Source organism: Ornithorhynchus anatinus, chromosome 1 (genome assembly GCF_004115215.2).
Source record: "Ornithorhynchus anatinus isolate Pmale09 chromosome 1, mOrnAna1.pri.v4, whole genome shotgun sequence".
Taxonomy (NCBI): Eukaryota; Metazoa; Chordata; class Mammalia; order Monotremata; family Ornithorhynchidae; genus Ornithorhynchus; species Ornithorhynchus anatinus.
The window spans coordinates 180062343-180133950 of record NC_041728.1 but is presented as its reverse complement, the minus strand read 5'-3'; the positions used below and the strand labels follow the sequence as shown (position 1 = coordinate 180133950).

Here is a 71608-nt window from a genome sequence, read left to right as displayed (position 1 = left end):
GTGTTCTGCACACAGTAAGCGCTTAATAAATATGATTGAATGAATCCTCATTCTACAGAGGAGGGAACTGAGACCCAGAGAAGTGAATAACTTGCCCAAGGCCACACAGCAGACAAGTGGCAGAGTCAGGATTAGAACCCGGGTCTTTCTGAATCCCAGTCCTGGGTTCTATCCACTAGGCCATGCTGCTTCTCAGGTGCATGTGCTGAGAAGGAGGAGATTCTAGCCTGCTCCCTTCTGTCCCCCTGACTCCCTTTCATCCCAATAACCAACATGTTTTTTTTTATGGTATTTGTTAAGCACTTACTATGTGCCAAGCACCATTCTAAGCACTAGGGTAGATACAAGGTAATCAGGTTGGACACAGTCCATGCCCCACGTGGGGCTCACAGTCTAAATCCTCATTTTCCAGATGAGGGAACTGAGGCCCAGAGAAGTGAAGTGATTTGCCTGAGGTCACACAGCAGACAAGTGGCAGAACTGGGAATAGAACCCAGGTCCTTCAGATTCCCGGGCTCGTGCTCTCACCACTAGTCCAAGCTGTTTCTGTTGTGCATGGATATCTTCCCCCAGCCCCTCACTCCTTCCTAGGTGGAGATGGAAAGCGTAAAGCGGGAGCCCAGATGGGAGTGGAACAGAAACTCTCCAGGGGAGTCTGGGAGGATGGGGCCCAGCTTGCAAGCCAGGACTCCTGACTTCTTTCTCCATTTTGGCCATGGACCGGCAGGACTCCAAGTGGGAAAGGGAAAGTGCTGGAGCATAACCGGGGCTGGGGAGGGGAGGACTCAGGCATCCCAGCTTCCAGCCCTGGGCAAGCAGCAAACAACCAATGGTATTTCTTGAGCTCTTACTATGTGCAGGACACTGTGCTAAGAGCTTGGGAGGGCACAACAGGATTGGTAGACATTCTCACTGCCCATAAGGAGATTCTAGTCTAGAAGGGGAGACAGATATTAATATAGCCAATCAAAGGTATTTGAGCTCTTACTGAGTGCAGAGCACTTTACTAAGGCACTTAGGAGAATACGATAGAACAGAGTTCAACTCATTAAAACAATAGCAATAAATAGAATCAAGGGGATGTACATCTCATTAACAAAATAAATAGGGTAATAAAAAATATATACAAATAAGCGGACGAGCACAGTGCTGAGGGGAGGGGAAGGGAGAGGAGGAGGAGCAGAGGGAAAGAGGGGGAAAGGGGGCTTAGCTGAGGGGAGGTGAAGGGTGGGGGTAGCGAGGCAGCAGAGGGAGCAGAGGGAGTGAGCTCTCAGTAGGGCTTTGAAGAGGGGAAGAGAGTTAGTTTGGAGGAGGTGAGGAGGGAGGACGTTCCGGGACAGCGGGAGGACGTGACCCAGGGGTCGACGGCGGGATAGGCGAGAACGGGGGGACGCTGAGGAGGTGGGCGGCAGAGGAGCGGAGCGTGGGGGGTGGGCAGGAGAAAGAGAGAAGGAGGAGAGGTAGGAGGGGGCAAGGGGATGGATAGCCTTGTAGCCTAGAGTGAGAAGTTTCCCTTTCCCTCTGCTCCTCCTCCCCTCCCCATCGCCCCTACCCCCTCCATCTGCTCTACCCTCCTCCCCGCCCCACAGCACTTGCATATATATAAAATTCTATTTATCTTATTAATGGTGTATATGTCTATAATTCTGTTTATTTATTTTGATGTTATTGATGCCTGTCTACTTGTTTCATTGTCTGTCTCCCTCCTTCTAGCCTGTGAGTCCGTTGTTGGGTAGGGATTGTCTCTCTCTGTTGCTGAATTATACTTTCCAAGAGCTTAGTACAGTGTTCTGCACACGGTAAGCGCTCAATAAATATGACTGAATGAATTAATTAATGAAAGCCGCCCAGGGATGCTCCGAGGCAGCAAAGGCTCTCTGCATGGGGCTCTGAGTTAGAGACCAGGCAGCGCTCACCTCTCTGACCCAGGGCACAAGCCTGAGGAGGGGAAGAGGAACCATCTCCCCCAGTGCTTAGCACGTAGTCAGTGCTGAACAAGTATGGCTGTTGTTACTCTGTTGTTACACGAGAAGCAGCGTGGCTCAGTGGAAAGAGCCTGGGCATCGGAGTCAGAGGTCATGAGTTCGACTCCTGGCTCTGCCACTTGTCAGCTGTGTGACTGTGGGCAAGTCACTTCACTCTCTGTGCCTCAGTTCCCTCATTTGTAAAATAGGGATTAAAAGTGTGAGCTCCACGTGGGACAACCTGATTACCCTGTATCTCCCCCAGCGCTGAGAACAGTGCTCGGCACCTAGTAAGTGCTTAACAAATACCAACATTATTATTATTACTCTAGACTGAGAGCTCCTATGGGCAGGGAATGTGTCTGTTTATTGTTATGTTGCACTCTCCCAAGCGCTTAGTACAATGCCTTGCACATAGTAAGAGCTCAATAAATACGATTGAATGAATACTACTGTGTGCCATGGTTAGGAGCAGGGATGGGAGAATGCTGATGATGATGATGGTGATGGTATTTGGTAAGCACTTACTATGTGCCAAACACTGTTCTAAGCGCTGGGAGAGATGCAAGGTAATCAGGTTGTCCCATGTGGGGCTCACAGTCTTCATCCCCATTTTACAGATGAGGTAACTGAGGCATAGAGAGGAAGAAGAAGAGTGATGGTATTTGTTAAGCACTTACTATGTGCCGAGCACTGTTCTAAGCACTAGGGGAGATGCAAGGTTATTAGGTTGTGCCAGGTGGGGCTCACAGTCTTAATCCCTATTTTCCAGATGAGGAAACTGAGGCACAGAGAAATGAAATGACTCACCCAAAGTCACACAGCTGACAAGTGGCAAAGCTGGTTAGAACCCACGACCTCTGACCCCAGGCCCGAACTCTTTCCACTAAGCCACGCTGTTTCTCTACTGGTGGTCCAGTAAGTGACAAGAAAGGAATTTCCAGAATTCCAGAATTCTTTCCCAAGCCAGACCAAGGGGCTGTCCCCAGCCATTCCCCTGCTCCCCAGGCCAGATGGCCCCCTTTTCAAGCCCAGCTTGGGCTCAGAGATCTCTGGGGAGGGAGACACCACAGCTTCCTTAAATGGAGTTTGCTTTGTACTTATTATGTGCCGGACACTTACCACGAGCCCCAGGTTCAACCAACCAGGACTTTCCTGGACTGGGGAAGCCTTGATAAAACCACACCACCCATCACCAAGGTTACTGTGGAAAGTTTTGGACTTCATTTTACCAATATGCAAGGAAGTGACACATACTCACTCACTCCACCAAGGGTTCAGTACCAGTTTGGGGTCAAAGGAGCCCATTCTGCCCAGACTTCTGCTTTCTGCTTCCAACTGCTGCTCCTGCAGCTCCAATTCATGCTCCTGCTCCAGGTCTTTCCCTCTGCACATGCCCCCTCACCATTTGAAACGACCCCCTTTTATCTGCCTTAGGTTTGGCAGCTGTGGCTTACGTGTCAGTCGTTGATGGGTCCAGGCCCCTTACTGGGTAGAACCGGGAGAGAAATCTCCTCCTCCCTCCATGCCTCACCCCCACAGGCCGGCAATCACCTGTCTTCAGGTAATCATAATCATAATGATAGCATTTGTTAAGTGCTTCCTATGTGCCAAGCACTGTTCTAAGCATTGGGGGGATACAAGGTAATCAGGCTGTCCCACGGGGGGCTCACAGTCTTCATCTCCATTTTACAGATGAGGTCACTGAAGCATAGAGAAGTGAAGTGACTTGCCCAAAGTCACACAGCTGACAAGCGGCAGAGCCGGGATTAGAACCCATGACCTCTGATTCCTAAGGCCTGGCTTTTTCCACTGAGCCATGCTGTAGAGCCCATCAGTGCTCTTCCTTGAAGCAGTGTGGCTTAGTGGAGCCCGAGTTTGAGAGTCAAAGGACATGGGTTCTAATTCTGCCTCCTCCACTTGTCAGCTGTAGGACGTTAGGCAAGCCACTTAACTTCTCTGTGCCTCACTGACCTCATCTGGAAAATGGGGATTAAAATGTGAGCCCCACGTGGGACAACCTGATTACCCTGTGCCTATCCCAGTGCTTAGAACAGTGCTTGGCATATAGTAAGTGCTTAATAAATGCCATTATTTATTTTTCTTTCCTTTTTATTGTTGATGGGATCATAAAGAGTCACTAATAAGACAGCTTGCCGTGGGCTCACCACAGTACTGTTCTAAGCATTGGGGTAGCTAATCAGGTTAGACACCGTCCATGTCCCAAATGGGGCTCACAGTGTTAAGCCCCATTTTACAGATGCGGGAACCGAGGCACAGAGAAGTGAAGCGACTTGCCCGAGGTCATAAACAGCGGGTGAGTGGCAGAGCTGGGATTAAAACCCAAATCCTTCTGACTCTCAGACCTGTGTTCTATCAGCTAGACCAAGCTGCTTCCCTTTTCAAAGTGTTCCAGCCTTTACCATGAGAAAGCTCTACCCTGATGTCTAATCTCCTCCTTCCATTTATTCAATTATATTTATTGCACCCATAATGTGTGTACAGCACTATACTAACCGCTTTGCCATGCAGTAGGGATTCCTTTTCCATCTCTTAATCTTCCCACCCCACCATTTTTTCTCTGCTTTCTCTTACTTTGTTTTTATATCTATGTTCTCAGTTTCTTTCTCTCCATCTAATACTAGTAATTGTGGTATTTAAGTGCTTACTATGTGCCAGACACTGTACTAAGTGATGATGATAATGGTATTTAATAATAATAATAATGGTGGTATTTGTTAAGCGCTTACTATGTACTAAGCACTGTTCTAAGTGCTGGGGGAGATGTAAACTAATCAGGTTGGACACAGTCCCTATTCCTCATGGGGCTCGCAGTCTTCATCCCCATTTTACAGACGAGGTCACTGAGGCCTAGAGAAGTGAAGCGACTTGCCTAGGGTCACGTGGCAGAGCCGGGATCGGAACCCCCGTCCTTCTGACTCCCAGGCCTGTGTTTTATCCACTGGGTCACTCTGATTTTCCAACTTGGTCTCTGCCCTTTTCTCTGCGGCTCTCTGCACCTCTCCAAGTCCCTTGCCAATTTCCTCCTGGGATGCTGCCAGCTCTGGGGTGGAGCGGGGCAGCCTGCCCTTCCTTTGGTGGAGGGGGAGAGGGGGCAACAGGAGGACAAATTATGACATCCCAAGGCTGGTGTGCCCTGGGGCAGGCGGGGTGTGTTTGTGGGGGGCTGGGGTGGGCATGTGTTTGGAGGAGGGAGCTGAAACCGGGGTGGGGAGGATAGCGACAGCCTGTCTGTCTGTCTGCCCAAAGGCCTCCAGGGAATGCCTCCCGCCTCCTCCCTGTGACTCATCCCGCTTTATCTCATCCAACAAAACCCAGTCCCCTCCTCTGGCTCCAAGCCCCCCTCTTCCACCCCTCACTCTCTCCCCCCAGTCCCCCTTTCCTCTCTCTGGCTCCCTGCCCCCAGAGTGGCAAGAGCCCGGGCTTGAGAGTCAGAAGTCGCTGGTTCTAATCCCGGCTCCACCTCTTGTCTGCTGTGGGACCTTGAGCAATTCACTTCACTTCTCCGGGCCTCAGTTTCCTCATGGGTAAAATGGGGATTAAGAGCACGAGCTCCATGTGGGAGAGGGACTGTGTTTAACCTGATTACTTTCTATCTACTCCAGCGCTTAGAACAGTGCTTGGCACATAGTATGTGCTTAACAAATATCGTTACTATTATTATTTATTATTTTTATTATTCTCCCCCACCCCACTGTGTCTCTGTCCAAACCTGGTCCCTGGACCTGATCTTCGGTCTGGTTCCCATTTCCGGCCCTTCTCCCTATAGGAGGGGGTTTAAACCCTTTCCAGGGCCAAGGAAGAGCGACTGATGGTTGACTGATTGATCAATTGGAGGGTGAAGTTTGCTGGGTTGGGAGTTGGGGATGGGGGGCAAGGATGGGAGGAAAGGAGGGGAGACTGCAGGGCCCCTCAGGCCCAACCAGTGCTCCCAACTCTGAGCCCCTTGAAAAAGCCCCCCTGATCCTTATCATCCACCCCCCACCTTCCTCCCTGCCTCTCTTCCCCCACCCCCTGCTTCATTCATTCATTCATTCATTCATTCATTCATTCAATTGTATTTATTGAGCACTTACTGTGTGCAGAGCACTGTACTAAGCACTTGGAAAGTACAATTCAGCAATAAAGAGAGACAATCCCTGCTCACAACAAGCTCACAGTCTAGAAGGCATCAAAACTAGTAGACAGGCATCAATAGCATTAATAGAAATAAGCAGAATTGTAGATATATACACATCATTAATATAAATAAATAGAATTATAAATATGTATACTATACACAAGTGCTGTGGGGCGGGGAGGCAGGTAGAGCAAAGGAGCGAGTTGGGAGGATGGGGAGGGGAGGGGGAGCGGAGGAAAAGAGGGGCTTAGTCTGGGAAGGCCTCCTGGAGGAGGTGAGCCTTCAGTAGGGCTTTGAAGGCGGGGAGAGAGCTAGTTTGGTGGCTGTGAGGAGGGAGGGCATTCCAGGCCAGAGGCAGGGAGTGGGCGAGGACTTGATGGCCGGACAGGCGGGAACGAGGCTCAGTGAGGAGGTTAGCGGGGCAGAGGAGCAGAGTGTGGGCTGCGATGGAGAAGGAGAGAAGGGAAGTGAGGGAGGAGGGGGCAAGGGGATGGGGGGCTTTAGAAAGCCAACGGTGAGGAGCTTTAGTTTGATACAGAGGTTGATAGACAACAACTGGAGATTTTTGAGGAGGGGGCTGAAATGCCCTGAACGTTTCTATAGATAGATAATCCGGGCAGCAGAGTGAAGTATAAACTTAACTGGGGAGAGGCAGGAAGTTGGGAGGTCAGAAAGGTAGTGCTCCTTACCACCCATTCATCCCATTCATTCATTCATTCAGTTGTATTTATCGAGTGCATCCTTTTTGCAGAGCACTGTATTAAGCGCTTGGGAGAAGACAGTATAACAAAAAACAGACACATTCGCTGCCCACAACGAGTTTACAGTCTAGAGCCGGCACTCCTCATCCTTCACCACTCATCCCCAGCTACTAATTATAATAATAATAGTACTTCATTCAATCGTATTTATTGAGCACATACTGTGTGCAGAGGACTGTACTAAGCACTTGGGAGAGTACCCTATTACAATAAACAGATACACTGTTAAGCTCTTACTATGTGCCAAGCACTGTCCTAAACACTGGGGTAGAGAGTAATAAAAACAATCATTGTATTTGTTAAGCACTTACTATGTGTCAGGCACTGTACTAAGCACTGGGATGAATACAAGAAAATTGGGTTGGACACAGTGTCTATCCCACGTGGGGCTCATGATCTTAATCCCTATTTTACAGATGAGGGGAGAGCCGGGGCGGTGGGGGGATGGTGAGAATGGACCTCAGGCTCCATTAAGGGAATGAAGCTGGAGGGAGGCCAGCTGACCCTCTGCAGAGGCTGGCAAGCTCATGGGACTGCGCAGGCCGGGGGGGCTGAGGGGAGGGGGCTGATGGGCCCTCCTTCTCCTTCTCCTCTCTCCCCCCATCCTTCTCCTCCCCTCCTCCTCTTCCTTCTCTTCTTCATCCTCTTCCTTCTCCTCCTCCTCCTCTCCCCCACTTTCTCCTCCCTTCCTCCTCTTCCTTCCCTTTTTCATCCTCTTCCTTCCCTTTCTCATCCTCTTCCTTCTCCTCTTCATTTCATTAGTTCATTCAATCGTATTTATTGAGCACTTACTGTGTACTGCAGAGCACTGGAATAAGCGCTTGGAGTGTACAATTCGGCAACAGATAGAGACAATCCCCGCCCAACAAAGGGCTCACAGTCTAAAAGGGGGAGACAGACAACAAAACAAAACAAGTAGTCAGGCATCAGTACCATCAATATAAATAGAATCATAGATGTATACACATCATTCATAAAATAAATCGAGTAATAAGTAATATATACTAATATACACAAATGCTATGGGGACCTCCTCCTCCTTTTCTTGCTTCTCCTGCTCCTCCCCTTCTCCTCTTCCTTCTCCTCCTCCTTCTTCTCCCCTTCTCTGCTTTATCTTCCTCCTCTTCCTGTTCCTTCTCTTCTCCTCCACTTCCTTCTCCTCCCCTTCCTCTTCCTTCTTCTACTTCCTTCATTCATTCAATTGTATTTATGGAGCGCTTACTGTGTGCAGAGCACTGTACTAAGTGCTTGGAAAGTACAGCTGGGCAAGAGATAGAGACAATCCCTACCCAACACCGGGCTCACAGTCTAGAAGGGGGAGACAGACAACAAAACAGAAGAAGTAGACAGGCAGCAATAGCATCAAAATAGATAGATAGAATTATAGATATATACACATCATTAATAAAATAAATAGAACAATAAATATGTACAAATATACCCATGTTTTGTGGGGTGGGGAAGGGGTAGAGCATAGGGAGGGAGTCGGGGAGATGGAGAGCGGAGGGAGAGTAGAGGAAAAGGGGGGGCTCAGTCTGGGAAGGCCACCTGGAGGAGGTGAACTCTCACTAGGGCTTTGAAGAGGGGAAAAGAGTTAGTTTGGCAGAGGTGAGGAGGGAGGGCGTTCCAGGACAGCGGGAGGACGTGGCCAGGGGTCGTCGGTGGGACAGGTGAGAATGAGGGACCGTGAGGAGGTGAGCGGCAGAGGAGTGGAGCATACAGGGTAGGCAGTAGAAAAAGAGAAGGGAAATGAGGTAGGAGGGGGCAAGGGGATGGACGGCTTTGAAGCCAAGAGTGAGGAGTTTGTGCTTTATATGCAGGTTGATAGACAACCACTGGAGACTTTTGAGGAGGGGAGTGACGTGCCCAGAGCGTTTCTGTAGAAAGATATTCTGGGCAGTAGAGTGAAGTATAGACTGAAGCTGGGAGAGACCTCTTCCTTCTCTTCTTCATCCGCTTCTTTCTCTCCGTTCTCTTCCTTCTCTTCCTCTTCCTTCTCTGTCCTCTTCCTTTTCCTCCTCTTCCTCCTCTTCTTCATCCTCCTCCTCTTTTTCCTCCTCCTTCTCTTCCTCTTCTTTCTTCTCCTCCACTTCCTCCTCCTGCTCCTCCTCCTCTCCCTCCCCATCCTCCTGCTTGTGCCAGCTGGGATCCTGTCCATACCATTGCTGTGATGGCAGCAACCTGCAGGGAATGGACATTGGCGCCGGGGGTGGGAGAGGGACTGGTCTGCCCCTCCCTCTTCCCCCCTGTGCCCATTGAGGCTGATTGATTTCACCATCTTTTAATTAATTAAGTTGGAGCTGGGGGCAGGGGGAGCGGGCTTTGAGAGGATGGCTCTGCTCCCTTTTCTCCATGACCCCCTGACCCCCTGATGGAGCTTCCCTGCCTGAGGCCAACCTGTCCACCCCCCTGGCTCCAGGCAGCCCAGGCAGAGGTGATGTGAACAGGTGAAAAGAACTTACCCCAGGGAGGAAGGGGGGAGGATTCTCTCAGCCCCCACCCCCACCTCCAGCCCTCACCCCCAGTCCCAACGTCCAAGGGCACAGCCCGATGTGGGGTGGGGGGTGGTCTGGTGCTTTTGGGCTTCAGGGTGAGGGCCCACGGGACTGAGGTAAAGAGCCAGGGTGTCAATTCCCAGCTCCCCAACTTCCACAGGTGGGGGGTCCCCTTCTCGCAAGGCCAGCCCCACCCCCCACACCTCAGAGCAAGCAGCTGAGGGTAGGGTACTGGGATAGAAGGAGTTAACCTTCCCCACACCCATCTGCATCCCCCACTCCACTGTGCCCCCCACGAAGCCTCTCCCCCCACCGTCCCCCCTCCGCCTCAACTTCCCACCCCCTGCTAGCTGCTCTCCCCTGCTTTGACTTCCCCTGAACCCTCCAATTCCTCTCCCCCCCGCCACCCCTGGCAGCCCACTCCATCTTCCCCCAGTGTCCCCCCAGGATGGGCAGGGGGTAGTGGCCCTTTCGGCCTTCCCAGCTTCAGTCCCGGCCCCTTCTGCTCCTCCTCCTCCTCCTCCTCCTCCTCACCTTAGGCCCCGGGCTCTATCCCTGGAATCTTGCTCTCATTCAACCCACATAAGCAGTCCACCACTAAATCCTGTCGGTTCATCCCTCGCAACATCGCTAAAACCCACCCTTTCCTCTCCAACCAAACTGCTACCATGTTCATCTAAGTCCTTCTCCTCTCCCGCCTTGATGACTGTACCAGCCTCCTGGCTGACCTCCCAGCCTCCTGTCTCTCCCCGCTCCAGTCCCTGCTTCGCTCTGCTGCCCGGATCATTTTTCTACAAAAGCATTCAGTCCGTCCTTCCCCACTCCTCAGGGCCCATCCACCTCCACATCAAATGGAAATTCCTCACCACTGGCTTTTAAAGCCCTCCACCACCTTGCCCCCTCCTATCTTACCTTGCTGATTTCCTACTACAGCCCAGACCGCATGCTTTGCTCCTCTAATGCCAACCTACTCAATGAACCTCGATCTTGTCTTTCTGGCCACCAACTTCTCGCCCACGTCCTGCCTCTGGCTGGAACTCCCTCCCCCTTCTTATCCGACAGACGAACAAATCCTCACCTCCAAAGTCCATATCCTCCAAGAGGCCTCCTTTCCTCTTCTCCCACTCCCTTCTATGTCACCCTTGCATTTAATAATAATAATGATGGTATTTGAGCCTCACGTGGGACAACCTGATTACCCTGTATCTACCCCAGTGTTTAGAACAGTGCTCTGCACATAGTAAGCGCTTAACAAATACCAACATTATTATTATTATGATTATTATTATTATTATTGTTAAGCCCTTACTATGTGCCAAGGACTGTTCTATATCCTGGGGGAGATACAAGGTCATCAGGTTGTCCCACGTGGGGCTCACCGTTTTAATCTTCATTTTACAGATGAGGTAACTGAGGCACAGAGAAGTGAAGTGACTTGCCCAAAGTCACACAGCAGACAAGTATCAGAGGCAGGATTAGAACCCATGACTTCGACTCCCAAGCCTGGGCTCTTTCCCCTGAGCCATGCTGCTTCACCCTTCCCTCAGCCCCACAGCCCTTATGTCCATATCTGTAATTTATTGATTTATAATAATAATAACAATAACGATAGTATTTGCTAAGCGCTTACTATGTGCCAAGCATTGTTCTATGCACTGGGGTAGATACAAAGTAATCAGGTTGCCCTAGGTGGGGCTCACAGTCTTCATCCCCATTTTACAGATGAAGTCACTGAGGCACAGAGAAGTTAGGTGACTAGCCCGAAGTCACACAACTGATAAGCGGCAGAGCTAGGATTAGAACCCATGACCTCTGACACCCAAGCCCGTGCTCTTTCCACTGAGCCACGCTGCTTTTCAATAATAATAATAATAATAATAATAATAATTGCTTCTCAACAATAATAACTGTGGTACTTGTTAAGCGCTTACTTTGTACCCAACACCATACTAAGCACTGGGGTGGATACAAGCAAATCCAGTTGAACACAACCCCTGTCCCATGTAGGGTTCACATTCTCGATCCCCATTTAACAGATGAGGTAACCGAGGTCCAGGGAAGTGAAGTGACTTCTCCAAGGTCACACAGCAGACAAGTAGTGGAGTTGGGATTAGAACTCATGATTTTCTGCCTCCCAGGCCCGGGCTCTTTCTTTTCTGTCTGTCTCCCTCTCTAGACTATAATCTCGTTGTGGGCAGGGAACTTGTCTACCAACTCTCTTGAAATAATAATAATACTAATGATAATAATGGTACTTGTTAAGGGTTTACTATGAGAAGCGGCGTGGCTCAGTGGAAAGAGCCTGGGCTTGGGAGTCAGAGGTCATGGGTTCGAATCCCACCTCTGCCACTTGTCAGCTGTGTGACTGTGGGCAAGTCACTTCACTTCTCTGGGCCTCAGTGACCTCATCTGTAAAATGGGGATGAAGACTGTGAGTCTCACATGGGACAACCCGATTACCCTGTATCTCCCTCAGCGCTTAGAACAGTGCTCTGCACATAGTAAGCGCTTAACAAACACCAACATTATTATTATGTGCCAAGCACTGTGGTAGATATGTTAATAGGGTGGGACACAATCACTGCTGTACTCTCCCTAGCACTTAGTACATTCCTCTGCACACAGCAACTGCTCAACAAATATGATTAATTGATTGATTGATTAAGAGGAGGAGAGCCAGCCCTGCCCCTCTCCCACCTTCATTTCTCTCCTCTTTTTTCCTCTCTCTTAGCCTTCACTTTTCACTTTCCTCTCCTTTATTCATTCAATCGTATTTACTGAGCGCTTACTGTGTACAAAGCACTGTACTAACCGCTCTCCTTCCCCAGTCTCTGTCCCCCATTCCTGTTCTCCAGCTTCTTAAGAGAGTCTCTGTCTCTCCCGCTCTCTTTATCTCTGCATCCCTTTCCGCTTATCGGTCTCTCTTTGTCTCTGCCTCTCTCTCTTCGTCTGCCCTCTCTGTCTCTCTTTTCCTTTGGCTTTCTCTGTTTTTGTCCCACCCCCTCCTCCCCAAGCCCTCACCACCCCCACCCCCTCCCCTTTTCCCTCTGCTCCTCCACCTCTCCCTTCCCATCCCCACAGCACTGTACTCGTCCGCTCAACTGTATATATTTTCGTTACCCTATTTATTTTGTTAATGAATTGTACATCGCCTTGATTCTATTTAGTCGCCATTGTTTTTACGAGATGTTCTTCCCCTTGACGCTGTTTATTGCCATCGTTCTCGTCTGTCCGTCTCCCCCGATTAGACCGTAAGCCCGTCAAACGGCAGGGACTGTCTCTATCTGTTGCCGACTTGTTCATCCCAAGCGCTTAGTACAGTGCTCTGCACATAGTAAGCGCTCAATAAATACTATTGAATGAATGAATGAATGAACCTCGGCAGCCCTCCATCCCCTCTCCCTCCTCCTTCTTCCCTCCTTTCTCTTCCTCTCTCTCTTCTTTTGCCTCTCCCCACCCACCCCCCATCCACCTCCCAACCTTCCTTCCATCCTCTCCCCTTCTCCTCCTCCTCTATCCATCCTCTTCCTCCTCCATCCATCCACCTCCTCCTCTTCCATCCATGCTCCTCTTCCTGCCCCACCCCCCATTGGCTGCCATTCCCGGGAGAGGAGGGGGCTGCGGGTGGGGGAAAGCTAATGGGATTAGTCTGGTCTAAATTGGCCCTGGCTCTCCTCCCAGCTTCCTCCCCGCCCCCCCAACTCCTCATTCATCTCAGTCCCTCTCCAGGCTCCTGCGGCCCAAGAAACCGCCTTTAATCTGGTCTGGGCTCCGAGTGAGACCCAAGAGTTGTAGCCATAGCAGCTCGGCTCCTGCTTCCCAGGGTCGGCCCTCAGGCAGGGGGATGGTGGAGATGATCTCCCCCACCCTCTCCAACCCCCCAATTCATCTCTCTCTCTGAGCTCTGGCGGTTTAAGCAGCCACGTTTAATCTCACCAGCCCAGTATGGGCTCAGACCAAGATCCGTAGCTGCCCCGCTCCTGCTTCCCAGGGACAGCCCGCAGGCAGGGGGATGGTGGAGATGACCTCCCCCTTACTCCCCAAATCCCCCAATTCATCTCCCTCCTTCTTCCAGCTCTGGTGGCCTAAGCAGCCTACTTTAATCTCCCTGGCCCAGGCTGGGTTTCAACCGAGACCCATTGCTGCTCGGCTCCTGCCTCCCAAAGATCGCCCACAGGCAGGGGGATGGTGGAGATGACCTCCCCTCCTGCTCCGGGGGCCTGGGAAGACTAGACTCTAGTGCTCTGTGGTTGAGGGTGGGCTGGGGGATGTTGCACCCTTCACCCCTGGCCCTTTACCCCAACGGGGAATGGCCCTAGGAGGAAAGGGGAAAGGAGAAGCAGCGTGGCCTAGTGGCTAGAGCCTGGGCCTGGGAATCAGAAGGACTTGGGTTCTAATCTCTGCTCCGCCATTCGTCTGCCGGGTTACCATGGGCAAGTCACTTCATATCTCAGGGCTTCAGTTCCCTCATCTGTAAAATGGGGGTTGAGTGTGAGCCCCACACGAGACAGGGCCTGCGTCCAACCCAATTTGCTTGTATCCACCCCAGCGCTTAATACAGTGCTTGGCACATAGTAAGGGCTTAACAAGTACCATAATTACTATCATTATTATTATTATTGGGGAGGTGGGCGGGAGGTGGCAGGAGGCTGGGATCTGGTCTGCCCTAGGCCCAGGCAGGGCAGTCAGGGCTGGGGGAGGTGGGCAGGTGTGAGGAGCATGAGGGCAGGGGTCAGGGACGCTAGTCTGGGAGGGAGAAGACTGTAAGCTCCCTGTAATAAATAATAATAATTATGGCATTTGTTAAGCGCTTTCTCTGTGCCAAGCACGGTTCTAAGCCCTGAGGTAGATACAAGTTAACCAGATTGGACACAGTCCCTGTCCCACATGGGGCTCACACTCTTATCCCCATTTGACAGATGAGGGAACTGAGGCACAGAGAATAATAATAATTGTGTTATTTGTTAAGTACTTACTATGTGCCAGGCACCTGTACTAAGTGCCAGCGTGGATACAAGAAAATTGGGTTGGGCGCACTCCCTGTCCTATGTGGGGCTCACAGTCTCAATCCCCATTTTACAGATGAGAGAACTGAGGCAGAGAGAAGCAAAGTGACTTGCCCAAGGTCACACAGCAGACAAGTGGTAGAAGTAGGATTAGAACTCATGACCTTATGACTTCCAGGCCTGTGTTCTGTCTACTAGAAGATAGAACAAGAAGTGAAGTGCCTTGTCCAAGGTCACGCAGCAGACATGTATTGTACTCTCCCAAGAGCTTAGTATAGTGCTTTGCACACAGTAAGCGCTCAGATATGATTGAATGAATGAATGAATGTGGTGGAGCGAGGATTAGAACCCAGGACCTTCTGACTCCCAGGCCCGGACTAAGCTACGCTGCTTCTCTAGACTGTAAGCTCTAGGCTGGGGCAGGGAATGTGTCTGTTTATTGTTGCACTGTGCTCTCCCAAGTGCTTAGAACAGTGCTCTGCACACAGTAAGTGCTCAATAAATGTGACTGAATGAAAGAGAGAGAAGAGCGAGCTGGGCCAGAGGGGGCGAGGGAGGGGAAGGGAGTGTGGGAAAGCAGCAACCGAAGGCTTCCGATCAGATCCCCCGGGTAGCGTCCAGACAGTCCCACAGGCCTCTCCTTTCTGTTCCAGACGAAGCCCGGTTCGGACCATTGTGTCCGGCGAACGGACAGATGGAGGATCCTCTTTGACCGTCTCCTCACGGCCCAGCCCCTGCCCCTCTTCAACAAACCAAGTCACTCCCTCCTGGGAAAAACAGCCACCTCCTCCTGGAGGGCCTCCCCCCCAACCCAGGCCAACTCTGGCCATTCTGGTTCCCTCGGGTGCTGACCCCAGGCTGCCTCCGCCTCTCCTTTGGGCTTGATAATAATAATAATGTTGGTATTTGTTAAGCACTTACTCTGTGCGGAGCACTGTTCTAAGCACTGGGGTAGATACAGGGTCATCAGGTTGTCCCACATGAGGCTCACAGTACTCATCCCCATTTTACAGATGAGGTAACTGAGGTACAGAGGAGTGAAATGATTTACCCAAAGTCACACAGCTGGCAAGCGGCGGAGTCGGGATTAGAACCCATGACCTCTGACTCCCAAGCCCGTGCTCTTTCCACTGAGCCACGCTGCTTCTCTATGGCTACCAGCTGCCTGTCATTCATTCATTCATTCATTCATTCATTCAATAGTATTTATTGAGCGCTTACTATGTGCAGAGCACTGGACTAAGCGCTTGGAATGGACAATTCGGCAACAGATAGAGACCATCCCTGCCCAACGACGGGCTCACAGTCCGCTGTGTGACCTTTGGCAAGTTGCTTCCCTTCTTTGGCCTCATTTCCCTCATCTGTAAAATGAGGATGAAGACTGTGAGCCCTACGTGGGACCACCTGATGACCTTCTATGTACCCTAGCGCTTAGAATAGTGCTTGGCACATAGTAAGTGCTTAACAAATGCCATCATCATCATCATCACAGCGAGCTTATAGGTCCCTATCCCTAATTTTATTTATTGATAGTAATGTCCATCTCCCCCTCTAGACTGTGAGCTTGTTGTGGGCAGGGAATGCGTTTGTTTATTGCTTAGTCCAATGCCCTGCACACAGTAAACGCTCAGTAATTACGATTAAATGAGTGAAAGTGCATACAGTAAGTGCTCAATAAATACATCTGAATGAATGACTGACTTCTGCTCTGCGACCCTGGCCCGGACCCCCAACTCCCCACCCAGCACTCCACCCCCGACTCCTTCTTCCAAATAAATTTAGGCCAGACGGACCCAGCCAGGAACAGCCCTCTCCACTCACCCATCTGCCTCCTGACTCATTGATTGATTGATTCATTCATTCCATCGTATTTACTGATCGCTTACTGTGTGCAGAACACTATCCTAAACGCTTGGAAAGTGCAATTCAGCAATAGAGACAATAGTCCAGGCGTCTCCTTCCCCCTACCCCCCGGCCCCCTGGTTTTGCTGCTTTGGTCATTCATTCAGTAGTATTTATTGAGCGCTTACTATGTGCAGAGCACTGCACTAAGCGCTTGGAATGTACAATTCGGCAACAGAGACCCCATCCCGAGGCAGAACCCTCTCCCCTCCTCCTCCTTTGGCTTGGGGGGGACGGGCTGGAAGGGGGCTTGGTGGCTGGGAGGAAGGGAGGAAGAAGCAGAGTGTCCTAGTGAATGCGGGCAGGGAATGTGTCTTTTTAGTGCTGTATTGTCCTCTCCCAAGTGCTTAGTACAGTGCTCTGCACACAATAAGCACTCAGTAAATACTACTGAAGGAATAGAGCTCTGGTCTGGGAGTCAGAAGGACCTGGGTTAATTAATTAATTCTGGTGTTTGTTAAATGCTTACTATGTGCAAAGCACTTTTCTAAGCCCTGGGGGGGGGGGATACAAGGGGATGAAGTTGCCCCGCGTGAGGCTCACAGTCAATCCCCATTTTACAGATGAGGTAGCTGAGGCACAGAGAAGTTAAGTGACTTGCCCACAGTCACACAGCTGACAAGTGACCTCTGACTCCCAAGCCTGGGCTCTTTCCACTGAGCTATGCTAGATGAGGTAACTGAGGCACAGAGTTGTTAAGTGACTTGCCCAAAGTCACACAGCTGACAAGCGGTGGAGCTGGGATTAGAACCCACCCCTCTGACTCCCAAGCCCGGACTCTTGCCACTTGGCCACGCTGCTGGGTTCTGGTCCCAGCTCTGCCACTTGTCGGCCAGGTGACCTTGGCCAAGTCACCTCACTCCTCTGGGCCTCAGTTAGTTCATCTGTAAAAAAACGGGGACTCAGACGGTGAGCCCCACGTGGGACAGGGGCTGTGTCCAACCTGATGACCTCGTAACTAACTACCCCAGTGCTTAGAACATAGCCTGGCACATAGTAAGCGCTTAACTAATATCTCACAAGCAGCTTAGTACAGTGCTTTGCACACTGAAAGCGCTCAATAATTACAATTGAATGAATATTATTAGTGAATGTGTGTTCGGGTCTGTCTGTCTGTCTGTCCTTGTCCCTGGCTGGTGTTTTAGTTAAATCACAGTGGGCTCTGGGGAGCAATTTGGGAAATGGAGTGGAGTCTGGAGGGTGTCCATCCACACACACACACACACACACACACACACACACTCTCTCTCTCTCTCTCTCTCTTTTTCTCTCTCTCTCTCTCTCTCTTTTTCTCTGCAGGCTTGGACGACTACACCACCACCATCGCTGCGCGTGCCTGCCTGTCACACAGTTCTGTCGCCAACCCCAGCCCCAGCTCAGCCTCCTCCCTCCGCTCCTGCCATCCTCCTCTCCTCCTTCCTCTGCTCCTGCCATCCTCCTCTTCTGCCATCCTCTTCTTCTCTTTCCTCTGCTCCTGCCATCCTCCTCTCCTGCCCTCCTCCGCTCCTGCCCTCCTCTGATCCTCCTCCCTGGTCTCCTCCTCTCTCTGCTCCTGCCATCCTCCTCTCCTGCCATCCTCTGATCCTCCTCCCTATGCCCCTGCCCTCCTCCTCCTCTCTTGCCCTCCACCTCCCCAACTCCCACCCCCGTCTCCGTTGGCCAGCGGGTTGCTGACCCCCGAGGGGAGCTTCTGAGGGGTGGGCATCTGTGCCCAGGACAGGAGCGGGGGATCCTCCAGGCCGGCCCGGGACCCCAGGACCCATGGAGCGAGGTCAGGGGACAGGGCCCTCCGGGAAGGACCCCGGCACCCCCCACGCCTCCTGATCTGGACTCCGAGGCCCAGGAGCACCCGCCGCCCCATCCTCATCAGCCCCATCAGCTCCATCCATCATCTCCCGGCCACCATGACCCGCCTGGGCTGGTGTTTCAAGTCGGTGCTCTGCTGGGGTCAATATTTCTTCTCCTGCTTCATGCCCCTTCGCTTTTGCCGGCACCGAGAGGTGAGTGACCGGACGGGTCAGTCGGGCATACCGGGCTTCTTCACCCCCTCCTCCCCCTCCCCCCCTCTCTTCCCCCTTCCTTCCCTTCCTGCCCCTCAGCTGGGGCTCATCCCAGCTCAGACCCTCTCCCCTCAACCATAAACGGGGTGCCTTTGGGGAACGGGTCGGAGGGGCCGCAGCGGGTGGATGAGAAGACCCGTGGAGTCCGAGGGATGGTGTGTGGGAGTCCGTCTCTCTTTCTCTCCCACCACAGGGCCCTCTCCAGGGTATTTCTAAAGGGAAGAGAGTGGGAGGAGGGCTTCCTGGAGGCAGGGGGTCTCGGGGGATGAGCTTGGGCGGCGGAGGAGGATGGGGGTCCTCACTGGGACCAACAGCCCAAGGCTGGCCCAGGGCCCTGGGAGAGGTGGAGTGGAGCAGGACGTGGGACAGTCTGACCGGGTGTGACTTGGACCCAGAGGGGCAGGGATTGGAGCACTGCAGACAGGGAGAAGGAGCACTGGGGGGAAGGACAGAAGCCGGAGCACTGTGAAGAGGAGGAAGGAGCTGGAGCACTGGGGGGAAGGTCAGGAGCGGGAGCACTGCGGAGAAAGGCGCCCAATGGGGAGAATGCCATTCAATTCAATTGTATTTATTGAGCACTCACTGTGTGCAGTACTAAATGCTTGGGAGAGGATAATCCAACAATAAACAGACACATTCCCTGATCCCAAAGAGCTTCCAGCCTAGAGGGAAGTACGTTGAGAAGAAAAGAGATTTCAAATAATAATAATAGTGTTGGTATTTGTTAAGCATTTACTATGTGCCAAGCACTGCTCTAAGCGCTGGAGTAGATACAAGTTCATCAGTTCGTCCCATGCGGGCCTCCCAGTCTTCATCCCCATTTTACAGATGAGGGAACTGAGGCACAGAGAATAGGATAGTATTTATTAAGCACTTACTATGTGCCAAGCACTGTTCTAAGCACTGGGGGAGAAACAAGGTAATCAGGTTGTCCCACTAAGGTAACTGAGGCACAGAGAAGTTAAGTGACTTGCCCAAGTCACACAGCTGACAAGTGACAGGGCCAGGATTAGAACCCACGACCTCTGACTCCCGAGCCCGGGCTCTTTCCACTAAGTCACGCTGCTTCTCAGGGGCTACGGGAGTGGGGGAAATGTAGCTGGGGAAGAAATCGGCTGTCTTTTCGGCAAAATCTTGCGTTCAAATCAGACTTGTTCTGCCAGAGCAAGGGATAGTTTCCAGACAATCAATTAGCAGATGATAATCAAGAAGCCTGAAATGTACTGGCTCGGACTCTCATTCTCACAGTGTGTGTGTGAAGGACGGCAGAGCACTGGGGAGAAGGGCAAGGGCTGGAGCACTGAAGAGAGGGATGTGGAGCAAGCAAGGGTTGGAGCACTGAGGAGAGGGATGAGAAGCAGGGGCTGGAGCACTGGAGAGATGGCTATGGAGCAAGAGTTGGAGCAATGGGAGGAGGGACGTGGGGCAAGGCTTGGACCAGTGTGGAGAGGGATGAGAGGCAGGGGCTGGAGCACTGCGGAGAGGGATGTAATAATGATAATAATAATGATGTTGGTATTTGTTAAGCGCTTACTATGTGCCGAGCACTGTTCTAAGCGCTGGGGTAGACACAGGGGAATCAGGTTGTCTCACGTGGGGCTCACAGTCTTAATCCCCATTTTACAGATGAGGGAACTGAGGCACAGAGAAGTTAAGTGACTTGCCCACAGTCACACAGCCGACAAGTGGCAGAGCTGGGATTCGAACTCATGAGCCCTGACTCCAAAGCCCGTGCTCTTTCCACTGAGCCACGCTGCTTCTCAATGTGGAGTAAATGTTGGAGCACAGGGGAGAAGGATGAGAGGCAGGGGCTGAAGCACTGTGGAGAGGGATGTGGTGTGGCTGGAGCACTGTGGGGAGGGAATGAGAAGCAGGGGCTGGAGCACTGGGGGATGTGGGGCATGGGGTGGAACACTGGAGGGGGGATGTGGAGCAAGGTTGGGCGCACTGGGGAGAGGGATGAGAGGCAGGGGCTGGAGCACTGTGGAGAGGCACGTGGGAGCACTGGAGAGAGGGATGAGAGGCAGGGCTGGAGCACTGCCGAGGAGGCAGAGAGCCTCACCGACACTGTCTTCTGCTGATTCTCATCATCTCTTCTCGGATGTCCACCCCTCACCTCAAACTTAACACGTCCGAAACAGAACTCCTCGTCTTCCCATCCGAACCCTGCCCGCCCCGTGACTTTCCCGTCACAGTAGACACCACCACCATCCTCCCCGTCTCATAATCCTTCAACCGTGGCCTTGCTTCGACTCATCTCTCTCTTTCAATCCGCCACCAAATGGTGTGGGTCCCACTTTCACAGCATCGCTAAAATCCACTCTTTCCTCGCCATCTAAACTGATCCAAGCCCTTAGTTTTTTCCCACCTGGATAACTGCATCAGTCTCCCGGCTGACCTCCCTGCCTCCTGTCTCTCCTCGCTCCGGTCCAGACTTCCCTCTGCTGCCCCGATCATTTCTCTACAAAAAACCCTCAGGCTGTTTTCCCCCCTCCTCAAGACCCTCCAGTGGTTGCCCATCCACCTCCTCATCAAACAGAAACTCGTCACCAGAGGCTTTAAAGCCGTCCACCCCCTCGCCCCCTCCTAACTGTGTGACTGTGGGCAAGTCACTTAACTTCTCTGTGCCTCAGTTACCTCATCTGTAAAATGGGGATTAACTGTGAACCTCACCTGGGACAACCTGGTTATCCTGTATCTCCCCCAGCGCTTAGAACAGTGCTTGGCACATAGTAAGCGCTTAACAAATACCAACATTATTATTATTACCTCACCTCACTGCTCTCTTACTCCAACCCAGCCCGTGCACTTCGCTCCTCTCATTCATTCGACCAGATTTATTGAGTGCTTTCTGTGTGCAAAGCACAGTACTAAGCGCTTGGGAGAGTGCTACGTAACAACAAACAGACATATTCCTCCCCACAGTGAGCTCACAGCCTAGAGGGGGAGGCAGACATTAATATAAATAAATAAACAAATAATAGATATATGCAAATATTTACTTTTGTGCTTTGGGGAAGGGAGGGAGGATGAATGAAGGACCGAGGCAGAACAACGCAGAAGGAAGTGGGTGAAGAGGAGGGTTTAAACTTGGAAGAGATGGGCCTTCCAAAAGGTTTTGACGTGGAGGAGGAACAATTATTTGTCTGATATGAGGAGGGAGGGTGTACCAGGATAGAAGCAGGATGCGGGCGAAATGTTGGAGACCGTTGTTGGGTAGAGATTGTCTCTGCTGCCGAATTGTACTTTCCAAGTGCTTAGCACAGAGCTCTGCACACAGTAAGCCGCTCGATTAAATACGAACTGATTGAATGAATGAATGAATGAATCAAGGTACAGTGAGTAGTGTTTCGGCCCATTAGAGGAGCGAAGTGTGCGGGCTGGGGTTGAGGGAGAGAAGGGAAGTGAGGTAGGAGGGGCGAGGACGGACGGCTTTAAAAGCCGACAGTGAGGAGTTTCTGTTTGATGCGGACGTGGATGGGCAAACACTGGAGGGTCTTGAGGAGGGCGGAAAGATGGTCTGAAAATGCCATGGTCCCCTAATGCCAATCTCTCCCTGGCCTCCGTCTCGTCTATCTCACTGCCAACCTCTTGCCCGCATGATAATAATAATAATAATGTGGGTATTTGTTAAGCGCTTACTACTTGCCAAGCATTGTTCTAAGCACTGGGGTAGATACAGAGTAATCAGGTTGTCCCACGTGAGGCTCACAGTTAATCCCCATTTTACAGATGAGGTAACTGAGGCCCAGAGAAGTGAAGTGACTTGCCCACAGTCACACAGCTGACAAGTGGCAGAGCCTGGAGTCGAACCCATGACCTCTGACTCCGAAGCTCAGGCTCTTTCCACTGAGCCACGCTGCTTCCCCACAATCTGCTTCTTAGCCTGGAACTCCCTCCCCCTTCATATCTGACAGACCACCATTCTCCCTTGAAGCCCTCCTATAATCACACCTCCTCCAAGAGGCCTTCCCCGACTAACCCTTCATTTCTTCCATTCACCCTCCCTTCAGTGTTGCCTGTACACTTGAACCGATCCCTTAAGGACTTCAAATTCTCCCTCACCCCTCAGTCCCACAACATTTAATTAATTACTGACCTAGTGCGCTAGAGCTCGGGCCTGGGAGTCAGAAGGTCATGGGTTCTAATCCCGGCCCCGCCACTTATCTGCTACATGACCATGGGCGAGTCACTTTGCTTCTCTGGGCCTCGGTTCCCTCATCTGGAAAATGGGGATTGAGATCGTGAGCCCCACGTGGGACAGGGACTCAATTTGCTTGTCTCTGCCCCAGTGCTTAGTACAGTGCCTGGCACATAGTAAGCATTCAATAGCTACAATTGAATGAATATATGTCCTTCCACCCTGCCATTCCCCCATCAGTAATTTATTTATTTCAATGTCTCTCTCCCCCAATAATAATAATAATAATAATAATAATGAGCTCATTGAGGGCAGGGAATGTGTTTGATGTTATATTGTACTCTCCCTAGTGCTTAGTACAGCATTTTGCACACAGTAGGTGCTCAATATATATGATTATTAATAATAATAATGATGATGATGATGGTATTTGTTAAATGCTTACTGTCACGAGCCCCTAGCTTGTACCAACCAGGACTTTTCTGGACCGGGAGAGTCTCGGTGGCACAAAGAGTGTCAGACCAAACCACCAAAGTTACTGTGGAAGGTTTACTTAGTTTTCTTTTCATAATCATAATAATAATGATGGTATTTGTTAAGCACTTACTATGTGCCAAGCACTGTTCTAAGCACTGAGGTAAATACAAGTCAATCAACTTGGATGCAGTCATGGGGCTCACACTCTTAATCCCCATTTTCCAGATGAGGTAACTGAGGCCTCAGCGTGCAGGGGAATAACACATAGAGAAGCAGCATGGCTCAGTGGAAAGGGCCCGGGCTTGGGAGTCAGAGGACGTGGGTTCTAATTCCGCCTCTGCCACTTGTCTGCTGCGTGACCTTGGGCAAGCCACTTAATTTCTCTGTGCCCCATTTACCTCATCTGTAAAATCGGGATTAAGGCTGTGAGCCCCACGTGGGACAATCTGATTCCCTTGTAGTAATAATGATGGTATTTGTTAAGCGCTTACTATGTGCAAAGCACTGTTCTAAGCGCTTGACACATAGTAAGCGCTTAACAAATACTCTTATTATTATACACACTCTCACTCACTCCCCTCCACCACGGGTCCACTACCAGTCCGCTGGTCAAGGGAGCCCGTTCTGCCCAACCCGCGGGGGAAGGTTGGCAGAGGTTCCCGGCGACGCGGACCGCTGACGCTGCCAGCCTCCTCCGCACGCTGCTTCTCTCTTTGAACGCTTTCCTCTTTGAAATGCCTCTTCCTCTCTCTCCTTCCTCTCTCTGCTTCCTCTCTCTGCTTCTTTCCTTGTGATAGAGAAGCAGCGGTGGCTTAGTGGAAGAGCACAGCTTGGGAGTCAGAGGATGTGGTTCTAACCCGGCTCCTCCACTCGTCAGCTGGGTGACTTTGAGCAAGTCACTTCACTTCTCTGGGTCTCAGTGACCTCATCTGGAAAATGGGGATTAAAAAGTGTGAGCTCCACGTGGGGACAATCTGATTACCCTGTATCTACCCCTGTGCTTAGAACAGTGCTTAGCACATAGTAAGCACTTAACAATACCATCGTTATTATCATTATTCAAAGCCACCCCCTTTCATCTGCCTTGGACGTCGCAGATGTGGCTCTCCATGGAGGTTGTTAATCGGTTCTGGCCCGTTACTGGGTAGAGCAGGGAGATGGCAAGCTCTGCTGTGTGACCTTGGACCAGTCACTTCACTTTTCTGGGCCTCAGCTACCTTATCCGAGACCATGAGCCCCATGTGGGACAGGGACTGAGTCCCACCTGATGAGCTTGTATCTACCCTAGCGCTTAGTAAGGTGCCTGGCACATAGTAAGCAGAAGCAGCTTCTGAGCTTCAGAGAAGCAGCGTGGCTCAGTGGAAAGAGCCCGGGCTTGGGAACAGAGGTCATGGGTTCAGCTGTGGGACTGTGGGCAAGTCAGTTCACTTCTCTGGGCCTCAGTTACCTCATCTGTCAAATGGGGATGAAGACTGGGAGCCTCACGAGGGACAACCTGATGACCCTGTATCTCCCCCAGGGGTGAGAACAGTGCTCTGCACATAGTAAGCACTTAACAAATACCAACATTATTATTATAGTAAGTGCTTAACAAATACCATAATATTAATTATTATTATTATAAGAGATCACATCTCCCTCCGTGCTCTGACCCCATGGGCCGGGAACGACCCACCCCTGAAGAAGAGCCCACAGGACGCTGTCACTCTAACCATGGAGACCGATTTATTCAATAGTATTTATTGAGCACTTTACTATGTGCAGAGCACTGCTACTAAGCGCTTGGATGGACAAGTCGGCAACAGATAGAGACAGTCCCAGTACTGGGCAGGAATGTGTCTGTTTGTTATCTGAGACTCTCCCAAGCTCTCAAGTACAGAGCTTTGCACACTGTAAGTGCACAATAAATACGATTGGATGAACGAATGAGTCAAGTATGACCGATGGGTTAGTTCTTGACTTTGAAGGGTGGGCGATCCCTGCCTTCTGCCTGGGCTGGGGAGGGGGCTTGAGACCTGTACGTATGTGGTGTGTGTTTGTGTGTGTTTTAGCGAGCTTTGACTGGTGCAGAAAAGTGGACTCTGTCTTTGGGGCCAGGGGGTTTGTCTATGTCTATGAGCAATGCAGCAAAACGGCTAGAGCCCGGGCCTTGAGAGTCAGAGGACCTGAGTTCTAACCTCAAGCTCTGTCCCTGTTCTGCTGTTGATCCTGGGCCAAGTCACTTCGTTTCTCTATGCCTCATTTTCCTCATCTGTAAAATGGGGATTGCAACTGTAAAATGGGGGATTATGTGACCTTTGGTGAGTCACTTCACTTCTCCGTACTTCAGTTACCTCATTCTGCAAAATGGGGGTTTCAACTGTGAGCCTCAAGTGGGACAGGGACTACATAGCTTGGCACATAGTAAGCGCTTAATAAATACCATTATTATTATTATTACTAATAATAATTTGAGTTCTCCCTACTCCGTTAAAATGTGAACCCTGGTCCGGGCAGGGACTGTGACCAACCAGAATGCCTCGTACCGACCCTGGTGCTTAGCCACAGGTACTTGCATATAATAAATGTAAATAGCAGTTATTATTAGAGACCGAAGGCCTTCCTGGTACTAGGTCCCTAGAAAAGCAGCATGGCGTAGTGGATAGAGCATGGTCCTGGGAGTCATGGTCATGGGTTTCTAATCCCGGCTCTTCCACGTCGCTTGCTGGTGTGACCTTGGGCAAGTCACTTCACTTCTCTGTGCCTCAGTTACCTCCAGCTCTAAAATTGAGCTGGAGACTCTGAGCCCCACGTGAGACAGGGACTATGTCCACCCCAATTTGCTGGTATCCATCCCAGCTCTTAGTCCAGTGCCTGGCACATAGGAAGCATTTAACAAGCACCCTAATATTGATATTATCAAATACCATCATCATCATTACTATTATTTTTATTTTGTCTAACCCCTGGCTTCAGGCTAGTTGGGGGTCCTCTCCTGTTTTCTCCTAGGTAGGAGCTCCCCCCGCCCACTTGCTCCAGTGTCCCCAACTTGACAAATCACTTCACTTTTCTCTGCCTCAGTTCCCTCATCTATAAAATGGGGCATAAGACTGTAAGCCCCATGTGGGGCAGAGACTGTGTCCAGTCCAATTACCTTGTATCTACCACAGCTCTTAGTACAGTGCCTGGCACATAGTAAGCGCTTAACAAATACCATTATCATTATTATTATTATTATTGTTATCAGTCTGGCTGTCCTGCCCCAGAAAGGGCCAGATGCCTGTTTTATAAAACAGGTATTTGTTAAGCATTTCTTGTGTGCCAGACACTCTTCTAAGTGCTGGGGTGGATCCAAGGTAATCGGGTTGGATAATAGTCCCTGTCCCACATGGGGCTCACAGTCTTCATCCCCATTTTGCAGATGAGAGAACTGAGGCCCAGAGAAGTGAAGTGACTTGGCCCATTTCACCCAGCAGACAAGTGACAGAGTTGGGGCTAGAACCAAGGTCCTTCTGACTCCCAGGCCTGTGCTCTATGCACTAGGCCACTAGGAGAAGAAGTGTGGCTTAATGGCAAGAGCGTGGGCTTGGGAGTCAGAGGTCATGGGTTCTAATCTCTGCCACTTGTCAGCTGGGTGACTTTGGGTAAGTCACTTCACTTCTCTTCACTTCACTTCACTTCGGGGAAGCAGCGTGGCTGCAGTGGAAAGAACCTGGGCTTCGGAGTCAGAGGTCATGAGTTCCGACTCCCGGCTCTGCCACTTGTCAGCTGTGTGACCGTGGGCAAGTCACTTCACTTCTCTGTGCCTCAGTTACCTCATCTGTAAAATGGGGATTAACTGTGAGCCTCACGTAGGACAACCTGATTACCCTCTATCTACCCCAGCACTGTAGAACAGTGCTCTGCACATAGTAAGCACTTAACAAATTACCAAACATTATCATTATTATTATTATTATTATTCTCTGTGCCTCGTTACCTCATCTGCAAAATGGGGATGAAGACCGTGAGCCCCCATGTGGGATAACCTGATGACCTCGTATCTTCCCCAGTGCTCAGAACAGTGCCTGGCACATTAGTAAGTGCTTGACAAATACCACCGTTATTATTATTTTATCCTCTGGGTCGGAGCTCCTGTGTCTGTTATATTGTTCTATTGGACTTGTCCCAAGGGCTCAATACAGTGCTCTGCACACAGTCATTATTATTATTATTGTTATTAAGTGTCGTCGAGTCATTTCCGATTTTAGACTCCATGGATATACTTTCTCCAGAACATCTCGTCGCTCTGCCGAATCGCAACGCCTTCTAAGCGGTTCTTCTGTTATCGTTGTTAGGGTCTCTATCCAACTAAGCCTCTATTACAGGCAAGCTACCCTTTCATGTCCCGCAGCCTTTTCCTCTCCCCGCTCTCTCCTCCTCCTCGCGCCTTTTCGGAAACGTGGCTCGTCTCCCGACGACACGGTCTCCGCCGCCGTCTCGTCCCGGGGGCGGAGGCCCTCTCCTCTCTCGCCCCTCCCCCAGCACTCACCGGTAAGGGAGGAGGCGTCGGCTTCCTCCTCTCGCCCCGATTGCCGCCTTCCGGCACTATCCCCTGCCTCCGCCACCTGCCCTCCTCCCTTCCCCTCCTTGAAGGTCCCATATCATTCGCCTCTACCACCCACCTCCAGTTGCTTGTCGCCGTCCTCTACCGCCCTCCGCCGGTCCCCACCTTCCGACCTTGCTTCGACTCACCTTGACCCCTTTTCTCACCTTCCTCCTCTCCTTCTCTCTGCCCCACATCTGATCCTTGGAGACTTCACACATCCATACGGATGTACCCGCGACTCCTCTGCCGCCCGCCTGCTATCCTCCTCGACTCTGCCGACCTCCTCCTCCACCATACACGCGCCCACTCACCGACTCGTCACACCCTCGATCTCGTCATCTCTGCCGCATGCCACTATCTCCTCATCACCGACTCTGAAATCCCTCTCCTCTGACCATAACTTCTCACCTGCCCTCATCTCTCACACTCCCTCCCCTGCAAATCTTCGCTACTGCCCCACAGAGACCTCCGCTCTCTCGATCCCATCCGTCTTTCCAATAGCATCTCGCCTCACCTTGCCCGCCCTGTCCTCTCTTCCCACTCCTCGACCGAAGCGGGTCTCCGCTCTCAACTCCACCCTCTCTACTCATCTCGGACTCTCTCGCCCCCCTTTCCCTCCGCCGCTCTCGCTCCACTACCACAGCCCTGGATCACCTCCTCCGTCCGCCTCCTACGCTCCTATGCTCGAGCTGCTGAGCGCTGCTGGCGAAAGTCCAAGCACCGAGCCGACCTCACACACTTCAAATTTATCCTTTCCTGCCTTAACTCTGCCCTCTCCTCCGCCAGGCAAAGCTTCTTCTCCTCCCTCATCGACACCCATGCCCGTCACCCCCGCCGATTGTTCCGGACCTTTAACTCTCTCCTTAGGCCCCCTGTTCCTCCCCCTCCCCCCATCTCTCACCCCTAATGATCTGGCCACCTATTTCCTCACGAAAATCAACACGATCAGGTCTGAGCTCCCCAAAGTCACCCCTCCGCCTCTCCCCTCCCCCCCAACGACCCCCTCCCCTACTTTCCCATCCTTCCCCTGCAGTATCCTCAGAGGAGATCTCCTCCCTCCTCGCAAGTGCCACCCCCTCCACCTGCGCCTCGGACCCCATTCCCTCTCACCTTCTTAAAACCATCGCCCCTGCCCTCCTCCCTTCCTTAACTTCTATTTTTAACCACTCAATCTCCAAGGGCTCCTTCCCCTCTGCCTTCAAACATGCCCACGTCTCCCCCATCCTAAAAAAACCCGCTCTTGACTCCACTTCCCCCTCCAGTTATCGTCCTATCTCCCTACTACCCTTCCTTTCCAAAATCTTAGAACGAGTCGTCTACAATCGATGCCTAGAATTCCTTAACTCCCATTCTCTCCTAGACCCCCTCCGATCTGGCTTCCGTCCCCTCCACTCTACCGAGACTGCTCTCTCTAAGGTCACCCGTGACCTCCTTCTTGCCAAATCCAATGGCTCCTACTCCATTCTGATCCTCCTTGACCTCTCTGCTGCCTTTGACACTGTCGACCATCCCCTCCTCCTCCACACCTTATCTCACCTTGGCTTCACGGACTCTGTCCTCTCCCGGGTTCTCCTCTTACCTCTCTGGCCGATCATTCTCGGTCTCCTACGCTGGAGCCTCCTCCCCCTCCCATGCCTTTAACTGTTGGAGTTCCTCAAGGGTCAGTTCTCGGCCCTCTTCCGTTCTCCATTTAACACTCACTCCCTCGGTGAACTCATCCGCTCTCACGGCTTTGACTACCATCTCTACGCGGATGACACGCAGATCTACATCTCCGCCCCTGTCCTCTCCCCCTCCCTTCAGGCTCGCATCTCCTCCTGCCTCCGGGACGTCTCCACCTGGATGTCGGCCCGCCACCTAAAACTCAACATGAGCGAGACTGAGCTCCTCATCTTCCCTCCCAAGCCCCGGTCCGCTCCCAGACTTCTCCGTCACCGTGGATGGCACGACCATCCTTCCCGTCCCGCAGGCCCGCGATCTCGGTGTCAATCCTTGACTCGTCCCTCTCGTTCACCCCACACATCCTATCCGTTACCGAGACCTGCCGGTTTCACCTCTACAATATCGCCAAGATCCGCCCTTTCCTCTCCACCCAAACGGCTACCTTACTATTACGGGCTCTCGTTATATCCCGGCTAGACTACTGTGTCAGCCTTCTCTCTGACCTCCCTTCCTCCTCTCTCGCCCCGCTCCGGTCTATTCTTCACTCCGCTGCCTGGCTCATCTTCCCGCAGAAACGATCTGGGCATGTCCACTCCCCTTCTTAAACAAACTCCAGTGGTTGCCTATCGACCTCCGCTCCAAACAAAAACTCCTCACTCTAGGCTTCGAGGCTCTCCATCACCTTGCCCCTTCCTACCTCTCCTCCCTTCTCTCTTTCTACCGCCCACCCCGCACGCTCCGCTCCTCTGCCGCCCACCTCCTCGCCGTCCCTCGGTCTCGCCTATCCCGCCGTCGACCCCTGGGTCACGTCCTCCCGCCGGTCCTGGAACGCCCTCCCTCCTCACCTCCGCCAAACTGATTCTCTTTCCCCTCTTCAAAACCTTACTTAAAAATCACCTCCTCCAAGAGGCCTTCCCAGACTGAGCTCCTCTTCCCCCTCTACTCCCTCTGCCATCCCCCCTTTATCTCTCCACAGCTAAAGCCTCATTTTCCCCTTTTCCCTCTGCTCCTCCACCTCTCCCTTCCCATCCCCACGCACTGTACTCGTCCCGCTTCAACTGTATATATTTTCGTTACCCTTATTTATTTTGTTTAATGAATTGTACATCGCCTTGATTCTATTTAGTTGCCATTGTTTTTACGAGATGTTCTTCCCCTTGACGCTGTTTAGTGCCATTGTTTCTCGTCTGTCCGTCTCCCCCGATTAGACTGTAAGCCCGTCAAACGGCAGGGACTGTCTCTATCTGTTGCCGACTTGTTCATCCCAAGCGCTTAGTACAGTGCTCTGCACATAGTAAGCGCTCATTAAATACTATTGAATGAACTAGCTGCCGATCTTCCTCTTCCACATTTTCCCTGGACTTTTCCTAGCAGTAGCGTCTTCTCCAGAGAATCAGTCCTCCTGATTATATGTCCTGATTATATGTACTGTGAGCAGGCAGTAAGCGCTCAATAAATGGGATCGACTGACTGAGTGACTTCCTGGGTCCCATCGGCTACTGGGGAAGAGCTCGGGGGGGTCGGAGGAAAGGGGAGGTGGTCTCAGAGTGACATAGGGAGCCCACCATCTGGGGCTTGGGGGTCATGGGGATCACTGTCTTGGTCACGGTTATAATCATGGTGGTTGTGGTGGTGGTTGTGATTGCGATCATGGCAGAAGTGGCCATGGTCATGGTCATTGTCATAATTAATATAATGATAAATAATAATAAATGCTATTTGTTTATTCACTTACAATGTGCCAGGCACCCTGTCCCACATGGGGCTCACGGTCTTAATCCCCATTTTACAGACGAGGAAACCGAAGCCCAGAGAAGTGAAGTGACATGCCCAGGGTGACCCGGCAGATAAGCGGCAGAGCCAGAATTAGAACCCAGTACTTTCTGAATCCCAGGCCCGGGGTCTGTCCTCTAGGCCGCATTGCAGCGTGGCTTAGTGGAAAGAGCCTGGGCTTCGGAGGTCAGAGGTCATGGGTTCGACTCCCGGTCTGCCATTTGTCCAGCTGTGTGACTGTGGGCGAGTCACTTCACTTCTCTGTGCCTCAGTTACCTCATCTGGAAAATGGGATTAACTGTGAGCCTCACGTGGGCCCAACCTGATGACCCTGTATCTCCCCCAGTGCTTAGAACAGTGCTCTGCACATAGTAAGCGCTTAACAAATATCAACATTATTATTGATTGCAGCCGCGGTCGAGGTCACGGTCATGGTCGAGGTCAGGGTCACGGTCACCCTCTGGTCACTCTCATGCCCATGGTGGTCACCATCATGGTCACGGTCACCACTGTGGAGGTCACAGTCACGATCTCAGTGGTTATGGTCGAGGAAGTCTCGGTCCAGGTACTCCTGGGGGTCATGGCTGGGGGGAAGACAAGACAAGAACAGGCCTCGGGCGTGACATCATCCGGCCTAGGGGTATGACATCATCTGAAACGGTCCTGACAGCAAATTCCCCCTTCCTTCCGGATGGTCGGATAGTCTACCCCTGTGTTCCTGTACAACTGGCTTCAGAAGAGTGTAAGAAATGTGTTCTGGATGTGTATGGGGTGTGTGTGTGTGTGTTTGTGTGTGGTGGGTGTGTGTGTGCGCGTGCACGCACATGCATGCACAGATGGTGTGCATGTGCGCACATGAAGGAATATGCTTAGGGACATAGGAATCTGCACATATGTCTTCTTGAAAGGGTTGGGATAATTGCGTGTGCAGTTGCTGTGAGCCTTTTGACCCGGAGGGAGATGCGTGTCTGGAAACAGGCCGACAGGCGTGTGCCCGGCATGTGTTGGGATGTACACGAGGGCGGGTCCCTCGATGGGCTGGCGAGAGACACGTCAGCCCCGTTTCCTGCCTAGGGACTGCTTGGGCTGGACTGGGCTGGGCTGGGCTGGGCTGAGCTGACCGGGGGCTGGGGGGCTGGGGGTCAGGGGGCTGGGTGGAGGCCGGTCAGCCGGTTGGAGGGGCCCTTGGGGGCTGGGTGGGGGAGGCTGGCTGTCCAGATGGGGGCTGGTCAGCTGGCTGGAGGTTGGGGGGCTACTGGAAGGCTGGGGGCTGGGTAGAGGGATGGAGGCTGTCTAGATGGGGGCTAAGTGGGGACCGATCAGCTGGTTGGAAGTTGGGGGATGCTTGGGGGCTTGTTGAGGGGGATGTCCAGCTGGGGGCTGGGTGGTGGCTGGTCAGCTGGCTGGGGGTTGTGGGGAGCACTGAGGGGCTGGGAAGGGAGGCTGGTCGGCGGCTGGAGATTGGGGAAAGCTGGGGGCTGGGGGTGGGGGAGGCTGACTGTCCAGCTGGGGGATGGATGGGGGGACTGGTCAGCTGGCTGGAGGTTGTGGGAGGGTCACTGGAAGGCTGGAGGCTAGGGAGGGGGAGGCTGGCTATCCAGCTGGGGGCTAGGTGGGGGGGTAAGTCAGCTGACTGGAGATCGGTGGGGGGGGCTGTTTGGGAGCTGGGGGCTGGGTGTTGAGCGGACCTGGCTATCCAGCTGGGAGCTGGGGGCTGGGGGGGGCTGCCTGTCTGTTTGGCTGACTCACCCCCCTCTCTCTCCTTCCCTCCCTTCCCCCCATCCCAGCAGCTTCCCAGGAGAAGGGAAAGTGAGGCAGGGGGGGGGGGGAGGGCAGGCAGGGTCGGGGGAGGAATGCGGGGGAGGGGGCGGGATGGGAGGGGGCAGTGGGGGAGGGGCTGGGGTCGGCTAATAGATGGCTGAGAAGTGGCGTAGGAGGGAGAGGGCAGAGGGGAGGAGGAGAAGGAGGAGGAGAGGGGAGAGGGGAAATGCAAGCCAAATGTTGGCCTGAGGGAGCAAGGAAGGAAAATACAGGGGAGGGGGAGGAGAAGGGGATGGGAGGGAAGGAGAGGGAAACCCCTTCAGGAAGGGAGGAACGGGCAGATGTTGGGGGGGGGCGGGGAAGAGAGAGAGAGAAAGAAGATGAGAGAGAAAGAGGAGACAGAGACAGAGAGAAGGGGAAGAGAAGGGGAGAGCTGAAGGGAAGAGAGAGAAGGTGAGAGAGAAAAGGGCAGAGAGAGAGAAGGGAAGAGAGACAGAAAGGGAAAGACAGAGAGAAAGGGAGAGAAAGAAGGGGAGAGAGAGGAGATGTAGAAGGGGGAGAGAAAAAGAAGGGGAGAGAAAGAGAGAGAGAAAAGGGGAGAGAGAAGGGAAAAGAGAGAAAAAGGGGAGAGAGAAGGGAGAGAAAGGGAGAGAAGAGAGACAGAAGGGGAGAGAGAGAAGGGGAGAGAACAACAGAGGGAGAAAAGGAGAGAGAAAGACAGAGAGAAGGGGAGAGAGAAAAAGAGAGAGAGAAAGAGAGAGAGAAGGGAAAAGAGAGAGAAGTGGAGGGAGAGAAAAGAGGAGGGAGCGAGAAGAGGAGAAAGACAGAGAGAGAGGGAAAGGGAGAGAGAAAGGGAGAGAGAAGAGAGAGGAGGAGAGAGAAGGGGAGAGAAAGACAGAGAGAGAAAGGGAGAAAGGAGAGAGAGAGAAGGAGAGTGAAGGGGTTAGAGAGAAGGGGAGAAAAAGGGGGGGAGAAAAGAGAGAAGAGGGAGAGAGAGAGGGGAGAGAGAGACGAAAGACAGAAGAGGGAGAGAGAAAGGGAGAAAGAGAAAAAGGGAGAGAGAGATAAGGGGGGAGTGAGAAAGAGAGAGAGAGAAAGGAAGAGAAAGAAGTGGGGGAGAGAGAAAGGTAGAGAAAGAAAAGGGAAGAGACAGAGAAGGGAGGAGTGAGGAAGGAGAGCAGGGGAGAGAGAAAGGGAAAGAGAGAAAAGGGGAGAGGGAGAGATAAAGTGAGGAGAGGAGGGGGAGAAAAAGAGGAGGACGGGGAGGGGAGAGGAACCCTCCACCCCCCTCCCCCGACCACCCGGATTCTCTTGTCCCCCGCAACTGGTCCGTCCCGTGCTGATGTCAACCAGAGAGCGGCGCCCCTGAAACTAGCACTGCATACCTGTGTGTATTTGAAATTGCGTGTGCACGTGGGAGCATCTCTCGGGTGAGACGTGCACACACGGTCGTCTTTGTGCCCCGTATGACTCCGTGCGCGGGAGCTCCTTGTGGGCAGGAAGCTGGCCGCTCTTCTCGGCTCCTCTCCCAAGCGCTTAGTACAGTGCTTTGCACACAGTAAGCGCTCAATAAATTCGACTGAATGAATGAAGGTGGAGATGTACATGTGTCCTCGGCCTGACGGCCTATTGGGGGTCGGATTTAGTACAGTGCTCTGCACATAGTAAGCGCTCAATAAATACTATTGAATGAATTTATTGATTCAATGGTATTGAGCGCTTACTACGTGCAGAGCACTGAACTAAGCGCTCGAACCTCGCTCAGGACCTCGGGAGTGAGATTGCGGAGGGGGAGGGGAATGAGGGGGAAGGGGGCATCCTCACAAGTCACTTCCGACCCTTCCCTTCCCGAGAAGCAGCATGGCTCAGTGGAAAGAGCCCGGGCTTTAGAGTCAGAGGACATGGGTTCAAATCCCAGCTCTGCCACTTGGGCAAGTGACTTCACTTCTCCTCAGTGACCTCATCTGTAAAATGGGGATTAACTGCGAGCCTCAAGTGGGACAACCTGATTAGCCTGTGTCTACCCTCTTAGAATAGTGGTCTGCTTAGAACAGTGCTCTGCACATAGTAAGCGCTTAACAAATACCAACGTTATTATTATTCCCCCTTCCCCATACCCAGAACTAAGGAGTCCAGCAAGGCAGGACAGGGAGGGAGGGAGGAGGAGGAATATTAGTAATCATAATTCTGCTATTTGTGAAGCGCTTACTATGTGTCAAGCACTGTACTAAGCTCTGAGGTAGGTAGAAGATAATCGGGCTGGACACAGTCCCTGTCCCACTTGGGGCTCACAGTCTTCACCCCCATTTGATAGATGAGGTCACTGAGTGAAATGGAGTGAAGTGAAATGGAGCATAAGGCTTGGGAGTCAGAGGTCACATGGATTCCAATCTGGCTCCACCATTTGTCCGCTGTGTGACCTGGGGCAAACGACTTCACTTCTCTGGGCCTCAGTTCCCTCGTCTGGAAAATGGGGATTAAGGGTGTGAGCCCCATTCATTCATTCAATCGTATTTATGGAGCGCTTACTATGTGCAGAGCACTGTACTGAGTTCCATGAGGGACAGGGGCTGTATCCACCCCGATTTGCTTGGCTCCACCCAGCGCCTAGTACAGTACCTGGCACCCAGTTATTAATATCATCATTATATGAATTTTATTAATGATCTGTATATATCTATAATTTTATGTATTTATATTGCTGCTACCGATACCTGCCTACTTATTTTGTTTGGTTATCAGTCTCCCCCTTTCTAGACTGTGAGCCCGTTGTTGGGTAGGGATTGTCTCTTTTTATTGCCGCTTTGTACTCTCCAAACGCTTAGTACAGTGCTTTGCACAAGGTTAGCGCTCAATGTCAGCTGTGTGACTGTGGGCAAGTCACTTCACTTCTCTGTGCCTCAGTTCCCTCATCTGTAAAATGGGGATGAAGACTGTGAGCTTCACGTGGGACAAACTCATTCCCCTGTATCTACCCCAGGGCTTAGAACAGTGCTCTGCACATAGTAAGCGCTTAACAAGTACCAACATTATTATTATTATTATTCATTCATTCATTCATTCATTCATTCAATCAGTCGTATTTATTGAGCGCTTACTGCGTGCAGGGCACTGTATTAAGCTCTTGGAAAGTACAATTCGGCATCAATAAATACGATTGAATGAACGAATGAACGAATGAATGAACGAAATGACTTGCCCAAGATCAGCCAGCCGACAAGTGGCGGAAGCAGGTTTAGTAATAATAATAATAATAATGATGATGATGATGATGATGCTGGTATTTGTTAAGCGCTTACTATCTGCCGAGCACTGTACTGAGCGCTGGGGTAGAAAGAAGGTGATCAGGTTGTCCCACGTGGGGCTCACAGTCTTCATCCCCATTTTCCAGATGAGATCACGAGGCACAGAAAGTTAACTAACTTGCCCAAGGTCACACAGCAGACAAGTGGCGGGGTCGGGATTAGAACCCAGGCCCTTCTGACTCCCAGGCCCTTGACCTTTCCACGAAGCTTCTCATCCAGGAAGGGGGAGGAGGAAGGGGAGGAGGAAGAGGAGGAGGAGGAGGGAGAGGCAGAGGGGGAGGAGGAAGGGAGGGGAGAAGGGTTTGTGGAGCAGGAGGCTGGGGGCTGCGGGGTGGCAGCGGAGCCCGTCCACCGCCCGAGACATGACGAGGGTCTGTCTGTCCTGTGCGCTCTGGGTAGGTGGGGCTAGCCGGGGGTGGGGGTGGGGGTGGGGGGTGGGGGTGGTCTCCCCCCGGGACGCCCCCTCCGCCCGGCCCCGGGGAGGGGTCCCCAGCGGGAAGCGCTCCCCAGCTCCTGCAGGGACCCTCCTGGGGGGCCGGGCCGCGGGGAGGGGGCTGGGGGCCAACCCAGACCCTGCAGCCCCCAGACCCCTGCAGCCCCCAGCCCTTGCAGACCCCGGACCCCTGCAGCCCCCAGCCCCTGCAGCCCCAGCCCCCGAAGTCCCCAGACCTTACAGCCCCCAGACTCTGCAGCCCCTAGACCCCGCAGCCCCCAGACCCCTGCAGCCCCCAGCCCCTGCAGCCCCTAGACCCCGCAGCCCCTATCCCCGAAGCCCCCAGACCCCTGCAGCCCTCAGCCCCTGCAGCCCCTAGACCCAGCAGCCCCTATCCCCGAAGTCCCCAGCCCCCTGCAGCTCCTGCAGCCCCCACAGGCCCCGAAGCCCCCAGACCCCGAAGCTCCCAGACCCTACAACTCCCAGACCCTGCAGCCCCCAGTCCTCCAACTCCTAGTCCCCGAAGCCCCCAGACCCCGAGGTACCCAGACCCTGCAGCCCCCAGATCCTGTAGTCCCAGCCTCCCAGCTCCCAAAGACCCCAGACCCCGCAACCCCCAGCTCCTGCAGTCCCAGCCCCCGAAGCCCCCAGTCCCCGTAGCCTCCACCTCTGCAGTCCCCAGCCCCCACAGCCCCCAGACCCAACAGTCCTTGAAACCTCCTGCAGCCCCCAGACCCCACAGCCCCCAAATACTCCACCCCAAACAACCCCAGAACCCCCAGCCCTTAGACCCCCCCCAACCCCCCAGCCCCCATTCATTCATTCATTCATTTGATCACATTTATTGAGCACTTACTGTGTGCAGAGCACTGTACTAAGTGCTTGGAAAGTACAATTCGGCAAGAGATAGAGACAATCCCTACCCACTACGGGCTCACAGACAGACAAGAAAATAAAACAAGTAGATAGACATCAGAAGCATCAAAATAGATAAATAGAGTTATAGATATATACATATCATTAATCAAATAAATAGCATAATAAATACGTACAAATATACACAAGTGCTGTGGGGAGGGGAAGGGGGTAGAGCAGAGGGAGGGAGGGACTCGGGGTGATGGGGAGAGGAGAAGGAGCAGAGGAAAGGGGGGCTCAATCTGGGAAGGCCTCCTGGAGGAGGTGAGCTCTCAGTAGGACTTTGAAGGGGAGGAGAGGAAGAGAGCCAGTCCCCACAGCCTCAGAACCCCCAGCCCTTGGAGCCCCAGAACCTCCAACCCCTGCAGCCCCCAGACTCCCAATCCTGAAGCCCCCAGCTCCCAGCCTCCTCCCTTCTGTCCCCTCCTCTGGCCCTCATCCTTCTTTTTTTTTTTTTAAATTGGTGTTTGTTAACTACTTACTATGTGCCAGGAGCTGGAGTAGATAGAAGCTAATCAGGTTAGACGCAATCCGTGGTCCACGTGGGGCTCTCCGTCTTAATCCCCATTTTCCAGATGAGGGAACTGAGGCCCAGAGAAGTGAAGTAACTTACCCAAGGTCCCAAAGCAGACAAGTGGTGGAGCCAGGATTAGAACCCAGGTCGTTCTGACTCCCAGCCCTGGGTTCTAACCATTAGGTACACTGGGTGTGCCCCCCCCAACCCCGTGGAGGAGCTGGAGTGGGGGTGGGCACAGCTAGGGCAGGCTGGTGACCAGGACCTGGGTCTGAGTGATCGGAGGGAGGCGTCATCTAGGGTTTGGGGCATCAGTCGTGGGCACTGTCAGTCAGTCAATCGTATTTATTGAGTGCTTACTGTGTGCAGAGCACTGTACTAAGCGCTTGGAAGAGGACAGTACAACAATTGCCGGACACATTCCCTGCCCACGATGATGGCAAAACTCAGGCAAAGCCTTGGGGAGGGTAATTGGTGCAGACTGTGTATGTTTATGTGTAAGTGTACATATATTCATGTGTTTTGATATGTCTCCCCGCTTCTAGACAGTGAGCCTGTTGTTGGGTAGGGATTGTCCCTATCTGTTGCTGAATTGTACTTCCCGAGCACTCAAGTGCTTAATACAGTGCTCTGCACATAGTAAGCACTCAATAAATACTATTGAATGAATACAGTGCTCTGCATGTAGTAAGTGCTCAATAGCGTGGCTCAGTGGAAAGAGCACGGGCTTGGGAGTCAGATGTTATGAGTTCGAATCCCGGCTCTGCCACTTAGCTGTGTGACTGTGGGCAAGTCACTTAACTTCTCTGTGCCTCAGTTCCCTCATCTTTAAAATGGGGATTAACTGTGAGCCTCACGTGGGACAACCTGATGACCCTGTATCTCCCCCAGCGCTTAGAACAGTGCTCTGCACATAGTAAGTGCTTAACAAATACCAACATTATTATTATTATTATTATTAAATACGATTGAATGAATGAACAAATGAATAATCATATGTGTGTGTAATTATGTGCAAGTGTGGGTATATATAATGACTCGACGGCATTTTGAAATAATAATAATAATGATCATTTATGTATATATTTGTGGAGCAGCATGGCATAGCGGATAGAGCCCAGGCCTGGGAATCAGAAGGCCATGGATTCTAATTCCGGCTCCGTCCCATGTCTGCTCTGTGACCTTGATCAAGTCACTTCACTTCTCTGGGCCTCAGTTCCCTCATCGGTAGAGTGGGGATGGAGACTGTGAGCCCCATGTGGGACAGACACTGTGTCTAACTGATTAATTTGTATCCACCCCAGCGTTTAGAACAGTGCTTAACACAGAGTAAGCACTTAACAAGTACCGTAATCATTATATTAAGTTTTGTGTGGGCAGGAATATAAAAGTATATGTCTAATTATTGATGTGCATTTTTATGTATGTAAATATGCACAAGTTTGTGTGTGCATGTGTATAATCGTGTGCATGTTGGTAAGTTTGTTGTGGGCAGGAAATGTCACAGTTCATTGTTGTACTGTACAGTGCTCTGTACACACTAAGCGCTTAATTCATGAGATTGAATGGATGAGAGTATGTGTAATTATTTGTACATATGTTTGTGTTTGTAGTTATGTGTGAATGTGTATATATGTGTGTACATTTATGTGAAGTTATCTGTGGGGTTATATATATATATTAATTTTGAATATATATGCATGTCTTTAGGCGTGGTGTGAAAGGTGGAATGGAGCAGTGAGAAGCTGGGAAGGGGGGTGGATGAGGAATGGGGTGGGTTAGCGAGGGTCTGCTTGGAGGGGCTGGGAGGAAGAGGAGGAGGAGAAGGAGAGGAGTGGGTGAGGAGGAGTGGGGAGGGGGCGGAGAGGAGCTAGGAGCTGACCCCTCCCCTCCACACACACACTTCAGATTCAATCAATCAATCAATGGTATTTACTGAGCACTTATTGTGCAGAGTGTGGAGAGGAGTTGGTGAGGGCCTGGGAGGGTCTTCTGGGAGGGGCTGTGATGGGGTAAGGGCACAAAGAGGAGTGGGGAGGGGGCCCTTGAGGAGTGTGAAGGGTTGGTGAGGGTCTGTTAGGAGCTGGAGGGGCTGGCAGGAGGGGGAGAGAGGGTGAAGAGGAGTGGGGATGGTTGGTGAGGGTCTTCTAGGGTCTTTAGAAGTAGTTTGGCTTAGCGGAAAGAGCCCGGGCCTAGGAGTCAGAGGATGTGGGTTCTGATCCGGGCTCCGCCACTTGTCCGCTCTGTGACCTTGGCCAAACCACTTTACTTCTCTGTGCCTCAGTTCCACTCATCTGTAAAATGGGGGCTGAAGAACTGTGAGCCCCACGTAGGACCAACCTGATGACTTTGTAGCATTTAGATCGTGAGCCTGTTGTCAGGCAGGGGTTGTCTCTTTTGCCAAATTGTACATTCCAAGTGCTTAGTACAGTGCTCTGCACAAAGTAAGCGCTCAATAAATACGACTAAATGAATAAATGAATGAATGAATACTCACCCCAACGCTGAGAACAGTGCTTGGCCCGTGTAAGTGTTTAGCAAATACCATCACCATTATTGTTGTTATTATTACTGTTCTAGGAGCCGGGAGGGGCTGTGAGGAGGGGAGGAGGGGACGAAGAAGAGTGGGGACGGGGTCTTGAGGGTCAGGGAGGGTCTTCTAGGAGCTAGCAGGGGCTGTGAGGAGGGGAACGAGAGGCTTCCCCCCACCCTCCCGCCTGCCGATGAGGAGGCCATGGTGATGTAGCTCACCCCTCACCCACAGTTTTCCTTCCCCTCTTCCTCTGCAGGAGTCTGGGGGTCTGCAGCTGCCCCACAGGCCCCTTCCTGGCTCCGCCTTCGCCAGATGTTCCCCCTCCCCCACCCGGTGGGAGGTCCATCTGGCCAGCAGACCCTCCGACTGACTGGCTGGCTGGTCCCCCTAGCTGGGCAGAGAAGGGGGCTGAGCCCCCACCCCATTTCCGCCAGGACAGGACATCTTGGAGCAGCTTGGGGGGGGTCACCCCCCTTTCCGGGGGGGCCGCAGGGAGAAGGGGATTCCAAGGGAAGCTCCTCCTCAGCCTCCCCCACCCTCACCCAGGCCCGGCCACCCAGCTTCTCCCTCGCCAGGAGAGCGGGAACTTACTGAGCGTCCAGGATGGTCTGCTGGGAGGGGTTGTGATGGGGCGAGGGGGCAAAGAGGAGCGGGGAGGGTCTGCTGGGAGCTTCCATCTCCCCCCCCACCTTCAGTTTCAATCAATCAATCAGTGGTATTTATTGAGCACTTACTGTGTTCAGAGCCCAGCTCTAAGCGCTTGGGAGAGTTCGATACAACAGAATTGTTCGAGACACGTTCCCTGCCCACAAGGAGCTTACAGTCTAGAGGAAGTGCTCAATAAATAGCACTGTCTGGTTGAGAAATAGTAAGCAGGAAGAGTAATAGAGAAAGCAGCAGGAGCAGTAAGTAATAGAAGCAGCTTGGTTTAGCGGAAAGAGCACGGGTTTGGGAGTCAGAGGATGTTGGGTTCTAATCATTCCTTCAATCGTATTTATTGAGCGCTTACTGTGTGGCAGAGCACTGCCGGCACATAGTAAAGCGCTTAAAACAAATACCATTATTCATTAATTATCATAACTGCTTGGGAAGTATAATTTGGCAACATTCATTCAATCGTATTGAGCGCTTACTGAGTGCAGAGCACTGTACTAAGTGCTTGGAAAGTACAATTTGGCAACAGATAGAGACAATCCCTACCCAACAATGGGCTCACAGTCTAGAAGCAAAACAAAACAAGTAGACAGGCATCAATAGCAATAGCAGACAACACACTCGTCTGCTGTGTGACCTTGGGCAAGCCACTTAACTTCTCTGTGTCTCAGTTCCCTAATCTGTAAAATGGGGATTGAGATTGTGAGCCCCACATGGGATGACCTGATTACCTTGTATCTACCCCAGTGCTTTGAAGAGTGCTTGGCACATAGTAAGTGCTTGACATGTACCATCGTTATTATTAGTAGTAGCGCTTAGTACAGTGGTCTGCACATAGTAAGCGCTCAATAAATACTATTGAGTGGAATGGAATGGTAATACCAGTAATAGTGGAAAAATAGTGTAAGATCATCTTTAGTCTGTGAAGTGGTTAAGGGCGGAGGATGTGTCTGCTTAGTCTCTTTTTATTGTGCTCTGCCAAGTACTTAGTACAGTGCTCTGCACATAGGAAGTGCTCAGCAAACACCACTGATGGATTGACTAAGAATAGTCACAGTAATAGTAACAGGGTTAGTAGTAATTAGTAATAATAATAGCAGCACCCGGTAACATCTATTGAGCTCCCACTTGATGGAGCGCACTGTATTAGACGTTTCAGAAGGAGAGGGACTGGATCCTAACTGATGATCTCATATCTGCCCCAGCACTCAGTTCAGCGCTTGGTATATTAGGAAGCACTTCGTAAAGTCCGGTGTGTAATAATATCCTGAAGAAAAGAACACTCAGGAGCCTTGGATGGCTTGGGAGTAAGATCTTCAAGCAAAGATGAGCCAGGAGCCTTGGATGGTTTGGGTGTTTGCCTGCCTGGAGGCAGGGAGCTGGAGTGGATGACCCACCACAGTGAGGGGGTGGGAGAAGGTCCCCTTTCCCTCCAGCCCCTAGGCCTGATACTTGTCTCTCTTCCTCCCACCCACAGCCCCAGATGTTTGGAGGTGGGGTGGGGAGAGAGAAAGAGAGAGAGAAGGAGAGGGAGAGCAAGGGAGAGAGAAGGGGAGAGAGAAAGAGAAGAGGAGAGAGAGAGAAGGGGGAGAGAAAAGGAGAGAGAGAAGGAGGGGAGGGGGAAAGAAGAGGAGAGAGAGAGAAGGGGGAGAGAAGAAGAGAAACAGAGGGGGAGAGAAGGGCGAGAGAAGGAGAGAGAGAAGAAAAGAGAGAGAAGGGGAGAGAAGAAGAGAGGGAGAAGGGGGAGAGAAGAGAGAGAAGGGGGAGAGAGAAGGGGGAGAGAAGAGAAGCGGGAAAGAAGAGAAGAGGGAGAGAAGAGAGAGAAGGGGGAGAGAAGAGAGAGAAGGGGGAGAGAAGAGAGAGAAGGGAAAGAGAAGGGGGTGAGAAGAGAGAAGGGGGAGAGAAGAGGAGAGAGAAGGGGGAAAGGAGGGGAGAGAAGATGAGAAAGAGAAGGGGGAGAGAAGAGAGAGAAGGGGGAGAGAAGAGAGAGAAGGGGAGAGAGGAGAGAGAAGGGGGAAAGAGGGGAGAGAAGAAGAGAAAGAGAAGAGGGAGAGAAGAGAGAGAAGGGAAAGAGAAGGGGGTGAGAAGAGAGAAGGGGGACAAGAGGGGAGAGAAGATGAGAAAGAGAAGGGGGAGAGAAGAGAGAGAAGGGGGTGAGAAGAGGAGAGAGAAGGGGGAAAAGAGGGGAGAGAAGAAGAGAAAGAGAAGAGGGAGAGAAGAGAGAGAAGGGGAGAGAGAAGGGGAAAGGAAGGGGAGAGAAAGAAGGAGAAGGGGAGAGAGTGAAGTGGAAGAGAAGAGAGAGAGAAGGGGGAGAGAAAAAGAAAGAGAAGGGGGAGAGAAGAGAGAGCAGGGGGAGAGAGAGAAGGGTAAGAGAAGGGAGAGAGAGAAGGGTAAGAGAAGGGAGAGAGGGAAGGGGAGAGAAGAAGACAGAGGGAAGGGGGAGAAAAGAGGAGAGAGAAGGGGAGAGAAGGAGAGAGAGGGGGGAGAGAAGAGGAGAGAGAAGGGGAAAGAAGGGAGAAAGAAGAGGAGAGAGAGAAAGGGAGAAAAGGAGAGAGAGAGAAGGGGAGATAACTAAGAAAGGAAGAGCCAGGAGCCTTGGCTGGTTTGGGCATTCGACTACGTGGAGGCAGGGGGCTGGACTGGATGACCGGCCGCAGCATGGGGGGTGGGGAAGGGTCCCCTTTCCCTACAGCACCCTAGGCCTGACGCTTGTCTCTCCTCCTCCCGTCCGTAGCCCGAGGATCTAGAGGCTCCCACCGCTCACAACTTCAAGGTGAAGACTTTCAGGAAGGTCAAACTGTGTTCTGTCTGTCGTCAAGTGATTGGCCGAGAGGGGAGCACCTGCAAAGGTCAGTTGGGACTGGGGTCTGGGGGAGCCTGGGGGAGCCTGGGGGGGCGTGGCCTGGGGGTGCTTGGGGTGCTGGAGGCGAGGGAGACTTGGGGGGTTCAGGTTGATGGGGCAGAGCTCAGGTGGTGAGGAGGTGGGTTTGGTTAGTGGTGTGTAATTGGCATGAGATGTAGTGTGGCCTAATGGGTAGATCCCGGGCCTGGGAACCAGAAGGACCTGGGTGCTAATTCCGGCTCCGCCGTTTGCCTGCGGGGTTACCTTAGGCAAGTCATGTCACTTCCCTGGGCCTCGGTTACCGCATCTGTGAAATAGGGATTAAGAGTGTGAGCCTCAGTGGAAAGAGCCCGGGCTTGGGAGATAGAGGTTGTGGGTTCTAATTCCGGCTCCACCACTTGTCGGCTGTGTGACTTTGGGCAATTTACTTCACTTCTCTGTGTCTCAGTTACTCATCTGTAAAATGGGGATGAAGACTGTGAGCCCCACGTGGGACAACCTGTATCCCCCCTAGCACATAGAACAGTGCTTGGCACATGGTAAGCCCTTAACCATTATAAGGTTAAGGTTAACCATTATTATTATTACGTGGGACAGGGACTGATTAACCTGATTAACTTGTATCTATGCTAGTGGTTAGAACAGTGCTTGGCACATAGTAAGTGCTTAATACAAGTACCATTATTATTATTATTATTATTGTTATTATTATATGTATCATCAGTGAGAAGCAGCATGGCCTAGTGGAAAGAGCCCAGGCTTGGGAGTCATAAGACCTGGGTTCTCATCCTGGCTCTGCCACTTGTCTGCTGTGTGACCTTGAGCTAATAAGTCAGTCAGTCCATTATGTTTAATGAGTGCTTACTGTGTGCTGAGCACTGTACTAAGCACTTGGGAGAGCACAAAATAAGAGTCACATTCCCGGCCCACAGTGTGCTTACAGTATAGAGAGGGAGATGGACATTAATAGAAATAAATACAATTATGGATATGGACCCAAGTGGTGTGGGGCTGGGAGGGGGAATTCATTCAATAGTATTTATTGAGCACTTACTATGTGCAGAGCACTGTACTAAGTGCTTGGAATATACAAATCACTAACAGATAGAGACAATCCCTGCCCCACTGACGGGCTTACAGTCTAATCGGGGGAGACAGATAGACAAAAGCAATAGCAATAAATAGAATCAAGGGGATGGACATCTCATTAAAACAATAGCAAATAAATAGAATCCAGGTGATGTGCATCTCATTAACAAAATAAATAGGGTAATGAAAATATATACAGTTGAGCGGACGACTACAGTGCTGAGGGGAGGGGAAGGGAGAGGAGGAGGAGCAGAGGGAAAGGGGGGAAAAGAGGGCTTAGCTGAGGGGAGATGAAGGGGGGGTAGAGGGGGAAGCAGAGGGAGCGGATGGAAAAGGGGAAGCTCAGTGTGGGCAGGCCCTCTTGGAGGAGGTGAGCTTTAAGTAGGTATTTTGAAGAGGGGAAGAGAATGAGTTTGGCGGAGGTGAGGGGGAGGGCATTACCAGGACAGCCGGGAGGACATGGCCCGGGGGTCAACGGCGGGATAGGCGAGAACGGGGGACGGTGAGGAGGGTGGGCGGCGGAGGAGCGGAGCATGCGGGTGGGCAGCGAGAAAGAGAGAAGGGAGGAAGAGGTAGGAGGTGGCAAGGGGATGGACAGCCTTTGAAGCCTAGAGTGAGAGGGTTTTTGTTTCATGTGGAGTAGGAATGAAGAAAGGGAGCGAGTCGGGGTGATATAGAAGGGAGGGAGAGAAGAGGAAAGGAGGACGCAGTCAGGGAAGGCCTCTTGGAGGAGGTGGGCCTCTGAAGGTGGGGAGAGAGATGGTCTGTCGGCTGAGGAGGGAGGGTGTTCCAGGCCGGAGGCAGGACGTGGGCCAGGGGTCGGTGACGAGACAGGAGAGATCAAGGTTCAGTGAGATGTTTGGTGTCAGAGGAGCCAAGTCACTTTCCTTCTCTGTGCCTCAGTTACTTCATCTGTAAAATAATAATAATAATAATGTTGGTATTTGTTAAGCGCTTACTATGTGCAGAGCACTGTTCTAAGTGCTGGGGTAGATACATAGATACAGGGTCATCAGCTTGTCCCATGTGAGGCTCACAGTCTTAATCCCCATTTTCCAGATGAGGTCACTGAGGCCCAGAGAAGTGAAGTGACTTGCCCACAGTCACACAGCTGACAAGTGGCAGAGCCAGGATTAGAATCCATGACCTCTGACTCCCAAGCCCGGGCTCTTTCCACTGAGCCACGCTGATTAAGACTTCGAGCCCCTGATTAGCTTGGTCGTGGGTTCTAATTCCGGCACCGCCACTTGTCTTCTGTGGGACCTCGGGCAAGTCCTTTCACGTCTCTGTGCCTCAACTACCTCATCTGTAAAATGGGAGCCCCACGTGGGACAGGGACCGTGTCCAACCCAATTTGCTTGTTTCCACCCCAGCGCTTAATACTTAGCATAACAAAGTAACAAGTAACACCCAGCTTAACAGTAACACATTCATTATTATTATTACTATCTACCCCAGTGCTTAGTACAGAGCCTGGTATATAGTAAGTACTTAATAATGCCATTTTAAAAAAATCTAATGCTACGACCAGTCCATCAATCAATCATTGGTATTTATTGAGCACTCTGTGTGCAGAGCACTGTGCTGAGCACTTGGGAGAGGACAGTACAGTTTATATTGAGTCCACGTCTGGCAGAAGACTCTGCTGTGAGCCCTGGTTGGGAATGGGCTGTGTCTGATATGATCGCATTGAATCTCCCCCAGCGCTTAGTCAATCAATCAATCAATGATACTTATTGAGCATTTACTATTCATTCATTCAGTAGTATTTATTGAGCGCTTACTATGTGCAGAGCACTTACTAAGCGCTTGGAATGTACAAATCGGCAACAGATAGAGACGGTCCCTGCCCTTTGACGGGCTTACAGTCTAATCGGGGGGAGACGCACAGACGAGAACAACGGCAATAAATAGAGTCAAGGGGAAGAACATCTCATAAAAACAATGGCAAATAAATAGAATCAGGGTGATATACATCTCATTAAACAAAATAAATAGGGTGATGAAGATATATACAGTTGAGCGGACGAGTACGGTGCCGAGGGGGTGGGCCGGGAGAGGGGGAGAAGGAGAGGGAAGGGGGGAGAAGAGGGTTTAGCTGCGGAGAGGTGAAGTGGAGGGTAGAGGGAGCAGAGGGAAAAAGGGGGGCTCAGTCTGGGAAGGCCTCTTGGAGGAGGTGAGCTTTCAGTAGGGTTTTGAAGAGGGGAAGAGAATTAGATTACTATGTGCAGGGCACTATACTAAAATCTTGGGCGTGGCCTAGTGGCTAGAGCACAGGCCTAGGCAATTAGAAGGACCTGAGTTCTAATCATTGCCACTTTCTTTGCTGGCTGTGTGACCTTGGGCAAGTGACTTCACTTCTCTGGGCCTCAGTTCCCTCATCTGTAAATTAGGGATTAAGCCTGTGAACCCCACGTGGGACAGGGACTGTGTCCAGCCTGATTATCTTGTATCTACCCTAGTGCTTAGAACAGTGTTTGGCACATAGTAAGCGCTTCACAAATACCATCATCATTAATGTTGGTATTTGTTAAGCGCTTACTATGTGCAGAACACTGTTCTAAGCGCTGGGGTAGACACAGGGGAATCAGGTTGTCCCACGTGGGGCTCACAGTCTTCATCCCCATTTTACAGATGAGGTCACTGAGGCCCAGAGAAGTTAAGTGACTTGCCCACAGTCACACAGCTGACAAGTGGCAGAGCTGGGATTCGAACTCATGACCTCTGACTCCAAAGCCCAGGCTCTTTCCACTGAGCCACGCTGCTCCTCATAAATGCGACAGAGTTGGTAGAGAGAATCCCCGCCTTCATTACAGTCTAGAGGGGGAGACAGTCATTAAAATAAATTGAAGATAGGGAATTCAGTGTTGTGAGGCTGAGGGAGGGGTGAATAGCAAGCGCTTAAAGGATCATATCCAAGTGCAAGGGGAGGGTGAGTAGGGTGAGGAAACGAGGGTTTAATCCGGGAAGGCCTCCTGGAGGAGTTGTGATTTCAGAAGGGCTGTGAAGCCAGGGTGGAATGCTACCTGCGGAATGGACTTATTCATCTATACTGATGTGTTTCCCCTATCTAATAATAATAATAATTGTGGTATTTAAGTGCTTCCTACGTGCCCTGTGCCGCACTGTACTAAGCGCTGGGGTGGTTACAAGCAGCGTGGCTCAGTGGAAAGAGCCCGGGCTTGGGAGTCAGAGGGCTTGGGTTCTAATTCCGGCTCCGCCGCTTGTCTGCTGTGTGACCTTGGGCAAGTCGCTTCACTTCTCTGTGCCTCCGTGACCTCATCTGTAAAATGGGGATGAAGACTGTGAGCCCCACTTAGGACCACCCGATGACCTTGTATCTGCCCCACTGCTTAGAACAGTGCCTGGCACTTTGTAAGCACTTAAATACCAACATTATTAACAAGTACCATCATTATTATTGCAAGGGCTGGACACAGTCCTTGTCCCACGTGGGGCTCACAGTCTCAATCCTCGTTTTCCAGATGAGGTCACTGAGGCCCAGAGAAGTAAAGTGACTTGTCCAAGGTCACACAGCAGACAAGTGGCAGAGTCAGGATTAGAATTTATAACCTTCTGACTCCCAGGTCCGGGCTCTAGCCACTATGCCATGCTACTTCTCTAGACCATAAAATCATTATAGGCAGGGAATGGGTCTGTTTATTACTCTATCATCCTCTCCGAAGCGCTTAGTACAGTGCTCTGCACACACTCAGTGCTCAATAAATCTGACTGAATGACTGAATGAGAAGGGAGAGGGAGGGTGTGAGTAAGAAGTAATAATAATAATAATGGTATTTGTTAAGTGCTTACTATATGCCAAGCACTGCTCTAAGCGCGGGTAATCCCCCATGGCCTCAGTTTCCTCAACTGTATATTGGGGATAATTATTATTATTATTGTTATCATGGTATTTGTGACATATGCCAAGCACTGTAATAAGCTCTGGGGTGGATACAAGCAAATCGGGTTGGACACAGTCCCTGTCCCTCCTGGGGCTCACAGTCTGGATCCTCATTTTCCAGATGAGGACATTGAGGCCCAGAGAAGTCAACTAACTTACCCAAGGTCACACAGCAGACAAGTGGCAGAACAGATTAGAACTCATGACCTTAATAATAATAATAATAATAATAATAATAATGGTATTTGTTAAGCACTTACTATGTGCCAGGTACTGTTCTAAGCACTGGGAAAGATACAAGGTCATCAAGTTATCCCACGTGGGGCTCATAGTCTTCATCCCCATTTTACAGTTGAGGGAACGGAGGCCCAGAGAAGTGAAGTGATTTGCCCAAGGTCACACAGCTGACAAGTGGAGGAGTCGGAATTTGAACCCATGACCTTCTGACTCCGAGGCCTGGGCTCTAGCCACTAGGCAACGCTGCTCCTCAAGATAAGAGAGATTGTGAGCCCTTTGTTGGAGAGGGCCTGTGTCGGGTGGCTCTGCCTGCCTTGTAGCTTCTCTGGCGGCGCTCAGTACAGAGCCAGGGTGTAATGAGAAGCAGCGTGGCTCAGTGGAAAGAGCACGGGCTTTGGAGTCAGAGGTCATGAGTTCGAATCCCAGCTCTGTCACTTGTCAGCTGGGTGACGGTGGGCAAGTCACTTCACTTCTCTGTGTCTCAGTGACCTCATCTGTAAAATGGGGATTCAGACTGTGAGCTCCACGTGGGACAACCTGATTCCCCTGTGTCTACCCCAGCGCTTAGAACAGTGCTCTGCACATAGTAAGCGCTTAACAAATACCAACATTATTATTATTATTATTATGAGGGGGATTAAACCTCCCTGTCTTCCCCCCGTCCAAGGCGGGGCAGGCGCGATGCACGAAACAGCCAGCGGGTGGCGCTCCTGCCCCGCAAACTCGCCCTCCCCCCATCCGATTCATTGAGCCCCGGCTTCGCGCACAGCACTGCGCTAAACGCTCGGGAGAGCACAGCACAACGAGAAACAGACACAGGCCCTGCCCACAATCAGCTGGCAGGCTGGAGGGGGAAGACAGAAAGGAATAGAAGAAGCAGCATGGCTTAGTGGAAAGAGCCCGGGCTTGGGAGTCAGAGGTCACGGGTTCTAATTTCGGCTTCGCCACTTGGCTGCTGTGTGACCTTGGGCAAGTCCCTTAACTTCTCTGTGCCTCAGTTACCTTATCTGTAAAAATGGGGATAAAAAATGTGAGCCCCACGTGGGACAATCTGATTACCCTGTATCTACCCCAGTGCTTAGAACAGTGCTCAGCACATAGTAAGTGCTTAACAAATACCATAATTATTATTAAATAAATAAATGACCGGTTCAGTCATTCATTCGATTGTATTTATTGAGCGCTTACTGTGCGCAGAGCACTGGGCTAAGCGCTTGGGAGAGGACAATACGAGAATAAACAGGCACATTCCCTGCGCACAATCAGCGGGCAGGCTAGAGGAGAGAGACAGGAATAGACATAAATAAATGACAGGTTCATTCATTCAATTGCATTTATTGAGCGCTTACTGTGCACAGAGCACTGGGCTAAGCGCTTGGGAGAGGACAATACAAGAATAAACAGGCACATTCCCTGCCCCCATTCAGCGGGCAGGCTAGAGGGGAGAGACAGGAGTAGACATAAATAAATGACAGGTTCATTCATTTATTCAACTGTATTTATTGAGCGCTACTGTGTGCAGAGCACTGGACTAAGGGCTTGGGAAAGGACAATACAAGAATAAACAGGCACATTCTCTGCATGCAATCAGCTGGCAGGCTAGAAGGGGAGACAGACAGGAATAGAAATAAATAAATGACAGGTTCATTCATTCATTCATTCAATTATATTTATTGAGCACTTACTATAGGCAGAGCACTGTGGTAAGTGCCTGGGAGAGTCCAATAGAGCAATAAACAGACACATTCCCTGCCCGCAAAATGCTGACAGGTTAGAGGGAGGAGACAGACAGGAATAGAAATAAGTAAATGACAGCTTCATTCATTCATTCAATTGTATTCATTGAACCCCGATTGGGTGCAAAGCACTGGGCTAAGTGCTCTGGAGAGAAAAAATACAACAAGACACAGACACGTTCCCTGCCCAAAACAAGATGACAGTCTAGACGGGGGAGACAGACAGGAATAGAAATAAATAAATGGCAGATTCATTCATTCATTCATTCCATTGTATTTTTTGAGGGCTTACTGTGAGCAGAGCACCATACTAAGCGCTTGGGAGAGGACAATACAACAATAAACAGACATATACACTGCTCACAATCAGCAGGCTAGAAGCGGAGGTAGGCGTGACTAGAAATAAATAAATGACAGATTCATTCATTCAATCATATTTATCGAGCACTTTCTGCGTGCAGAGCGCTGTACTAAGCGCTTGGGAAGGTACAGTACAGCAATAAAGAGAGACAATCCCGGTCCACAGCGAGTCACAGTCTGGGACTGGTGGGGGGAGGGGGTATGGGCATAAGTGCTGTGGGGCTCCGAGAGGGGATGAATAAAGGAGACCCCTGCCTCATTTTACTGGGGTCTCTCTCCAGACAGGGAATGTTTCCATCAACTGTTATACTGTACTCTCCCAAGCACTTAGTACAGTGCTCTGCACCCAGGCTGTGAGCCCCATGTGGGGCAAACCTGATTATCTTATCTAACGATGAGATTTGTTAAGCGCTTACTATGTGCCAAGCATTGTTCTAAGCGCTGGACTAGATACGAGGTCATCAGGTTGTCCCACGTGAGGCTCACAGTCTTCATCCCCATTTGACAGATGAGGTCACTGAGGCCCAGAGAAGTGAAGTGGCTTGCCCAAGGTCACCCAGCAGACAGGTGGTGGAGCTGGGATTAGAACCCACATCCTCCGACTCCCAAACCCGGGCTCTTGCCACTAAGCCACGCTCCTTCTCTACTATATCTGTGCCTCAGTGATCTCATCTGTAAAATGGGGATGAGGACTGTGAGCCCCACGTGGGACAACCTGATCACCTTGTACCCCCCCAGTGCTTAGAACAGGGCTTGGTACATAGTAAGCGCTTAACAAATACCACCATTATTATTTTATCTACTCCAACACTTAGTACAGTGCCTAGCACAGAGTTAGCGCTTAGCAAAAGCCATAATGAACATTCACTCAGTGAGTCGTATTTATTGAGCACTTACTGTGTGCAAAGCCCTGTACTGAGTGCTTGGGAGAGGCCAGTTCATTCAATCGTATTTATTGAGCGCTTACTATGTGCACAGCATGTACTAAGCGCTTGGAATGTACAATTCGGCAGCAGATAGAGACCATCCCTGCCCAACGACGGGCTCACAGTCTAAATAGAGCAATAACCAGACACATTCCTCACCTGCAACGAGCTTCCAGGCTAGAGGGAGCTGACAGTCCAGATGATCACGATCGCTATTATTATTAAAAATCAGAGAATAGTAATAATCCTTATTAGAGGTGCTCAATAAATACCATCGCTGGATGGATTGATCGACCGACAGCCCGGCCCCAGCCCACCCGGTGGGTCACTATGATCCTCCCCGCCCGCCCCCAGACGCGATGGGGTCAGGGCCCAGGGGAGAGGGCTCCCCTACTCTCCCTACTGAGAGCTCACCTCCTCCAAGAGGCCTTCCCAGACTGAGCTCCCCCTTTCCCTCTGCTCCCCCCCACCCTCTGCTCTTCTCCCTTCCCCTCAGCACTGTGCTCATTGGTCTATATTATTTATTACCCTATTTATTTTGTTAATGAGGTGTACATCCCCTTGATTCTATTCATCTTGAGGATGTTGTCTTGCTTTGTTCCGTTTTGCTCCGCCGTCTGTGTCCCCCGATTAGACCGTGAGCCCGTCACTGAGCAGGGATTGTCTCTATCTGTTGCTGAATTGTCCATTCCAAGCGCTTAGTCCAGTGCTCTGCACATAGTAAGCGCTCAATAAATGCTACTGAATGAATGAATGACCTTCCGGCTCCGGGCTTCCGGCTCTGGGGAGGGACCGACCCCCCACGTCCTGCCCTGGATTGACCCCTGGGGAAGATATTTTAAGGCCAGGGAGGGTGGGGGGCTGCGAGGCAGGGGAGTGAAAGGGAAAACATAAACAAGGCCCACGTGGTGAAGGATTCCCAGGCTTGCGCCTACCCAAGATGACCCGAGGGAGGAGGAAGGAGAAGCTTCCCTCCCTAACCTCTCTCTTTCTTTTAAAAAAAAGTGGCATTTGTTAAGCGCTCACTATGTTCCAGGCACTGTGTGATTTTGGGCAAGTTACTTCACTTCTCTGGGCCTCAGTTGTCTCTTCTGTAAAATGGGGATGAAGACTGTGAACCCCACGGGGGACAACCTGATGACCTTGTATCTCCCCCGGAGCATAGAGCAGTGCTTGGCACATAGAAAGCGCTGAACAAATACCAAAATGATTATTATTATTAACCCAGCTAAGCCAGAATGGAGGAGTCCCAAGTCACCCCAAAAGCCGGCTGGGGTCTCGAAGCTTGTCGTGGACAGGAAACATGTCTCATTTATTCATATTCATGTCCGGTCAGTGAGTCGATCGTATTTATTGAGCGCTTCCTGTGTGCAGAGCACTGTACTAAGCTCTTGGGAGAATCCAATAGGACAATAAAATAGACACTTTCCCTGCCCACAGTGAGCTTCTAGTCTAGAGAGGGAGATGGACATTAATATAAATAAATAAGTTATAGATCTAGACATGTGCTGTTTGACCTTTCTATGTCTGTCTCCCCCTCTAGACTGGAAGCTCGTAGTGGACAGGGAACGTGTCTGCTAATTCCATTGTATTGTTTTCTCCCAAGGCGCTTAGTACAGTGCTTCTGCACGGAGAAGGGGCTCGAGAAACACCACTGATGGATCGATGACCAACTCTGGTATATTTATATTAATGCCCGTCTCCCCTTCTAGACCGCATACTTGCTGTGGGCAGGAAATTTGTCCAGTTGTTGTTATGTTGTCCTCTCCAGTGTGCTTAGTATAGTTGCTTTGCACACAGTAAGCACTCAATAAATACGATTGAATGAATTGAATATTGTGCTCTCCCAAGTGCTTAGTATGTGCTCTGCACATAGTAAGTGCTCAATAAATACGATTGATTGATTTGGTGGGTAGCTGAAGGCCCAACACTGGCCGCCCTCCCTCCCCACCAGCCCCACAGCACTTATTATTATTATGCATTTATTAGTGCTTACTATGTGCCAAGCACTGTTCTAAGCACTTGGAATGTACATGGCTCGGCCACTTGTCTGCTGGTGTGACCTTGGGCAAGTCACTTTAACTTCTCTGGGCCTCAGTTATCTCATCTGTAAAAATGGGGATTAAAAAATGTGAGCCCCATGTGGGACAGTCTGATTACTCTGTATCTACCCCAGCGCTTAGAACAGTGCTCAGAACATAGTAAGCGCTTAACAAATACCATAATTATCATTATTATTACATATATGGAATTTATTTATTCATAGTGATGCCTGTCTCTCCCCTCTCTATACTGTAATCCCATTGTGGGCAGGGAATGTGTCTGTTTGTTGTGGGATTGTCCTCTCCCAAGTGCTTGGTACAGTGCTCTGCACAAAGTCAGCGCTTAATAAATACCACTGAGTGAATGAATATGATTGAATGAATAAATATGATTGAATGAACAAATGAAGGACTGAATAAACACCAAGAAAACAACCACAGAGTATGAGCTTTTGCTCCTGAACGATTGAATGAATAAATGAGATGGATGGATGGATGAATGAATGAACACCAAGAAAACAACCATACAGTACCACCTTTCGCTCCCGGACAATTAAATGAATAAATACATTTGAATGAATGAATAATAATAATAACGATAATAATAATGGTATTTGTTAAGTACATACTATGTGCAAAGCACTGTTTTAAGTGCTTGGGGGGGGGATACAAGGTGATCAGGTTGTCCCACATGAGGCTCACAGTTTTAATCCCCATTTTACAGTTGAGGTCACTGAGGCACAGAGAAGTGAAGTGACTTGCACCAAGTCACACAGCTGACAAGCGGTGGAACCAGGATTAGAACCCATGACCCCTGACTCCCAAGCCCGGGCTCTTTTCTCTGAGCCACGCTGCTTCTCAGGAAACAACCACAGAGTAATAATGTTGGTATTTGTTAAGTGCTTACTATGTGCAGAGCACTGTTCTAAGTGCTGGGGTAGATACAGAGTACCACCTTTCGCTCCCGCACAATCGAATGAATAAATACAGTTGAGGGAATGAATGAATGAATGAATGAATGAATGAATGAATGAATGAACACCAAAAAACAACCACAGAGTATGACCTTTCGCTCCCGGATGATTGAATGAATAAATATGATGGATGGATGGATGGATGGATGGATGGATGGATGGATGGATGGATGGATGGATGGAGGAATGAATGAACACTAGCGTGGCTCAATGGCAAGAGCCCAGGCTTGGGAGTCAGACGTCATGGGTTCGAATTCCGGCTCTGCCACTTGGCAGCTGTGTGACTGTGGGCGAGTCACTTCACTTCTCTGTGCCTCAGTTCCCTCATCTGTAAAATGGGGATTAAGACTGTGAGCCTCATGTGGGACCACCTGATTACCCTGTATCTCCCCCAGCGCTTAGAACAGTGCTTTGCACATAGTAAGCACTTAACAGATACCACCATTATTATTATTAAAACAACCACAGAGTACCAATTGCCTTTGGCTCCCGGACTACTTCGCGCTCCCCGCCAACCTGCCGCCCGCCAACCCGCCGGCCGGAGATGACAGGCCCCCCGAGATGATTGCGGCGGGGCTCAGTGACCCCAGGGGTCTCCTTTCCTCAACCAATCAATCAGTCATCAATCAGTCAGCGGGGTTTGTTTAGTGAGCACTTCCTGTGGGCTGAGCACTGTCCCTGAGCAGGGAAAACAGCTGCTGGTGTGGGGAGGGGGGAGGAAAAGGCCTATTTTAGTCTCCAACAATGCTGGCTTTCCTGTGTCCCCCCGAGCCCGGAAATCACAGTCAGAGGAGACAAAGCCTGCAGCTGCCCCGGCTGATGAGCAGTCAGGGGGTGGGGGCCCGGGGAGAGGGGACCCCATAGGCATTCATTCATTCGGTCCTATTTGTTGAGTCCTAACTGGGTGCAGAGCACTGTACTAAGCACTTGGGAGAGGACGGTACAGCAGACACGTTCCCACTCCTCAGAAGCTCCGGCGGTTGCCCACCCACCTCCGCATCCAACAGAAAGTCCTCACGTCGGCTTTGAGCCGTCCCATCCCCTCGCCCCCTCTGACCTCGCCTGGCTACTCTCCTACTCCAACCCAGCCCGCACACTCCCCTCCTCTAATGCCAACCTTCTCACTGTCCCTCCATCTCGTCTATCTCGCCGTCTACCTCTCGCCACATGCTGCCTCTGGCCCGGAACGTCCTCCCTCCTCAAATCCCACAGACAATGACTGTCCCCTCTCTTCAAAGCCTTAATGAAGGCCCACCTCCTCCCAGAAGCCTTCCCAAACTCAGCCCTCCTCTCCTCCTCGTCCACTCCCTCCTGCGTCGCCCTGACCTGCTCCCTTCATTCATCCTCCCTCCCAGCCCCACAACACATATGTGTAGATCTGTCATTTATGTATGTATGTATTTATATTAATGTCTGTCTCTCCCTCTAGGACTGTGAGCTCGTTGTAGGCAGGGAATGTGTCTGTTTCTTGTTATAGCGGACTCTCCCAAACGCTTAGTACAGTGCTTTGCACACAGTAAGTACTCAATAAATATGATTGAATGAATGAACGAACGTTCCCTGCCTACAACAAGCTTACAGTCTAGAGGGAGAGACGGACATTAATAGAAATACATTAGGGATCCGGGCATAAGTTGTGTGGGGCCGGGAGAGAGGGAGCAAGTCAAGGTGATTCAGATTGCCCTTTCCAATGCTTAACAATGTTTAGAGAAGCAGCTTGGCTCAATGGAAAGAGCCCGGGCTTGGGAGTCAGAGGTCGTGGGTTCTAATCCCGGCTCCACCACTTGTCAGCTGTGTGACCTTGGGCAGGTCACTTAACCTCTCTGTGCTTCAGTTACCTCATCTGTAAAATGGGAAGAAGACTATGAGCCCCATGTGGTGACAACCTAATTCCCTTGTATCTACCCCAGTGCTTAGAACAGTGCTTGGCACATAGTAAGTGCTTAACAAATACCAACATTATTAATGTTGATAATAATAATAATCATCACAATAGTCATGATATTTATTGAGCACTTAATGTATGCCAAACACTGGGAAGCAGCATGGCCTAGTGAATAGAGCCTGGACCTGGGAGTCAGAAGGACATGGGTTCTAATGCCGGCTCTGCCGCTTGCCTGCTGTGTGACCTTGGGTGAGTCACTTCACTTCTCTGGGCCTCAGTTCCCTCATCTGTCAAATGGGGATTAAGACTGTGAGCCCTATGAGGGACAGGGATTAGGTCCAACCTGATTACCTTGTATCTTTCCCAACGCCTAGAACATCACTTGACAAATACCATCATTTTTATTTTTATTTTTTCCTGGTGTCAAGCTTAGATAATCAGATCAGACACAGTCCATGAGCCCTATCAGGTGTACAGTCTAAGGGGAGGGAGAACAAGGATCGAAACTCCATTTTGCAAATGAAGACACTGAGGCACACAAGCAGTTAAATGACTTGCCCAAGGTCACCTAGCAGATGAGGGGAGAAGCCGGGATTAGAACCCAGGTCCTCTGACTCTCTGAACTGTAACCATTCGGTCGTCTTGACGTCTCCCACTCCTTCTGTGTCACCCCGACCTGCTCCCTTTCTTCATCTCCCCTTCCAGCCCCACACCACTTACGTCCTTCTCTGTCATTTTAATTTCTATTAATAGCGTGGCTCAGTGGAAAGAGCACGGGCTTTGGAGTCAGAGGTCATGGGTTCGAATCCCGGCTCTGCCACTTGTCAGCTGTGTGACTGTGGACAAGTCACTTAACTTCTCTGGGCCTCAGTTACCTCATCTGTAAAATGGGATTAAGACCGGTGAGCCCACGTGGGACAACCTGATTCGCCTGTGTTTACCCCAGTGCTTAGACAGTGCTCTGCACATAGTAAGCGCTTAACAAATACCAACATTATTATTATTATCTATCTCCTGCCTCTAGACTGTAAGCTCATCGTGGGCAGGGAATGTGTCTGTTCTATCGTTCTACCGTCCTCTCCCAAGCACTTAGTCCAGTGCTTTGCACACAGTAAGTGCTCAGTAAATACGATTGACTGAATGACTGGAGAGGTGGTGCCAACCCTTTGCTGGGGGGCAGCAGGGCAGACGGAAACACAGTCGATGCCAGGCGGTGGTCAGAAATTCATTAATTCAATCGTACTTATTGAACACTTACGCATGCAGAGCACTGGAATAAGCGCTTGGGAAAGTACAGTACAACAACAGTGACAATCCCTGTCCGCAAGGAGCTCACAGTGCCCCCGTCCTTTCAGATACGGACATAAAAGCACAGCCCGGGAGTAGACTAGGGGCTGGAGCAATCCTGATGCATGGAAACCAGTGGAGGGAGCCTAGGAAGTCTTCCTGGAGGAGGAGGTGGGGATGCAGTGTTGGCATGAAGAGTGCTTGTGCCGGAGCTGGAGGTCGGGGGGAGAGGGAGGGCTTGGAGGGGCCACCCCCTCTAGACTCTAATGTTGTTGTGGGCAGGGAATGGGGCTGCTTATTTTTCTATTGTGCTCTCCCAAGCGTCTAGTACGGTGTTCTGCACACAGTAAGCGCTCAATAAATACGATTGACTGACTGAATGAATGAATGAAAGAGGCCAGGGGTCCCGTCAGGGCAACAGACCAGGCTGGAGTGACAGGATGGGGTTGGGGCCTTGCGGAGAAGCAGCCTGGCCTGGTGGCTAGAGGCCTGAGCCTGGGAGCCAGAAGGACTTGAGTTCTCATCTCGGCTCCGCCACTTGTCTGCTGTGTGACCTTGTGCAACTCACTTCACTTCTCTGGGCCTCAACCCCTTCACCTGTGAAACAATAATAATAATAATAATGGTATTTGTTAAGTGCTTACTATGTGCCAAGCACTGTTCTAAGTGCTTGGGTAATCAGGTTGTCCCATGTGGGGTTCATGGTCTTCATCCCCATTTTACAGATGAGGTCACTGAGGCCCAGAGAAGTGAAGCGAACTTGCCCTAAGGTTTACCCAGCTGGACAAATGGCAGAGCCAGAATTAGAACCTGCAACCAATGGGATGAAGACTGTGAGGCCCCAGGTGGACAGGGACTGTGTCCACCCCTGATTAACTTGTATCTCCCCCAGCGCTTAGAACAGAGCTGGCACATAGTAAGCACTTAACAAATTCCATCATCATTATTATTGTTATAGGCCGTGAGCTTGTTTGGGCAGGGAAATGTGTCTGTTTATTGTCTAACGGATGTTCCCAAGAGTTTAGTTCAGTGCTCTGCACACAGTAAGCACTCAATAAATACGATTGACTGACTGACTCTCCTGCTGTCCTCACCATGGCTTTCTCCTCCTCCCTCAAGCCCCTCTCCCCCGCCCCACCCCCGCCCCCAGCTCTTTCTCCCTCTTTCTCCACCTCAGCCCCCTTGATCCCTTCTCTTTGACCCCCTCCCTCTTTTCTTAAGACTCCCCCCCTCCATTTTCCCTGGATCTCCCTCTCCTTGTTCCTGGATCCCCCCCTCCTCTTTTCTCTGGGTTTTCCCTCCCCTTTTCTCTGCATCCCCCTCTCCTTCTAGACTGTGAGTCCGTTGTAGGGTAAGGATTGTTTCTATTTGTTGCTGACTTGTACTTTCCAAGCACTTAGTACAGTATTCTGCACGCAGTAAGCGCTCAATAAATATGATTGAATGGATGTCCCCTCCCTTTTTCCACCCTCTTATTCCCTGGATTGTCCTCCTTTTCTCTAGACACCCCCCCCCCCCGCAAATTCCCTGGATCCCCCTATTCTTTTCCCTGGATCTCCCCCTCCCATTCCCTGGATCCCCTCCCCTTTTCCCTGAATCCCACTCCCCTTTTCCATGAATCCTCCCTCCCCTTTTCCCTGTATCCCTCTTCTCCCTTGAATCCCTTTTAGTCCCTGGATCCCCCCTCCCCTTTTCTGTGGACCCACCCCCTTCTACTCCTTGGACCTCTCCCTTTTCCATGAAACCCCCCATTCCCTGGATCCCCCTCCTTTTTCCTGGACCTCCCTCCTGTTTTCCCTGTCCCCTCCCCTTTCCCCATCCTCAGGGGGCTCCGGGAAGGGAAAAATGGGGAAGGGGTCGGGCTCATGACATTCCTGACTGAGGGAAATATGACTCCTGCTGGCTGTGTGTGTGTGTGTGTGCACGTGTGTGTGTGTATTTATGCACGCGAGTGTTCGTGTATGACTGCTGGGAGGAGTGTGGCCCCCGAGACCCGTGGGGTGTGGGAATCCATGTGAATGGACATTAATTTGTAATATTAAATCACTTATTATCAATTACATATTTTTATTATTGTCGGTCTCCCCCTCTAGACTGTCAGCTCACTATGGCAGGGAACATATTCTGCTATTCCTGTTGTGTCATACAAAGTGCATAGTACAGTGCTCTGCACAGAGTTAGTGCCCAATAAAGATGATTGATTGATGGATGGATGGATGGATGGTTTGATCATGCCTGTGTCTGTCTGTTCATTGGCCGGGGGTGGGGGGAGAGCAGTAATAATAATCAAAATTATGGCTCTTGTTAAGCGCTTACTATATGTCAAGCACTGTTCTAAGCACTGGGGTAGATACAAATTAATCAGGTCAGACACAGTCCCTCTACCAAATAGGGTTCACATTCTTAGTCCCCTTAGATTGAGGTAAATAAAGCCCAGAGAAATGAAGTTGATTTGCCCAAGGTCACACAGCAGATGGGTGGCCAGAGCAGGGAATAGAACCAGATCTTTCAGACTCCTGGGCCCAGCCTCTTCCCATAAACCAAATCCTGTCAGTCCCACCTTCACCACATCGCTAAAATCCACTCTTTTCTTCTCCATCCAAACTGCTACCACGATAATACAATCACTTATCACGTGGGAAAGCAGCGTGGCTCAATGGAAAGAGCCCGGGCTTGGGTGTCCAGGGTCATGGGTTCTAATCCTGACTCTGCCACTTGTCAGCTGTGTGACTGTGGGCAAGTCACTTAACTTCTCGGTCCCTCAGTTACCCTCATCTGTAAAATGGGGATGAAGACTGGGAGCCCCACGTGGAACAACCTGATTCCCCTGTATCTACCCCAGCACTTAGAACAGTGCTCTGCACATAGTAAGCACTTAACAAATACCAACATTATTATTATTATCCTATTCTGCCTGGATGACTGCACCGGCCTCCTCGCTGATCTCCCAGCCTCCCGTATCTCCCCACTCCAGTCCATATTTCACTCTGCTGCCCGGATCGTTTTTTGACGACAACGTTCAGGAAGTGTCTCTCCGCTCCTCAAAGAACTCCATCGGTTGCCCATCTACCTGTGCATCAAACAAAAACTCCTCTCCATCGGCTTTAAAGCCCTCCACCACCTCGCCCCCTCCTACCTCACCACCCTTCTCTCCTTCTCCAATCCAGTCCGCACACTTTGCTCCTCTGCCGCCGCTAACCACCTCCCTGGGCCTCCATCTCGCCTGTCTTGCTGCTGACCCCGGCCCACGTCCCTACCTCCTCAAATCCCACAGACAATGACTCTCCCCACTTCAAAGCCTTATAGAAGTCCCATCTCCTTCCAGAGGCCTTCCCAGACTAAGCCCCACTTCTCTTCATCTCCCCCTCCCTTCTGCATCACCCCGACCTGCTCCCTTCGCCCTTCCCCCCTCCCAGCCCCACACCACTTATGTCCATATCCGTCATTTTATTTATTTCTATTGATCTCTCTCCCCACCTCTAGACTGAAAGCTCATTGTGGGCAGGGAATATGTTTCTGTTCTTATTGGACTCTCCAAGAGCTTAGTCCAGTGCTCTGCACCCAGTAAGCGCTCCATAAATGATCGAACAAATTGAATGAATGAAGTGCTTTTGTGTGGGTGTGTGGAAGTGTGCCCTGTGTGTGAATTGCCTGACCACTTGTTTTGTTTTGCTGTCTCCCCCTTTTAGACTGTGAGCCTGTTGTTGGGCAGGGATTGTCTCTATCTGTTGCCAAATTGTACATTCCAAGCGCTTAGTACAGTGCTCTGCACACAGTAAGCGCTCAATAAATACGATTGAATGAATGAATAAATGTGTGGATGCTAGTGGGATTGTGTGGGAGTGTATGTGTCAGAGCAGGTATGTCAAGGTGTGCGGGTCAATGAGTAGTGCGAGGGTTTGGAGTGTGTAAGTGATTGAGGGGTGGGGCTCTCACTCTCACAAACACACACAGTCACACGCATCTGCACACAAATGCACTCTTGCAAATATACCCATGCAAGCAGTGCTCGGCACATAGTAAGTGGCTTAACCAAATACCATCATAAAATAAATCCACGCATTATCACACTCTCACCTTCAAGGTCACACATGCAGTCCGACCACGTGTGTGTGTTGTGCGTATTTCAACTGAATAAAGTCCAGTCTCTGGCAGGGTGGGGAGGGGGTGGCCCAAGCTGGGTAGAGGGGATCCAGTTGGGGAGGAGGGGCGGGGGGAGGGAAGGGGATGCGGGGCAGGACTCCTCCTCTTCTCCATCCTCCCCATCCCTCTTCTCCCTCCTCTCGTCCCTCTTCTCCCTGTCCTCCCCATCTTCTCTTCCCGTCCTCTTCGTCCTGTCTATCTTCCCCCTCTGGTCCCCCTCCTCCCTTTCCCTCCCCTCCCCTCCTGTCCCCCTCCTCTCCATCCTCCCCTTCCTCCTCCCCCCCCATCTCATCCTCTCCTTCTCCTTGCTTTCCGTCCTCCTCCTTCCCCTCCTCTTCATCCTCCCTGTCCCATACTCCTCCCTTTCCTCTCCTTCCTTTCCCTCCTCCTCTTCTTCTTGCCCTCCTCCTCCCCATCCTCCCTCTTCTTCATCCTCCCCTCCTCATCTCATTCTCTCCGTCCACCTCCTCCCCCTCCTCTCCATCCTCCCTGTCCAGGCCCCTCCTCCCCTTCCTCCCCCTCTTCCCTGTGCTCCTCCTCTCCGTCCTCTCCTTCCTCATCCTCCTCTCCTTCCCATCTTGTCCTCTCTGGCCCCTTACACCTCTTGCTCCCCGTCCCGTGGCTCAGTTGAAAGGGCCCGGGTTTAGGAGTCAGAGGACGTGGGTTCTAATCCCACCTCCGCCACTTATATGCTGTGTGGCCTGGGTCAAGCCACTTAACTTCTCTGGGCCTCAGTGACCTCATCAGGAAAATGGGGGATTAAATGTGTGAGCCCATCGTGGGACAACCTGATTACCCTATATCTACCCCAGGGGTTTAGACAGTGTTTTGCACTTATAAGCGCTTAACAAATACCATAATATATATTCCTCTCCCCCTCCTCTTCCTCCTCTCCCTCCTCCCTGTCCTCTCCATCTTCCCTGTCCCCCTCCTGTCTGTCCTCCCCCTCGGCTTGGCCTAGTGTCTAGACCCGGGGCCTGGGAGTCAGAAAAGGTCATGACCTCTAACCCCGGCTCCTTCCCTTGTCTTCTTTGTGGCCTTGGGCAAGTCACTTCACTTCTCTGGGCCCTCAGTTCCCCCATCTGGAAAATGGGGATTAAGACTGTGAGCCTCAAGCGGGACTGTGTCCAACCCGATTTGCTTGTGTGCACCCTCGTGCTTAGTACAGTGCTTGGCACATAGGAAGCACTTAACAAATACCACATTCCTTCATTCATTCAATCGTATTTATCGAGTGCTTACTGTATGCAGAGCACTGTATTAAGCGCTTGGAAAGTACAATTTGGCAACAGAGAGAGACAATCCCTGCCCCACAGCAGGCTCACAGTCTAGAACGGGGAGACAGACAGCAAAACAAAACAAGTAGACAGGCTTCAATAGCATCAGTATAATGCCAGGCACAATATAATCAATACCATAGTTATTATTAGTATTTTATTATTATTATGATCTCGTCCTCTGCGTCCCCCTCCTCCCGTGTCCCCGCTCCTCCTCCTCCCCCAACCCCGGCCCCGCCCCTGTGGGGGCGTTGGGCGCAGGAAGCTTGTTTGGGGGTCTGGAGCAGTGGGAGGGAGCGAGGTTAGACTCCCGGAGCCCTTGCCGGGCGGGCGGGGGAGGGCATCTGAGGCGCCCCCCACCCCTCCCGCTGCCGTCTCTCTCGCCGGTTGGGGGGAGGTGATTGCGCTCAGGTTTCTAACCCATCACCCGAGGCTACAAACTTTTTTCTCTTTTTCTCTCCTCCTCTTCCTCCTCTGCAGTCTGCAGCCTCTCCTGTCATCGCAAATGCGAAGCCAAGTAAGGGGGCGAGGGGGAGGGGTGCCTGCTTGAGGTTGGGAAGGCCAAGAGTGCAGAACTCTGTACTAAGCGCTTGGGAAATATAATTCAGCCACAAAGAGAGACAATCCCTGCCCACCTTAACCCCCTCCTCTATTCCTCCTCCAGTCAAAGGCGGGTGTGGGCAGGGATTGTCTCTCTTAGTGCTGAATTCTACTTTCAGCAATTATTATTATTATTATATTTATTATTCATTTCATTCATTCATTCATTCAATTCGTATGTATTGAGCGCTTACTGTGTGCAGAGCCCTGGACTAAACGCTTGGAGGTACGATTCAGCAACCAATAGAGACAATCCGGTGACAGCCATGGGGGGAAGGGAAGGGGTCTCTGGCCTGCAGATAGAACCAGCCTCTGAGGGTCTGTGTCGGTGTGCGTGTTGGGGCGGGAAGGGGGGCTGGACCCCCTAAATAATAATAATAATAATGATGGTATTTGTTAAGTGCCTTACTATGTGCCAAGCACTGTCCTAAGCACTGGGTGAGATACAAGGGTATTCAGGTTGTCCCACGTGGGGCTCACAGTCTCAATCCCCATTTTACAGAAAAAAAAACTGTGGTATTTTTAAGTTTGCTTACTATCGTGCAAAGCACTGTTCTAAGCGCTGGGGGATCACAGGTAATCAGGTTATCCCACATGAGGCTCACAGTCTTCACTCCCATTGACAGATGAGGGTTAACTGAGGCCCAGAGAAGTTAAGTGACTTGCCCAAGGTCACACAGCTGACTAGCAGCAGAGCCGGGATTAGAACCCGTGACCTTTGACTCCCAAGCCCGCCGTCTTTCCACTGAGCCACGCTACTTCATGTTGTAATAATAATAGATAATAATAATGTTGGTATTTGTTAAGCGCTTACTATGTGCCGAGCACTGTTCTAAGCGCTGGGGTAGACACAGGGGAATCAGGTTGTCCCACGTGGGGCTCACAGTCTTAATCCCCATTTTTACAGATGAGGTAACTGAGGCACCGAGAAGTGAAGTGACTTGCCCAAAGTCACACAGCTGACAAGTGGCAGAGCCGGGGTTCGAACCCATGACCTCTGACTCCAAAGCCCCATGCTCTTTTCCACTGAGCCACGCTGCTTCTAATACAGATGAAGTAACTGAGGCCCAGAGAAGTTAAGTGACTTGCCCAAGTCACACAGCCAACAAGTGGGGGAGCTGGGTTTAGAACCCACGTCCTCTGATTCCAAGCCCAGGCTCTTTCCAGTGACTTGCCCAAGCTCACACGGGGACAAGTGTGGAGTGGGGGTTAGAAACCACGTCCTCTGACTCCCAATCCCGGGATCTTGCCACTAAGCTTCTGTCGATGCAATTCACTCATTCATTCAATCATAATAATGATAATAATGATAATAATAATAATAAATGTTGGTATTTGTTAAGCGCTTACTATGTGCAGAGCACTGCTCTAAGCACTGGGGTAGATACAGGGTAATCAGGTTGTCCCACGTGAGGTTCACAGTTTTAATCCCCATTTACAGAGGAGGTAACTGAGGCACAGGAGAAGTTAAGTGACTTGCCCACAGTCACACAGCTGACAAGCGGCAGAGCTGGGTTTCGAACCCATGACCTCTGACTCCCAAGCACTCCCGTGCTTTTTACTCTGAGCCACACTGCTTCTTAATCCCTGCCACAGCAGCTTTGCCTGGGGGCAAGGTGGCAGGGATTGTCTTATTGTTGCTGAACTGTACTTTCCAAGCACTTCATCCAGTGCTCTGCACACAGTAAGCGCTCAATAATACGATTGGAATGATGAATGAAGGTGAGGCACGTAGAGAAGAGGAGAAGGGGAAGGGGTGGGAGTGGAAGCTTCTGGGAGCTTGGGATCAGTTTTGGGGGGCTTTGCCACGGGCCTGGAGTGTGCGAAAGGAAGGAAGGCTCCTTTGGAGGGGAAGAGGGGGGTCCCCGGCGCCCTGTGCCCGTTGGGTCACTTCTGCTTTGCGGTCGAGATGTTGGAGGAATGAATTCCACCCCCATCCTGTCCTGGTCCGCTCCTCTTCCCAAGCTTCAGTGCGCCCCTGAACGCCCAAGAGGATCCATCGCGGTATTGTATTTCACACAGTAGGTGCTCAAATAAATACGATTGAATGAATGAATGAATTACAGCAAGAGGGAGCTGGTTAGACTGGAGGAAAACATTCCCAGACAGCCACCTGAAAGAGGCTGTGGAGTCTCCCTTTGATGATCCTAAATGCCCTTTGGGCATAGTTAGTGGCGTAGAAGTCGGGTAGAGCACAGGCCTGGGAGTCAGAAGGACCTGGGTTCTCATCCAGGCTCTGGCACTTGTCTGCTGGGTGGCCTTAGGCAAGTCACTTCACTTCTCTGGGCCTCATTACCTCATCTGCAAAGTGGGGATGGGAGACTGTGAGCCCCCACTTGGGACAGGACTGTGTCCAACCTGATTAGGTTGTATCCACCCAGTGCTTGGTACAGTGCTGGCACATAGTAAGTGCTTAGCAAATACCATAATTATAATTGTTGTTATTACTGGTACAGTATTAGCAGCGTGGCTGAGTTGGAAGGAGCCTGGGCCTTCGGAGTCAGAGGTCATGAGTTCGACTTCCAGCTCTGCCACTTGTCAGCTGTGTGACTGTGGGCAAGTCACTTCACTTCTCTGGCCTCAGTTACCTCATCTGTAAAATGGGGATTAACTGTGAGCCTCACGTGGGACAACCTGATGACCCTGTATCTACCCCAGCGCTTAGAACAGTGCTCTGCACATAGTAAGCGTTTAACAAATACCAACATTATTATTATTATTATTGTTAGCTACCCTAGTACCTTAGTATAGTGCTTAGCACACCAGTAAGCACTTAGCAAAACCACAAATATTGAAGACAGGGGGATGGGGCTGGGTGACCTCTGCCGTCCTCATGACTTGTTGGAGTCTGCATTTCAGCAGGGGAAACTGAGGCCCCAGCAGATTATAAACCGTTTAGACTGTGAGCCCATTATTGGGCAGGGATTGTCTCCATCTGTTGCCGAATTGTCCATTCCAAGCGCTTAGTACAGTGCTCTGCACATAGTAAGTGCTCAATAAATACTATTGAATGAATAAATGACTAATAATTGTGGTATTTTTTAAGCGCTTACAATGTCCCAAGCACTGTACTAAACTCTAGGGTAGATACAAGATGATCAGGTCCCACGTGTGGCTCACAGTCTAAGTAGGGAGGAGAACAGGCATTAATCCCCATTTTGCAGATGAGGAAACTGAGGCATGTGGGCTGGGTTCTTCCCAGCAAGTGAAGGGAGGGCGTCGGAGGTGTCTACAAGGGGTTCAGGGTAGGGAGGGGCTCTCCCACCTCCTTCTTCTCCCCACCTTCCCCTCCCCTCAGTTCACCTCCATCCACCTTCCATCCACCTCTCCTCCCGTCCAAAACCTCCTAGTTTTTGCGCTTGTGGTCTTCTAAATTCTGAGCGGGCTTTAGCAGGAAGGAGGAGCAGTATATCTGAAAGGATGACACAGGGTGGTTATTTCCCCTCTATTTATCTTGATGATGTTGTCTTGTTTTGTTCTGTTTTGCTCTGCCGTCCGTCTCCCCCGTTTAGACTGTGAGCCCGTCACTGAGCAGGGATGGTCTCTATCTATTGCCCAATTGTCCGTTCCAAGTGCTTAGTACAGTGCTCTGCACATAGTAAGAGCTCAGTAAATACATTTGAATGAATTGAATGAATGAATTCAACTTACTAAATGAATTGGTGAGTTGTACATCCCTGCAGCCCATTCGTCCTCAGCATTTCCACGTAATAATGATAACTGTGGCATTTGTTAAGTGCTTGGAAGAGGACAATACAACAATAAACGACACTCACTATGTGCCAGGCACTGTTCTAAGCACTGGGGTGGATACAAGTCAGTCAGCTGGGACACAGTCCCTGTCCCAAGTAACAATAATAATTGGGGTAATTGTTAAGTGCTTACTGTGTGCCAGGCACTGTACTAAACTCTGGGGTGGACACAAGCAAATCGGGTTGGACACAGATCCTGTCCCATTTTGGCTCACGATCTTGATCCCCATTTTTTCAGATGAGGTAACTGAGGCACAGAGAAGTGCAGTGACTTGCCCAAGGTCACACAGCAGACAAGTGACAGAGTCGGGATTAGAACCCATGACCTCTGACTCCCAAGCCCGGGCTCTTTCCATTGAGCCACGCTGCTTCCCAAGAGAAGGGAGATGAGGTAGGAGGGAGCAAAGGGATTGCCTTAAAGGCTCCCACCCTCTGCCCCTCCCTCTTTCCCCACCTCCTGCTGTCCCCCCATCCCTCCCTAATAATAATACTACTAATAATAATAATGGTATTTATTAAGATTTGGTAGGGCAAGTTCCCTGCCCACAGTGAGCTTCCAGCCTGCTAGGTCCTCTGCTCTCTCTTTCTCTATCTTTCTCTCCTCCTTCTCCTTCTCTCTTTTTCAGTTTGGGGGAGGGCTGTATCTATTGAGTGCTCATTATGTGCAGAGCACTGTACTGAGTGGGTCGGGAGAGTCCAATAGAACAGATTTGGTAGGCACGTTCCCTGCCCACAGCAAGCTCCAGTCTACTCATTCTTCCGCTCTCTCTCTGCGCCCTCTCTCTGTCCGCCTTCTCCCTCTTTCTTTTCTAATAATAATAATAATTGGGGTATCTGTTAAGCGCTTGCTATGTGCCAGGCTCTGTACTAGGCTCTGGGGTAGATACTAGTTCATCAGGTTGGATACAGTCCCTGCCCCATATGGGAATTCCCATTTTCCGATGAGGGAACTGAGGCCCAGAGAAGTGAAGTGATTTGCCCAAGGTCACTCCAGCAAAGTGGTGGAGGCAGGTTGGGGCGGGCAGTATGGTCAAGGTCAGGAGGTAGGGGGACAGACGCACTCCCTGTTAGGTCCCCACCCCCACCCCCAATTCAATTGATTCATCAGGAAGCAGCATGGCTCAGTGGAAAGAGCCCGGGCTTGGGAGTCAGAGGTCATGGGTTCGAATCCCAGCTCTGCCACTTGTCAGCTGTGTGACTGTGGGCAAGTCACTTCACTTCTCTGTGCCTCAGTGACCTCATCTGTAAAATGGGGATGAAGACTGTGAGTCTCACGTGGGACAACCTGATCACCTTGTATCACCCCCAGCGCTTAGAACAGTGCTCTGCACATAGTAAGCGCTTAACAAAACCAAAATTATTATTATTAATTGTGTTTATTGGACGCTTTGAGAACACTGTACTGAGCTCTTGGGAGAGTCTAATACAGTTAGTAGACACGATCCCTACCCTCAAGGAGCTGACGGTCTACTGTGTGCAGAGCAATGTGCCAAACACTTGGGAGAGTCCAATAGAGTTAATAGATATGATCTCAGTCCGTCAGTCAATTGTATTTATTGAGCGCTTACTATGTGCAGAGGACTCTCTAAGTGCCGGGGAGAGTCCAATAGAACAATATAACAGAAATACTCCCTGCCCACGATGAGTTCACAGTCTAGACAGGGAGACGGACGTTGAAATCCATAAATAAAATCACAGATCTGGACATAAGTTAAACTGTAAGCTCATTGTGGGCAGGAAATGTGTCGGATTTATCGTTGAATTGTCCTCTGCCAACTGAGGCAGTGTTGTAGAATGGCTAGAGTGCCGGCCTGGGAGTCAGAAGGTCATGGGTTCTAATCCCGGCTCCCCCACTTGTCTTCTGTGTGACTTTGGGTAAGTCACTTCACTTCTCAGTGCCTCAGTTACCTCATCTGGCAAATGGGGATTAAGACTGTGAGCCCCATGTGGGACAACCTGATAACCTTTTCCCCTCCTAGTGCTTAGAACAGTGCTTGGCACATAGTAAGCACTTAAATGCCATTATTATTATTATTATTCTCTGGACCTCAGTTCCCTCATCTGGAAAATGGAGACTGAGACTGTGAGCCCCACGTGGGACAGGGGCTGTGTCCAACCTGGTTTTGCTTGTATCTGGCCCAGTGCTTAGTACAGTTCCAGGCACATAGTAAGTGCTTAACAAATACCACCATTATTATTATCATTATTATTATTGTGACTTAGTGGAAAGAGCACGGGCTTGGGATTCAGAGGTCCTGAGTTCGAATCCCAGCTCTGCCACTTGTCAGCTGTGTGACCATTGGCAAGTCACTTAACTTCTCTGTGCCTCAGTTACCTCATCTGTAAAATGGGGATTAACTGTGAGCCTCACGTGTGACAACCTGATTACCCTGTATCTACCCCAGCGCTTAGAACAGTGCTCAGCACATAGTAAGCGCTTAACAAATACCAAAATCAAAATCATCAGTGCTCTGCACACAGTAAGCGCTCAATAAATAGAATGAAGAAGGGCTGTGGGACTGGGCTAAGGGGTTAATGCCTGGTCCGTGAGCCGGAGCCTGTGTGTGGTATGTGGACATGTGGTATGTGGACACGCACACGCACACACACGCACATGCACACATTCCCCCCCCTGGGGCCCCCCTCCCCCACCCCCTCGCCACCCCCCAGGGCCCTCAGGGAGCAGTGATGTAGCCTCGGAATGCCGCTCAGAAAGCCTTCAGATTTTTTTCACTTCTCCGGCCCCCCGGGCTGGGAAAAAAACAACATCACGTGGAAGCATTTAGATCCATCTCCGTCATTTATTTATTTCTACTAAAGTCCGTCTCCGCTCCACCTCTAGACTGTGAGCGCTTTGTGGGCAGGGATTGTGTCTGTTTATTGTTTTATTGGACTCTCCCAAGCACTTAGTACAGTGCTCAGTTCTGCTCATTAGTAATAAGCGCTCACATGGAAGCACTTATGTCCATCTCTGTCATTTTTCTGTTTCTATTAATGTCTGTCTCCCCCGCTCTAGACTGTAAGCTCGTTGTGGGCAGGGAATGTGTCTATTTATTGTTCTATTGGACTCACCCAAGCATGTAGTTCAGTCCTCTACACATAATAAGGATTTAATAATAATAATCATGGTATTTGTTAAGTACTTATTGTGCGCCAGGCACTCTACTAAGCCCTAGGGTAGATTCCAGCAAATGAGGTTGGACACAGTCCCTGTCCCACATGGAGCTCCCAGTCTCCATTGCCATTTTACAGATGAGGGAACTGAGGTCCAGAGAAGGGAAGCGACTTGCCTAAGGTCCCACAGCAGAGAAGTGGCTGGGATTAGAACCCCTTGCTGACTCCCAGACCCGGGCTCTAGCCACTACACCCTGCTGCTTCAATAAATACGATTGATTGATTAATGGATTGAAACCCCAGACCTGGGGTCTGAGAAGCCCATCACCCTCAAGGAACCAGCCACTGCCCCAGAGATCCCTCCCTGCCCCCGGCC

At 51.0% G+C, this 71608-nt stretch overlaps 1 long non-coding RNA gene across 1 annotated transcript; it reads left to right on the top strand.

The window, feature by feature from the left end:
- The first annotated feature begins 36348 nt into the window (after positions 1–36348).
- LOC114809252 lies at positions 36349–64284 on the top strand. The gene is made up of 3 exons (XR_003757028.1): positions 36349–36410; positions 43799–43913; positions 64247–64284. It is a non-coding gene; the product is annotated as an uncharacterized LOC114809252 (long non-coding RNA).
- The last annotated feature ends 7324 nt before the right edge of the window (positions 64285–71608 follow it).